Genomic DNA, 72,089 nt, shown 5'->3' with positions numbered 1-72,089 from the left:
GACAAGGCACACTGAGACGCCACTTCCTATGTGACAGGCAGGGTTTAAACTCAACATATACGGATTAATTTAATTGTCACCATAACACCTTGCTGGAGGTATTATGCTTCTCCAATTTACATTCGAGAAAACTGAGGCATAGAGATATTAAGGACACACAGCTACTAATTGGCAGAGGTAAAGGGTCCACACACAGAAGGATCATACTGCGCTGTTTTCTCTCAATTGAAACTGAAGCATAAATTTGCAGCATGACGGAGGACAGAGTCTTCTGTGAAGCATTAGAACTGTCTTTTAGTGCCTTCCTTTGAGGGAAAAAATCCCAAAGGGTTTCAGAAAGCTCCTCTCACCATAGTAAGGGAGGACAACTCCAGAAGGCAGGAGTGTGGCCAGCCTGAGAAGGTGGCCGTGTGGCACGATGGAGACTGGTGGAGAGAGGTGAGGAGAGAACCGGCTTGTGGGGAGAATGAGGTGCATTCACTGGGGCTGTACTCACTGTGGACTCTGCTACTGAGGAGAAACACCATGACGTCTGTGCTGGAAAAATCCCACTGCCTCAACTCTTTTCTCTCCTTGACTGATTCAGTGACGATCTGCTCTCTCTCAAGGAGAATGAGGATTCAGAAGGGCAGACATGACTCCATCTATTGAGAATGGCTCAGGTCTGTGGTGTCACTAGAAAGAGCCATGGCACGGGAAGATAATATTTTAAACGTATCAAGCCGTGCTTCTCAGGGAAAGATGAGCTAGAGATAGACTGATTCATACTTTGGAGCCATGCTTTAGGATCAACTACTATGCTTTAAAAATACAACAAACTTTTCTCATTAGAGGAGGCTTTCTTTTCCAACAAGGGCTTCAATACTTAGATGTAGCTGAATGTTGGAGTCCATTTCTTGGGCTTAAGACCCCACTTCTCTCCACTGCTTCTCTTCTATTTATTCGGGGAGTCTGATTTTGTTCCCAGACTCTATGTGAGACCACCTTCTTCAAAAAAGGAAGTAGTCTTCAATTTTGCAGGCATTTCAGGAGTAGCAATTTGGGGAATCCTTGTATACTCTGAGTTTATGACTTTCATGAGGAAGAGTCAGAAATATTGACAAGTATATTTCCCAGATTGTCCTCAGGATAAATTTGTTGGGCTCTATGTAACTTTGGGTAGGATTTTACCCTTGAGTGTTTCTTGGCAACAAGTGTACTGACTTGTAAACTGCTGTGGGTCCCATACAGGCAAAACCTCATTTGCACTTGGAGAGCCTGGAAGAGGAAAAGGACGATAGCTTTTATTCTCTTGGCCTTGGGTTCCAATATAAAAGAAAGAAACTGAAAAAAAATCATTTCTTTTTTATATGTTTTGAAGATATTCCGGTTTTATTTTTCTCAACTGGAAGATAATATACCTATAAAATTGGGTACTTATTAACCTTTAGAGAATAACTAGAGAGGAGGCCCCCCCCCCACAGTTCTGCAGTCCCAAATGGAATGCAGCAGAATAAACAAGCAACCCACACCCAAAATAATGAACTGAACATGTTGTATATGATGTGGTGTATCAATCATATATCTTTGATTCAAATTAGATTAACCAAAATAAGGGAGTTCATTGTATTTTAAGTTTGGAAAGGATGATGGGGGTAGTTTACATGATCAAAAGACAAGTTTCAGGGATTAGGACCTTACTGGTTGGGACTAAAGCTCAGTACTGGCAAATTTCTCTTCTCCTCTCCTCTTACCTCTCAACCTATTCTGTTATTTTCCCTTCCCTTTCTCGCTTCCCCATTCTCTGCCTCATACAAACACACACATTTGTTTGAATTCATATGCTCTTTCTAAGTGGCAGGAACTATCGGACTGCCGTAAAGCCCAGATTCATATTCTCACAGATTAGCAAACCTGGTAGAAAGAGGACTTCTCTCCCCAAGTTGTATGTCAATCCCAGGTAAGGTGTTTGATTCTCTTGCTTGAATGAATGTTCACTCACAGATTAAGTAACATGGAATTCAAGTTAGCTGGGGGTTGAGGAGGATCTATTACAAGACTAACAGATGGTGCTTCCAACTTTTTGGTCTATTCAAGGTTGCAATAGTACATTTGGAAAAAATTAGTACCCATTATTTGAAAATGTTTATCAAATTTATATAATTTCCCATTATATAAAAATCGAACTGGATTTGTAGATCTACTGAAATGCCGAATCCATCTTTCATAAGATAAAATCTTTCTTTGGTGCCCCAGAATCCAGAGGATTCAAACTTTTATCATGAATATGAACTTAATAAAAACACTGAAGCTATATATTTAATACTTTTGTATGTTTTTTAAAAAGTGTTTTAAATGTTTATTTATTTTGGGGGCACCTGGGTGGCTCAGTCGGTTAAGCATCCCACTTTGGCTCAGGTCATGATCTCACGGTCCATGAGTTCCAGCCCCGCATCAGGTTCTGTGCTGATAGCTGAGAGCCTGGAGCCTGCTTCAGATTCTGTGTCTCCCTCTCTCTCTGACCCTCCCCCGTTCATGCTCTGTCTCTTTCTGTCTCAAAAATAAATAAACGTTAAAAAAATAAAAAAATAAATGTTTATTTAGTTTTGAGAGAGAGCGAGCATGAGTGGGGGAGGGGATGAGAGAGAGAGGGAGACACAGAATCCGAAGCAGTCTCCAGGCTCTGAGCTGTCATCACGGAGCCCAAAGTGGGGCTCAAACTCATGAACCATGAGATTATGACCTAAGCCAAAGTCGGATGCTTAACTGGCTGAGCTACCCAGGCACCCCAATAATCTTGTATTTGAAACAACATGCAGATTTGCTTAGTTTTACTCTCCACCACTTTTCTAGCCAGTGTAATTAAGAGCTGTTCCTTTGCTTAAGTCAAAGATTGTTCTATTGGATTACTGATCCCTGTCAGTAGCCCACATAGGAAACAAAATAGAAACCGTGGACTTCTTAAAACAAAAGAGTGCTTTAAATAAAAGTATATAACTCTATAACACTAGTCCTATAGGATTTTTTGAAGTGCATTATTTTAGTTTTCCCCATGATGCAGAGATTTAAAGAAGCAAGAAGTACCAGTTACTAAAGGGTGTTGGACTCCAGGTAGTGGAACAAATGAAGAGCATCCAGCTCATGGATCACTGCTGGTGTGAGGGCAGTGACTGAGCAAAAGCAAATAAATGCATGATGTCCAGGACAGAGGTACAGTATTCAGACAAAGTTCGGTCATGTTATTTGTGGTAGTATTGGAGTTTTATGTAGTTTGTAAACACACTGGACAATGGTTCCAGCAGTTTCAGTTGGTACATTGGGCTTTCTTTCCTTCTCTCTTTCCTTCTCTCCTTTCTCCCTTCCATAGAACATAGATAATTTTATGGCATATATGTACACAGTTATCAATCAATCATGCACTACTAAATAACTTTTGAAGAGAACTTAAAGTTGGCCCAGTCTTTAACTTGATTCAGTGAAATATGAGATATTTTATTGTATATAGTTCTCTTTTCTGATCCTTCAAATAAGCCCTTGCCAGAGAACAGTACTTCCTTGACAAAAGAGAACAGTCATCTAAATCTTTGTTTTTCAAAATGTAGTCTGTACCACCAGCAATGATATCACAGGAAAATCTCAGGCTCCACTTCAGAACCTCTTGTATTGAAATTGGTAAGATCCACCAGTGAGTCAAATTGTTCCTAGGATTTGGATAAGCAAACATTAGTGGTAAGTGCTTTTCTGGAAGGGAGGGTCAGAGGCAGCCAGGTATGTAGGATTTAAAGATCCCTGAAGATTGATCTTGATATGTCTAAGATTTTTTTTAACTGAACAATAAAGTAAATAAAGTGGTGTTTAAGGAAGAGCAATATGACCCCAATTGGCAGGTGGGCATGGAAAGAGAGAGTGGAAGAACTGAGAACAAGTAGGGTGATAGAACCCAAACCTGAAGCAGACGATATTGGTCTGATATGGCCTTTTGGCAATGGGGATGGCAAGGAAGGGACTCTGTCAAACCCTCTGACTAGTAATTTAAGTGACTGGCTGGGGTGAGTTCACATTACCACGGGAAGAGGAAACAAGGAAGTATTCTTTGAGTTAGGAGGTGGAGATGTAGAATACAGAGGATAGGAGTGCAGTGGTGAGCCAGAGAGAGAGAATATATGAACCAAAATCTAGCTCTCTGTTTCTCAGGTTCAGACCCTACTCATGGCCTGGCATTGCCATGGTAACTAAAAATTCATTTAAAAATGAGGGTGGGGAGGGCATCTATATAGCTCTTAAGAAATTGACTACTTTATTTATACATGGTTATATGGTTTGCATATGGGAAGTTTTGACTTCTGCTTCTTTGGTACAAAGGACAATTTAGATATCCATTTTCTAAATATTAGCTAGAAACATTTAATGGCCACTGGCTATATTATAGTGCAACTTTTCAATATTTCAAAATTTAATGTTGTGAAATAATTCAGGGCCATTATCTTCAAATAGAAAAATCGTTCTGAGAGGATTTGTGTTAGACAATTACTGGTTTTATTTTAAAGATTTTATTTTAAAAATGTTTATTATTTATTTATTTATTTATTTATTTATTTATTTATTTATTTATTTATTTTTTGAGAGAGAGAGAGAGAGAAAGAGAGAGAGAGAGAGAGAGAGAGAGAGAATCCCAAGCAGGCTCTGTGCTGTCATCGCAGAGCCCGATGCAAGGTTTGATTTCACAAACGATGAGATCATGACTGGAGCTGAAATCAAGAGTTGTACACTTAACTGACTGAGCCACCCAGGTGCCCCAAAGGTTTCATCTTCTAAATAATCTCTACACCCAACCTGGGGCTTGAGTTTACAGCCCTGAGATTAAGAGTCACATGCTATACCAACGGAGCCAGCCAGGTGCCTTGACAATTACTTTTTTTTTTTTTTATTCAACTTTTTCCTCCACTAAAGCCATCAAAAAATATACATCAAATTCATTTTAGGATTACAGTGAATCCAAGAGGTTAAGGACATTGAATAGTGATAGCACATACAACGTTTGCATTTTCTTAAAATAAAATATAACACAAGGTACATCTTGCTCTTGTATCATTGCACTCAAGGAATTCAAAGGAAACTAGGATATTCTTGACAGAATGCTCTGAGAGTCATAAAGTAATGGTGCTTTACTTAAAATGACGTTTTTGAAATTCTCTGTTGAATTGCATTGTTGCACTCTGTAATGGACATTGAAACTCTAATTCCAAGAGCAAAACCAAAACCAAACAGCCACCCCACCCCCTCCCCTGCCCGCCTTTGCGGCATATTCCACCTCACTGTTCCTTCCCAGATTGTTCCCATTCACTCAAAATAGGCTTGAGTTCCTGCCTTGCAGGGATAACTAAAAACTGCAGTCAGATGTAGGAGCTGCTTAATCAGGTCTGGAAACCAGGCCTTAATTAGAATGCTTGGAAAAGAGGAGCAAATGAAAATTATTAAGCTTCATTCTCCAATCCTGTTTCTAATTTTAAAGAGGAAATCATGCATTAATCAAGCCCCATGCTAGAGCTCAGAGGCACGTTTTTGAAATATCCCAAAATAACAAGGGGAAAATTTTGCTCCGTTTCAATAATACCACCCTTGACTACTTGCTATGTATAGTAAGATCTATTCCAATGTGTGGTGTGCTAGGTTACAATATACTAAGCTTTGGTTACATTAAACTTTTTTTCTGGACTCAAGGTATATAGTGTGATATTCAAGGTTAGGCATATATTCCCTGAAAATAAAACCAAAATTTGCAGAACCCATTTTCGGAGGCGAATGGAAGTGAATTAAATGGTTTAAGAGAAGAACATATCTCTACCAAGAGCCACATGGCAGATAGTTTCTGATGAGCAGACAACTGCTTCTATAGCAACACGTTTTGTGATTGAGATTCACAATCAGTGATGATACTTTGTGTTGATGAAACTTATGCTTAAAAAGGGGATAGTAATTGTTTTATGGGACGGGGGAAATTATTCCTGTTTTCTACAACACAATGAAGTATAAATGCCATATTCTTAAAAATTTCTTAGCAATAATTCTCCAATTTTATCTCCTGATTCATATTATAAAAACAAAGAAACATAGGTCAATATACTCCCCATAAGTTTCTTTATGACTCTAAAGTAGTAAGGTTTAAGTTTTTGTTCCTACTGGCTTTACTAATGTTAGTAACTTCCTTTCAAAGGAGATTGTATGGGGGTGAGGATGATGAATCAGGAATGCTTCCTTGTGAAGCAGTATTTACTTACGACACAGGAACTGTCTTTCTGCATCTCTGCTATTTTCTCAGTATCCAGAGGCCATAATTTAGAGACTCGCTTAGTCTCTGTTGTCTGTTTTTACCTTGATTCTGAAACTCTTTATGATATAGATGCTCTAATCTTTAAAAATGTTTTTAAAAATTTTTATTTTATTTATTTTTGAAATGTTTTTTATAAATATTTATTTTTAGGGAGAGAAAGAGCACGCACGCGTTGAGTGGGGAAGGGGCAGAGAGAGAGGGAGAGAGAGAATCCCAAGCAGGCTCTGTGCTGTCAGCATGGAGCCTTATGCAGGGCTTAAACTCATGAACCCCATGAGCCGAGATCAAGAGTCTGATGTTTAACCAACCGAGCCATCTAGGTGCTCCATGTTTTTAAAATGTTTTTTTAAAATCAGGTTTTCTGGAGCCTAAAAGCTATGTGAGGACAGAGATTGAATCCATTTTGTGTGTGTGTATGCGAGTGTGTTTCTTTAATCAGTGTAGAGTTTTAAACACAGTACTCATACAGAAAATATTGGTCAAGTGACTGAAGCTACGGATGGGGGAATTGTTGGGATTAGGTGAACATGCCTGGGGATTTAGAGATATGATTCATTAAGAAGATGGTAAAATACTAAGAGATTAATGAACGTATAACTCTTCTAGGAAACTTTAATAGGCAGAGTTTCAAAACAGTCGCATTAAGTAGGCAAACTCATGTTCTCTCCTTACATTTAAAAAGAAGGGGAGTCTTCTTTAATTCTTGTCCTTAAAACTAGAGCACTGTGCTAACAGGTTTTTGTGTTGGTTGGTTTTCTTAGCATTTCATTTCAGGCACTTTTTCATTTCTGACATTTTTCTGATTTTCTTGTATTCTGGAGTAAAAGATCCCAGCATTTTCCTCCAGCCAGTTCTGGCCTTTCATCTGCCCTGCCCCAATAATATTAATGATGATGATAAAGATGATGATGATAACAATCCCTCCCCCCACCAAAACAAAACAAAACAAAACAAAACAAAACAAAACAAAAAACAAAACAAAACAAAACAAAACAAAACAAAAAAACTACAAGCAAAAAATCAAAGCAATCTTCCCCCATAGGCCTTTGGGACCCAATGACCAAGACTCTATTTTAGTAAAGGTTGTTTCCAGAGCTTTCACTAGACCTTGGCACACTTAGTGTCACAGTTTCCTTCTCCTTCTCCTTCTCCTTCTCCTTCTCCTTCTCCTTCTCCTTCTCCTTCTCCTTCTCCTCCTTCTTTTTCTTCCTCTTCCTCCTCCTCCTCCTCCTCCTCCTCCTCCTCCTCCTCCTCCACTGCTGCTTCTTCTTCTTCTTCTTCTTCTTCTTCTTCTTCTTCTCTCCTTCTCCTTCTTCTTCATCTCCTGCTTCTTCTGTTCTTCTTCTTTTTTTTTTTTTTTTTTATGAGTGCTTTTGTTCCTCGAGCTCACTTTTAATCATGTCCCTAAAGGAATGGCAGAACAAGCAGCAGCAGGACTTAGGACACCATATCATGGCAAAGATAGCTAGCATTTGGCCTCCTGGTAAAGAATTAGCTGTTTAATGAATAGCAAATTATAAACAGACCCTGAGGTTAAAGGATAACAGGCACAGTCTTGGTCTCTACCTTATTAAGTAGACATACTCTAGAGATGTTGGGAAGCACTGGGGCTAATTCAAACGTTTCTGTTGTAGTTTTCATCCTGTTTACTTACTTGGACTGCAGACCTGAAAGGGGCCAAGCTTCAGGTTGATCTTTTCTATTTTAATATTGTTTAAAAAGTAAGAAACCTCTGTTTTGAAAATTGGGTATGTTTTTATCACAGTGCGGTAAGTGCTGGGGGTGTGTGGGTAGTGAGCTTAGCATGTGTAGGCTGATAGAGAGGAAACTGGTCAGACTAAGGAGCAGAGGTGTGAAAAAATGTTAGCAAGAATAGGCTATAAAAACACGCGCTTCTTCTTACCAAGTAAACACTGTTTACGTTTGCTAAAAGAGCCGAAATGTCCTGGTAAGTGTTGACGAGGTTCACATCCTCATTGATTCAAGTTAATCTTTTTCAGAGAAATAGGCCCAATACTAGGTGTTAGACAGGTATTTTTGGCTCATGGGCTATTTGTCTTCAACAAAACATTTATTATGCTCCTATTATGTGCCAGGCATTTTGTTCAAAGCCGGCAATACTCAAATGAATAGAGCATGTTTTTGCCCTCGGGGCAATTTAGAGACTGGGAAAAACAATGGACATATAAACAAATCCTATATAACATTCTGGTTTTGGAGCTTTGGTTAAAAATAATTATAAAGAGTATCTAATGGTCATAGACAAAGAACATTAATACTGTCAATGGTTGGTGGGGAATGGGAATGAAAAAGAAAAACTAGGAGAGGGGGAAGTTTACTTGAAGTGAGATGTTGCTGGGCATTCATAGGAGTGATTCACAGATACCATGCAATGGGAACAAGCAGGTAAATTCATGCAAGTGGTTTGCAAAGCATGGTCCCTGCACTAGCGGTATCACCATTACCTGGACCCTGTTGGAAATACAAATTCCATGCCCCATTTTAGATCTACAGAGTCAGAAACTCTGGAGGTGGGGCTTAGCAGCTGGGCTGTGGTGCACACTGTATTTTGAGAACCACTAGTTTTAGAATGTGGGCTTTTAAACTTAACTTCACAAGGGCACCTGGGTGACTCAGTTGGTTAAGCATCTGACTCTTGATCTCAGCTCAGGTCTTGATCTCAGAGTTGTGAGTTCAAGCCCCGCGTTGGACTCCACTAAACAAAACAAAACAAAATAAAACAACAACAACAAAAAAACCCCAACTTGTCTTCACATCAGAAGCGCTGGGAGTTTAAAAATATGGTGCCTGGACCTCACGCCCAAGATTATGATTTAATTGGTCTGAGGAAATTGAGACTCTGAGAGATTGACTAATTTCCCCAAAGTCATAGTAGAGTTAATAGGTAGGAATTAATGCCTAGATTAGACTGAAACGAAGGCCATGTGTGTCCATTTTGTTGCATACACCTGTCACACTGTGTGAGGGCAGAAGTTGAATAGCCTTTCTCATGGGCACTGAGGCTTATTATAAAAGGCTTCATATTATTTCTGTTTCCTCAAAGGAAAGAGTCCTTAAACTACAAGGGTACATGTAGATACGATTTTATGTCAAGAACAAGGTATCAATATACCTTAGCTAGGTTTGTTTTATGCTACTTTAAAAAATACACTTGTTTATAAATTCATGAACCATCTAGACTTACTGTAATATGCCCCCATTTTCAACGAATGCGATATACAGAAATTCCATATAGAATTGAAAAATACAACCACTCAAACAGGACAATATTTTCACATTATGAAAAGATTCATGGCAGGGTTTTGAGGCTTTCATGTGCATGGCCCTTGAGATTTTTAGTGGTATGCAAATGGATATTCAAATGATTAATAGTTATGCACGATTTAATGGCTTTTTCTAAACAATTATTCTATCTGATCTCTCTGCTAGATCCTTTACATGGATTATGTGATTTAATTGTAGTATCTGCTATGAGGTACATAATACTATTCTACTTATTTTATAGATAAGGAAACCAAGGCTTAGGGAGATCATATAACTTCCACGGGCTGTGTGGGCTTGGATATAGTAAATTCAGGATTCAGTTCAGACAATCTGAAAACAGAGACCAGCTTTAAACTGCTTTGGATTCCAAGTCACTCTGAGTATCTCAGTAGCCACAGCCCCTTTTCAGCAACATGGCCACCAGTTTGTTCCTCATTGACTGCCAAATGGCAGCTAGCCATAGGCTGGGCACCTGGAAAGTTGGTGATCTAGAAGGTGGCCTGGACTGAAAACTCTGTCTTCTAGGGATGTTCTCCAATGTGTTCTGCCTAACTGACCCAATTGGATCATTTCTTTCAAAGGACTTTGACATACATTAATCAGGTGGTATGTTTAGAACCTTGAAGAGACCCAGAGAGAAGTCCATCCGACCGCTGCAGAGATAGTTTTCTTTGCTTACCTACTTCTGGGTGTTTTCTTCCAAAAACTCATATCAGTCAGAGTAAACTTGCCATATCTCTGTTCCTTGCCATCTCAAAGAGCCTGACTAATACAATCTCCGGGGAAACCAATGAGAGTTATGCATGTATGGGTGTGGAGAATTAAAAATTTAGCCCTGAACCTCCATATGAGTCAGAGGTGATTTTGTCAGCCTGGAGACATGAATACAAGATTCCGCCCACCATTCTCAAGTGATTTGTTTTGATCCCTGAAATAGTGAAAGGGAGGGTGTGAGTTCTTGACCCAGTTCTATGACAGGGCTGCAAAAGATCTCTTAGGGCACATTTAGTTTTCATTTCTGCTGAAGCTTTGAGTGACCCTGGCATTCAGAATCTAGTCTCCACAGCACATTAGAGAAATTGTGGGATAAACAGGGCTGCAGAAAAGCAGGAGTTCAGACCTAAGAGGCCTTTATAGGAAACAGAGACACCTGGGTGGCTCAGTAGGTTGAGCGTCTGACTTCAGCTCAGGTCATGATCTCATGGTTCATGGGTTCAAGCTGTGCTGACAGCTCAGAGCCTGGAGTCTGCTTCAGATTCTGTGTCTCCCTCTCTGTCTGCCCCTCCCCTGCTCGCACTCTCTCTTTCTCTCAAAAACAAATAAACATTAAAAAATTTTTATAGAAAACAGATAATTTACAAATATGCATCTATAATGTAGGTGTTTTAGGATAAGTTACGATTCCACATGTACTTTGATAGAATTATGATTTTTTTAAAGCTAGCCTATATAATTTTCTTTTCTATTTGAGATTTCGATTTCAAACCTAGGTAACAGCTCACCTATTGTGCCCAGTGTGTAAACAGCTGAACCTCTTTTCTGCTCAAATACCTGAAATCATAATTACCTTCTTTAAAACGTGGCCATAGGCAAAACCTTTGAGTAATATGTTCTCATTCAGCATGCCAAGTCAGGATCTGAGAATATAAGACAGAGTCTTTGTTAGATTATCACAGTATTGCAGGAAAGTGCAATATAACTTCAAACTACTTTTAAAAGTCAGATGTTTTTTCTTAGTATGTTATTAACCTAACTATCCAAGTCATTCAATTTTTATTATAATAGTACTTAAAAGAACTGGCGGGACATCTGCAGCTCTTTCCCATCCCTGCAATCTGCTTTGACACCACCATGTTAACAGCTGAATCCTTTATGTGATAATTATACGAACAAATCTAAGTACTGTTTTCATAATGAATGTCCATAGAGAACATTACCCGAAACAATTCAGCCTAAGCCCACAATTATATAACGTTCCTATTCATGAAGATGATGTCACAGAGTCCAAAGAAGGTCAAAGAGACTTGGGAAATGGCCTTTTAAAGAGTTCTTAGACTATAAGTGTTTATTGGAAAGATCTCAAATAGTTGTATTATTTCATAAACCTCAGGATAAACCTGACAAGAATGTTTTGATCAAGATTCAATCAGTTGCTTTTCTGAACAATTTTAGGTTACTGTTAGGTTAGAATTTCCATAGAAGAAGATAGGAGTGTTTGTTTTTACTTGGGGTTTTGTTTTAAAGATGGATCTACTGGATGGAAGTAGGCTCACTTTGGCACAAGAGGCCTCTGTCCATGCCTGTAACCTAGTTAAGCAGTCTCCTGGCTGTGCAAGAGAGATTGATGCTCCTGTTATAATAATTTGCTTTGGCAAGAGATTTTATTCTGTATTTACTTTTCTTCTTGTTGTGGGTCATTTAAACATCTGTTCTTATGACATGAGACTTTTCCAGATGGATGCGTTGTTTGTCCCTCTGTCAGAAAAATCTAATGTTATAAATAAAGGAAGTAGCATAATGGCCAAAGTGTTCTTCATTCCCCCTGATAGTAATGAGAAAAATCCTTTGGAATGAATGCCTTCTCCACATTAAAGCTAACAAACATCAGTCCTCTTTTTCTATAACGTGACCTTATTACAATTAGGCCGATTGTTCTTAGCCTTCCTCAGCACATGCTGCATTGTTCCGCCAGCTAGGGATGTACTTCTTTTTCTTGCAAAGCATTTAGAGTCCATTCATTACAGGCCCAGCCCAAGACTTCTTTAGCCCTTCCATAAAGATATTTTACTGAGGGTAGTACATCTTTAATAGAACGAACAAGGACTTTGGCACCTGATGGCTCCCTGTGTGATTCCTGGGTTTGGTACTAACTGAATGGGAACCATCCGGCAGGTTACTTAATCTTTCTGAATCCCAGTTTTCTCATCTATAACACAGAAGTTATGTCTATCTCATACAGTATTTGTAAAGATTAGATGTGATGAAATTTGCCTGGCACTCGGTAAATTATTTTAGATACCTATATTATACCTATTTATGATAATTTTCCCCTTAAGCAAAGGAGAATTTACTTGTATCAAGTTTATTCAGGCCCATGATTGAAATATCCAAAATACTGTATAAGATTTGCTTGTGGCATACAATGGTCCTTTACCACTCTTGCTTATTCTCCTGCTGCACATGGCCACTTTCTTTTTAAAATGTTTTATGTTTATTTATGTTTGAGAGAGAGAGAGAGAGAGAGAGAGAGAGAGAGAGAGAGAAAGTGAGTGGGGGAGGTGAAGAGAGAGAAGGAGACACAGAATCTGAAGCAGGCTCCAGGCTCTGAGCTGTCAGCACAGAGCCCGACGTGGGGCTCGAACTCATGGACCATGAGAGATCATGACCTGAGCCTAAGCCTGATGCTAAACTGACTGAGCCACCCAGGCATCCCTGCGCATGGTCACTTTCAACTCTGTTACTGCCCAGTCCCTTGAAAATTCTTATTTTGTGACCTATTAACCTTGTGATTAACTATTGGTATTAACTATAAGTATTAACTATTGGTATGGAAGGGAATGAAGCTTGCCTTTACAGCCCTTCATTATTCTCAATTCGCTCTCTCTTCCTATGTTACCTTACTGTTATTATTGTTACATTACAATTTTTGTGAGATCAGTATTCAGGATTTATATTATTATGACTATGTAAACACTAATTATAGGTGATGAGACTTACGATATATCAAAGTTATTTTTTCTTCCCAGGAGGAGTTATTAAACGTCTTATTAACCTTTTTGATTTGGTTTTATTTATACTTATTCCTAATTTAAGTCCCAAATATTTATCAGTGGTCTAAGTGACATGTTCACATTTTTGAAGAAATCTCTCCTGGTGCTTGCTGAACTGCTTAAATCCTGGCAAGCTGCCCTCTGTGCCTGGTACACAACGATTCTCATCTCATCTGTACCTCCGCCGTTATCCTAAATATTTTCTTTGCCTCTTTCTGGTGTTGATCTTCTGTTTTCTGCACCACATATGTTTGTATTTTCTTTTGGTAGAGCTATTTTCTGGTAATTTTCTAAATGTGGGTTCATGCAGGTAAACTGTTGATACTTACATACCTAATGAATTTTGTATTCCATCCTTATACTAGTTGATAGTTTTTCAGGATAAGAATTTTATATCAGAAAAAATTATTTTTTAGGAAATGGACTTAGGGCTTGTCTATGCTAAATAAAGTTGAGATAACAGAAGTTTGTTTGCATAACATAGGAGAAGGAATCCAAAATCATAGAGAGATAAGAATGTTATAGCAATTTATGTTCACTCGTCCCAAGAGGGCCAGAAGACATTACCTTCATTCAGTTTTAGATATAAATTAGTGAGAAGAGCACAGGAATCTTTGAAAAGCACTGTGGATTATATTCTCTGGTGATATATAACTGGGGGGTATGCGTATTTGACATTACTATTAGAATGGGCTCCCTGTGCTCCCTGAGCACAGATGTTGGGATTCCAACAGAATAGAGGCCAAACAACATTGCTTATATGCTAGAGGCAAGGTGAATATAGTTATTCTATTAGCTGGTCAGGCCTACAGTGATCTTTGGGTGTTGGCTAAGTGATCATGTAGTCCTGGGACCAAAATAGATGGTTAGGGCGCTGAAATCCTACTGAAATCTCTGAAAACAATATAAAACCCTAGGTTTGCTGAGTAGAAGCATGGCTTTCAGCCTTGAGCCACATCACATCACATCACATTGAGCCATTGAGTGACATTACAGAGCCAGAACTTACTGAATATAAGAGATAAGTACCCTTGGAACAACATATTGTATCAATATTACAATACTTATTTAAATCTTCCTTCTAGCCTTCCACAAAAAGATTTGTGACTACTATGCACTGAAGAAGGTGAAATATCCAAGACTTTGCAAAGTCATTGGGCATAGATTGGACCTAAGACCAATCCCTGGGAACCAAATTGTCATTATGATTTACTGGCCAGGTGGATGTCAGAGGATAAGTAATATTTTGTTCGAAGATCATTTCGTGTTGGTTTCAATGAGTCCCCAAGCCTATACTATGATTACTTCCTTAGTTCCTGTGTGTATTAGCAGGTTCCCCAATCTTTCCCTGACACATGGTGTTAAGACCACAATAGTGGCAATGGCATAGTGGAGTCCTGCAGAACATACCCCCTAACAAGATGTTAAGTCAAAAGCAATGCCACATCACTGGGGGATTTTCAGAAACGAGAGTCACCACCAAGAACTTGGCCACAGCAATGATGATTTCTAAGGTATCTCCATTAAACTTACCTGTTTGGTGTTTATAGAAGACAGGTAGGCAGATCTTAGGAATGATAATGAATTGTAGTATTTACAAGTATCTCATGACTCCATTCAGCAGCTATTTCATATGGTTCTCTTTAGTGGAAAAAATCACCACATATCTACAAGTTGGCTTTCTCTGTTCCTATCAGTATAACATTTTTTTTTTTTTGGCCTCTAACTCCAATAAGCAGAACCAACAAGAAGAAATTTGCTTTCATTTGGAAGAGATAAATTCAAGCCTTTACCTTTATCTTTGTCAATTCTCTAGCTCCATGCCAGAATTTAGTCCTCAGGGATCTTTATTACCTTATCATCCCTTAAGGTATCATCAGGTGTATTTTTATTATCCTATCATCTTTTAGGCTAGAATGCTGGTATAGTATATCAATCATGCTGCTAGGGCCATGTAGTAGTAGTAGTAGTAAAATAAATGTTTTAGTAATACGTGCACTTGAATGAGAATGAAGGGTATATCACATAAAATTCAGAGATCTGCTAGTTAAAATTTCTGGGGGTCCAATGTTGTGGGGTTTGTTGACATATCTCCTTCAAAGTGAAAGTCTTCTAGGGGTCCTCTTTATCCTATATTAATAAAGAAGAGATGCAAAGGTTTGTGGACTTATTCGGGTTTTGGATTAATATATAACACATGTGGATATGCGGCTCTGACATGTTTATCTAGCGAACTGCTTACAAAATTGGTTACAAATAGTGGGGCCAGAGCAAGAGAAGGCATTCCAGCAGATCTAGGCTGTAGTACAAGCAGTTCTCCCCCTTGGCTCTTATGAAGCAACAGATCCGATGGGGCTTGTGATATCTTTGGCAGACTGATGTGTTATATAAAGCACATAAAGTCCAAATAAGAGAACTACAGTAGAAGCCACTAAGGTTTTATTGCAAAGCTCTATCTTCTTCAGCTAACTATTCTTAGCTTGTTACTGGTCTAAGGTAGATATTGCAGGCAGGTGCCAGCAACCCGAGCTCCTAAAATGAACAGTTGCTATGTTGTTCTCCAAGCATTAAGTCAGGTGTGCTGAAGAGTTCTCCATCAACAAATTGAAGTGGTAAATATAAAATCCAGCTTTATCAGATTCTGAAGGCACAAGAAAGTTGCATGAGTGAGTAGCTGATCCCTAGTGTACCTACTCTAAAGGCTCTGCTTATGACCCTCTAGAGTGGCCTTAAAGGGCTGTTTCTATGAACAACTGACTCTGGGAGAAGGAAAATTTGAGTCTTCTTTAAAGAGGACAAATAAATTGCTGGCACCAGATGGCAGAGGACTAGTTTACTGTACAGTCCATCTGACTGGCAGCATTGAGACCAAAAGTCTCTTGGTGAGAGAACAACCAGTCACCACCAGTTCACATAGAGTACCTGATGACTACATTGACCAGTCAGGGATTTAGAAAGAAAAAGCAAGACGACTGGTGACAGATGAGCTTGGGGAAGAGAATTATGGATGGGCCTCGCTCTGGGTTCAAAGTATGAGAACACTTGTGCCCTGGGTGAAAACTCACCAGAAAGGCCCTTCTGTGGAGAAGTATCTCCATAATCAGTTAGAGAAGATTACTCTGTTGATGTCAATCACATCTTTTCTCACCCAACCCAGTGCTTATTTAACGGGTTCATTAGGAAGTGGTTATAATAACAGAGCTTGAGGTCAAGCATGGACTCAATGACACGAAACTCTCCTCACTGCAGTTGATCTGACTACCACTTCAGGTGGGAGCCTAGTCTGTCAGAAAAACAACAAATCTTGAGCCCCTCATATGTTGTTGTCTTCTGGAGAGGCTAACCTATCTTTTGCAAATTGATTCACTGCTCTAAGGAGTATTCTAAAACATAATCATGAAAAAAGGATTTGGGAAAATATTAAGTTAAGCCAGAATTCAGAGCTTAGCTTTGACTTACTAGGGATTCCATAATGATATTAATTTCTTCCCTACTAGATATAGTTTTTATTTTCTCTAAGTAATTAAAAAACATCATGGTGTGGAAAATACTGTTAATAGTAGTATGAGACAAATCAGAAGAAAAAATGATCTAAATTTAGAGATAATACATTATAACTCACATTATCCAAGAGAAAAATAATAGTTGTTTGAAATCATTTGGCTATTTTTCTTTCATTACACCAGATTGCTTTTAATTTTGATTGATTTGACATTATCGTTGAACAAGAGGTCCATTTATTGATGCTGTTATTTTTACTTAACTTTCTATGGCAATAATTGCAGTTTCTAAAAAGTGATCCATAACTTCAAAGTGAATGTCTCTTATTACTGATAATGGGATTTGGGCTACTAGATTTCCTTGCAGAAGAGGACTTTTCTCATTTTAAGTTGGAGAAAAATTGTTAATTTTTGGCTGTTGGAAACATGTTGAATCATTTTTCTGTAGCTAAATTTTCAGTTAATAAACTACAAGAGCTCACAGAGATTAAATTTCAGAAATAATTATTGCATAGTAGTTGAAAAATTGTTTGTTATTAACATTTGCTAGCAATGTTGAAGTAAAATTTATTTAAATTGAAGGAGATTTACACTAGGAACTTATTAAAAACAATTTAATGAAAAAGGCATGAACAGTAAATTTAGGAAAAATTTTAACTTTAGAATGAATAGAGCTGTGATGGCTTATAATTCTTATGTTCCTGAAGTTTCTTTTAAATGATATAATACATAAATACTATTTTGGTTACACATAGAAAAATTCTTTGGCTACTTTAAAAAACAGTGAAACTGGCTAATATTTATAATTTGTCTACTACATGAATATCTCCCTATGGGGCTAACACTAAAATAATCATAGTTTCTGCTGTCCAAAAATTCTTGAGGTAATTGAGTAAATGGGATTTAAATACTGTAGCTAAATAAAATTTAAATAATTGCTTAAGAGAGTATAGAGAATATGTCAAAGACAGTCAATATATAAGTCAAACTAATTTTATTATAATAATTACTATAGGAATTCAGAGAAGGGACAGATCAGATAGGCTTGGTCCAGAATAATGTCACTTTTCAGTAGGAACTCTACCTCATTTTGAATGTGTTTTCTGGGCTAGAATAGGTAAGCAGTCAGATAGTTATGGGCTGTTTTAAAACTTCTTGAATAAAAATATACTTAGCTTGAGAACTTCATTTTTAAAATATCAATGTTAACTAGAAATGTAAAATGCACATTCAGACAGTAAAAGTACTAAGATTTCAGTTGCCTTCAATTCAAAGAAAGAGGTGAGATCTGAACTGTGTAGAAAGAAAAGAAGGCAGGTCAATAGAGAGTAAGATCTCTCCCTATTAGGCATTAGGGGCATGGGTAACAAAAAAAAGGGGGGGAATGCTTATGGTCAAGGGTACAAATACATTGGTTGAAGCAGTGACATCATACAAGGAAGTAGTTGACAATGAGGCTGGGAACTTGGGATGTTTGTTGTGGTCAAGGATCAAAGAACTTGAACACCCAGAATAACTTAATGTATCAGAATGAAGGACTGTGTAGTAGATTTGGAAGAAATCAATGACATGGAAGAAAAACTAAAAGACAAGATAATAAAGAATGGTAATTTCTCATGACTTTCTGACAGATGTACATCACTTTCCAAGATGCATCTTTCTGTGGCAGGTCCATCCAAACTAAACTCACAAGGCCTGTCATTGTACTGGGATCATTCAAAGCCAGTTTTTTGTTTTTTTGTTTTTTTGTTTTTTGTTTTTTTTGGAGGGGGGAGGGGGGAGTAAATATAATGAAATAGTAAACTTCCAAGTATGTGAATTTTGTGTACTCTAGTGATTCATGGATATCTGAAAAGCCAAAATCAGAGGTTCCATTTAAAAAATGAAAATGCAGGGACACCTGGGTGGCTCAGTTGGTTAAGTGTCTGACTTCGGCTCAGGTCATATTCTCATGATTCATGAGTTCAAGCCCCGTTTGGGCTCTATGCTGACAGCTCAGAGCCTGGAGCCTGTCTCAGATTCTGTGCCTCCCTCTCTCTCTGCCCCTCCCCTGCTCTCTCTCTCAAAAATAAATATTTAAAAAAATTTTTAAAAATGCAAAGGTATTTAAGAAAGGTTATCAATTCAGACATATCTGCCACTTATACCTCAGCGTGAATGCTTTCTCTAAAAACTTTCCCCAAAGAGTATGAGCAGATGGTATGGAAAAGAAAGCATGGGGCAAATACAGGTAGATGTAGCACATTAATGTCAGCTCAGTCTTCTACTGATTCCATGTGGGTAAAGATGTGAGAAGGGATGCTAGTGTGAGAGAATGAAATATAAAAGACGGTCTTTCTGGTCCCAACAATACTACTTCAGTATTTTCCAGAGCCAGTTGATTATCAGTCTGTTTCCTTAAATTGCCTTATTGGAAAGCTTTTCTTATTTTAACAAATATATAATGGGAGAATCAGTTGAGTGATTTCAGCAGTAAGCTAATGTGCTACCTGCTTTCTGAAATGGAGGTCTTGGAAGTTGCCAGAAAGAAGAACTTTCATTTTATTGTGATATTTTTTTCTTTCATTTAGTCATCTTTGTTTGGGGAATGCTGTCAATTCTTTCCAGTTCCCTGGTCTAAATGTCACTTTTAGGGCATAGTGTCTTAAGGGCTCTACTGTATGCTCTGAATATAGTCTTGAATTCTATTTAAAGATTTAACTTACTTTTCATTGGGAAGGCTAGGCATCTTGTTTTAAATATGCTTTCCTTGGATAGAATAAATAGGCAGAGAATTATGGGTGAGCTCTGAAACTTCTTGACAAAAGATGTTTGAAATATTTATTTTTGAAATATCATCATTATCTGAAAACAAAATGTTAAAGTCACTAAGATGTCAAAGCACAAGGATTTCAATTATTAATTCAAAAATACAGTTCTTAGTCAAGGTCTGGAATGATTTATGTAACTATTTAAAAAAATTACACATGGTTTTATTTTGTTAGTTCCTGGTTGTTATGAATTTGATTTTGCCCATGTTTGGTCAAGTTGATAAGTTTCTAAGAATTCTTCGACATTCCAGGCTTATTGTTTGTTAGGGATCTGCCAAGTCACTGAGCACATAAGGCTGCTCATGGCAAAGTGTCTGCTTCAATATTTAGCATCATATTCTCAAATGGACCAGAAGGACCAGCTGGAGAACACAAGATACTTGGCAGATATTTCAACCAGAATTGTAAGCTATATGTGAAAACAAAGCTAAAAGCTTGACGGGGTATAGGATGATCAGCAATGAGGTCGTTAAACTGGTACAGGTGTGATTGAAGTAAGGCCCAAGTGAAACCCTGTTTCAGATTTCTAAGGCCACAATAATGCACCATAAAAGTAGTAAGCATTTATTTAGCTTACAGGCCTGGGGGTCAATTACCTACTCTTGGCTCAGCTGGGCAGTTCTCCCTGTTTTGACTGGGCTTATTCACATGTCCACCTATCAGCTGGAGTGCTGGACACATGGGGCTGCCACATATCTGTTATCCTCCAGGAGGCTTGCCTGGGCAGGTTCTCATGGCAAAGGTGCAGGAGTGAGAGTGAGGGCAAGTAAAGGCTCATGGCCTGTTAAGGTCAAGTCTCAGGACTAGTACACTATTCACTGCTACTACATTTTATTGGCCAGAATGAGTCACAAAGCTAGCCCAGTTTTAAGGAATGAGGAAATAGACTTCTCCTCTTGATGGGAGAGGTTGCAAAGAGGTGATGATTTACACCATTAGTGCAATAAATCTACCACAAAGCCCTGAACTCCAAGGATTGAATCCTCTATCCCTAAGCTTCTATGTAGTTACAGATCAGTCTAGGTGGTTCTTGACCTAGGGTGATCCAGGCCAGACTGGCCAAAGGACATGAGATTTGATTATAGGTCTTCTCTGTACAGAGTGATAAGTAAGCATCTCTTTTAGATTTACAATGGTGACAGATGATAACCTGAGAGAACCAGAGATTTATGCATGTTTTATCATAAATACGAGTGTGCTATGAACTGGATATTTGTGTTCTCCCAAAATTCTAAAATGGAAATTGGTACCAAGAAAGTGGCGTATTGCTTAACAAATATCTGAAAATATGGATGAAGCTATGGGACTGGGCAATGGGTAGTGGCTAGAAGAATTTTGAGGTGCCTGCTAGAAAAAGCCTGAATTACCTTGGACAGACCATTGAGGGTGATTCTGGTGAGAGCTCAGAAAGGAAAGGGGAGAGCTATAAAGAAAGCCTCAGTCTCCTTAGAGAACACCTGAGTAATCTAGAACAGAATGTTGGTAGAAATATGGTGATAAGGGCCATTCTGATGAGATCTCAGGAAAAAAAAATGAGAAACATGTTATTGGAAACTGGAAGAAGAGCCATCCTCATTATAAAGTGGCAATGAATTTGGCTGGATTGTGCTCCTGCGCTAGTGTCTTGTAGAAGGTAGAACTTGTGAATGTTGAAATTGGATATTTAGCTGAAGCTATTTTTAGGCAAAGTATTGAATCAGAGGCCTGGATCCTCTTGACAGTAAAATCAGAGGAGAGAGAAATGATTTGAAGATGGAATTTTTTAATCGAAAGGATAGCATAACTTTAAGATTTGGAGAATTCTCAGCTTATCCAAATTGTAAAGAATGAGGAACTCTGCCATACTAAAGGGTGTGGTCAAACAAGTGTGTGATAAAGAGATTAGCCAGCCATGTGCATACAAAATAAAAGCTCATATACAGAACCATGGAAGAATGCAAAGAAGGGGCCACCTCAGCACACACTGCCCACTGAACATTGCTGGCTCTACTCCAGCACCCCAGGTACAGCTCTGGCAGGCCTGGCAGCCTCTTCCAGCAGTGCAGTGGCAAACCTTGGCAGTGTCCCTGCTGCTGTCTCTGAAGGCTTGTAGAGTACACAAGCTATGGGTACTTGCTGCCTACACCTAGATTTTAAAGGTTGCAAGTCAGATCAGAGCCACTGGGCACTGGACACCACCTTATGAGAAGTGGGCATGGTACCCCAGGCTTTGGGAAGCGTCCAAGCAGAGAGCGAAGGTGGGGACTCCCAGCCAACCTGTGGGGACAGGGTTGCCCAGAACCTCAGGGTTCTGGAAACCTGCAGCGGCAGGACCCCTTCTCTGGTGGGCCTAGAGGACAGAGCATTGAGTCAAAGAGCATTGTCCTTGAGCCTAAGGTCTATTGGAATTTTCCCGGTTGGAATTGGGGCTTGCTCAATAACATCACTCCTTTCTTATTTCCTAATTCTCCCTTTTTGGAATGGGAGTATCTGTCCTACACCTGTTCTACCATTGTGTTTCAGAAGCAGATAACTTGTTTGATTTCACAGGTTTACTGCTAAAGATCAGTTTGTCCCAGGATGAATCACAGTAAGTGAGACTTACTGCATCTGATATAGATGATGTTTAGATGCGACTTTGGACTTAGACTTTAGATTTGATGCTGGAATGAGTTATGGCTTTGGGGGCTATTCCAATGGAATGAATGTATTATGCATTCAGAAGGACATGAATTTTGGGGGGGTCAATGGCAGAATTCTATGCATGAATATTTGCATCCTCCTCAATTCATATGTTGAAACCTAATCCCCAATGTGATGGTGTGAGGACTTGGGGCTTTTGGGTGATGATTAGGTCGTGAGGGTGGAACCATCATGATTGGGATTAGTGCCCTTATAGAAGATGCCTCAGAGAGCTCTCTCCCCTCTTCCACCATGTGTAGCACAGCAGAAAGAAGGCCATCTATGAATCAAGAAGCTGGCTCTTGCTAGACACTGCATTTGCCAATGTCTTGATCTTCGATTTCCAGCCTCCAGAAAATGAGAAATGAATGTTTGTTATTTATGAGTGTTTTGTTAAAAAAGTCCAAACTAAGAAAGAATAATAAGATATTTATAAGAATGTTAAAAATTAAACATGATGAAAATATGTTGATCCTTACAAATGGTCTTGTTAAAAGGGAAAAAAGAACCAAAAATTGAACTTTCATGGAAGAGGATCTTCTGGAATGTGTATTAGCTTCAGAAATGCTGTATACCCTTCATTGTATTGGTAAAGAGGACCAATAACAATAGTTTTTCAAGTCTTTATTGGGAGTATAATGGCAGTGGATTTGAACGATTAATTTTTCAAAGAATATTTTTTGGGTGGCTTTCATCTACTAAGCAGTGTTAGGCACTGAGTTTATGAAGTTGAATGAGGTGACAGGGAAGGGACCTTTCAGTGACATGAATGAATGAAGTGTTGAGTATTTCCATGGGATATGCTGTTTTTCCCTTCTCTTCACTTCTGTTAACATGTACTTCCTCTCTGTTAGCACACAGTCTCTCACTATGGTGATTTGGAGGGCAGAGGGCATTTGTGACCAGTGTGGTGATCACAAAGCACTACTTGAAACAAATAGAATTACACATCCCAGAAGATCCTTTTCCCTGAAGGTCCGCATTATATCTCCCTTCATCTCAAGTAAATAAATCTATAGAGCAAAGAAGTCAACCTGGAAGTGAATCCATCAACCAGCTGTTTACTTATCTGATCTTGCTAGTTGCTATTCCTCTTACTGACTCATCTATTTTCTTACCAGATTTATGTGGCTAAAGGATCAAGAACATATCCATGTGGATGGCTTATTTTAGCCATGCAAAATTTCAGTTCTTCTTGAGCTCCTATTGTTTTATGCTGATTTTATATCAGCTTATGAAGTTATTTGGTGAACTCTAACACTATAGTACTCTTTGAACACAAAAAGCTGTTGTCTCTAGTAGATATTTCATTTCTAATACAATATGTAAACAATCTTTATTTTTGGCTTTTTAAACAGTGCTATTACAAATTGCAGCTTGTATTTCTGATTCCTTTCCTCAAATAAATCTTTGAAAATAAATCAGTGTGCTATTTCCCAAGCTTACATCATACAACCCTGACATTTGAATCATTGCAAAAATGTGTCTTGGAAATATTTCCAGTGTCTTGTTAGTCAAAGTTTCATAACCTAATCCGTACATGGGCAATTGCTAACTTGTTTGCATCTTTGCCTGTTTATAATTATAACAAAAAATTTTTTTTAAGATTCTCTGGTCTGCTCTCTTCTACCAAATGAAAGAAAGAAGTAAACATGCTGTAACACATAAAGATATGAGGATGTAAATATGCTACGGAATGCTTTGATTATTATGTGCCTCAGGACCTTTCTTTTTCCCCTTCAGGGTCTTTTGGGAAAGCAGTGGATACCAGATAGCACCAAAGAGAGTTTTTTCTCCCCCTTTTTCATGACTATATTGTTCCTCTTTTCCCTCTTTCAGCATTAAATTTTCTACCCAGTAGCTTCTAACCCTCCTTCTCGCCACATCTATAATTAGTATAATTTGGGAATCCTGGTTTCTGCTCTGTTTTGCTCTATTCCCTATTTTGCTCCTCTTACCTTTCTTCCTCAAGATCTTTAGTGCTACATTTTATTCTCATTTGCCTTCTCATGGCCAGTCTTTTTCTGTTGTCAGTGCAGGTGTTTTCTCATCCATTTTCTTCCTTGGTATTTCTCCACAGAATCATCATAACATGCATTTGAAATACAAAGTAACTATTATTCTCATACTAGGCATTGCATATAAAGGACGTAAGGACAATGACTTGGGTGGTGTTACGACCATGACAGGCCCAGGTTGTGGTTTAGAGCTCAAGTCCAACTCTTAGTCTGCACTGTCTCATTTAGGCTGCAGTTTCCCTTTCTATGAAAGAGTGAGCCATGACATTTTGACCCCCAACTGTAATTTATTTTGCCTTTATATAAATTCATATCAGCAACCTCCAGCCATAGATTTAGTAAAACGTTAACATTTTCTTCAGGGCTTCCCATTGTAAGTAATATTTTACCACATGACACTTCTCTGAAGAAAGCAGAGGAAGCCATTGTACACTGGTTCAGACCTGCTTGACTCAGAAAATTTCTGCAAATTAGATAGATGATGTGCATAACCTCAGAGTATCTTTTCTAAGAAGTAGCATATCACAACCAATTATTAGTCCTCAGGTATAGAGTCTTCCTAGGAATCAAATTGCTCCCAATTTGTTGTATTTCATTCTTTCAGTAATCAAGAATGTTCTCTTTTTTTTGTCCCCCAGAATCATCTGATGCTGAAGAAATGTTGGAGGGTTATCATTGGATTTTGATGGATTTAGAAGCTCACTGATTTTTTCATAAAGCCTCAGACAAGTTTAAAAATAGTACACACTTGGTTAGTAAAACTGCACAGAGGAAAGGGCATATGGTTATATCAGTTAGTGGGTTTTATGAATAGCATTCATGTATAAATAGTTTTTACTTAACAAGGGGTTATAATTTCTATACACATAGATACATCCTGAACCAGGCACATTTTGAGCATTATGTTTCCCCTCCTGGAGAATATAATGTCACATGAAACCATGGGAACAAAATAGAATTGACTTACAATTTTAGCAGCTAATTCCTTAATATATTCCTGATGTTTGATTTCCAGAAAGTCATTAAGCTGTCTGGACAGAATAGGATTACTGATCACCTGTATTTTGGGGGGTTGAATTCCTTATTTTAACCAAAAAAAATGTGATTCTCCCTTTTCTCTTGAGACATTGCAAGAAAGATACCATTGCAAGTATATGGCAGGATGATTTCAAACTGATTTTTGCTCTTATTTCTTAAATGTTTATTTATTTATTTATTTATTTATTTATTTATTTATTTGAGAGAGGCAGAGAGAGAGGGAGACAGAAGGTCAAAGCAGGCTCTGCATTGACAGCAGAGAGCCTGATGTGGGTCTTGAACTCATGAATCATGGATCTCATGACCTGAGCCAAAGTTAACTGCTTAACTGACTGAGTCACCCAGGCACTCCTAAGTTTTGCTTTTTATTTGACTATAATCAAACTGACAGATAATTCATTTGAGGTGGTGGAACTTGTGGCCATTGAACAAAACTATTCTATGTTACTGCAAGAAACCAGGTGGCTGGCTTCTCCCTGTCCCACAGCACCTTTGGTACTATTGATCCTTTTCTCCTTTTCTGAGGCATTCCAGCTCCAGCATACCTAATTTGCTTCAAGTACAAAAATTAAATGTTTACCTATCTAGCTAATGTCCTAAAATTGTGTGTGCATGTGTGTGTATTGTTATGCAAGTTGAGTGAATATGTGTGTGTGTGTGTGTGTGTGTGTGTGTGTGTGTGTGTAAATCACTCATAGACTAATTTTTCTGTGGTCTCAGCACAGCTCTTCTAAGTAATAAAATCATAACATTCCAGGTAATTCCATGGTCCTGTGTTTCTGGCACAGAGCAATAACTGTTGGTTTTTGAAGAGGACAGACCTGGGTCTAGATCCCGTCTTCAGCACTTACAAATTAGATATCTTTAGGCAAGTGTGATGGTTAATTTTATGTGTCAACTTCACTGGGTCATGGGGTACCCATATATTTGATCAAATACTATTCTGGATGTTTCTGTGAGAGTAGTTTTGGATGAGTTTGACATTTAAATCAATAGACTGAGTAGAGGAGATTGCTCTCTCTAATCTGGGTGGATTTCAATCAAATCACTTGAAGGCCTGAATTGGACCAAAAGACTGATCTGCCCCCAAATAAGAGGGAATTCCTTCTCTTGACTGCTTTAGGGCTCAGATATTGTTTTTTTTTTTCTGCCGTCAGATTTGAACTGAAACATTGGCTCTTCTTGGGTCTTGAGCCTGTAGACATTTGGACTAGAATTATGCTATTGGCTCTCTTGGGTCTCCAAGTGGCTGACTGCACATCTTAGGACTTGTTGACTTATTGAATCATGTGAGGTAATTCTCTATAATAAATCTCTTTCCATATATATTTTTTATGTAGGATATATATATGTATACACATACATATATACATATACATATACATACACACACACACATATATATATATATATATATATATATGTATATATGTATATATATATATATATGTATATCTCCTATTGTTTCTATTTCTCTGGAGAACTCTAACTCATGTGGCAGGTTACCCAATCTTTTGCAGCCTTGATTTTGTTAGATATAAGGGGGGGAAATATTACCCCTTTTCTAAGGTTGTTGTAAGGTTAATGAGATCAGGATGACAAAATATCTTGCACAAAGTAGGTATTTATTAAATGGCAACTGTGTTATTATAATGCTTATTTTTCACAGCACAGAACCTTTCTTAAGGCCCCAATCTTGAAGGAAACAGTTCTAGTTCAATTATTTTCTTCTTTCAACTTTTCTTTTCAACTGCAGGGAGATAAGGCTTCCTGCAGTTAACTTCCTTTTGAATTCTGGCAAAGTACTGTTTATATTCTACTGTCACCTCCTTCAAAATTCCAGCCCCCCACCCCCCGAAAAAAATTCCTGGCCAAAATTGTTTCTTACAAAATTCTCTAACTCAGCAAAGCAGCTAATGATACTCTTGAGTCTCATTTTCTGTCTCCCCAGGCTCCAACTGCTTTTGACCATACCACTCAGGATTAAGGCATCTGGACTTACCTGTATGTGACAGACGTCCCTTGGGCCTGGACAACAGAAGCAGTTGCCGTGAGATTTTGGGCCTTCTGGCTTGAGCTCAGGATCTAGGAATATGGTTAGAAGAGGTATGTTGGGTGAGAGATTTGGGGTCAGATGTATCATGTCAAATACTCAAGTAGAGGGCTATGCTCTAAGTCACTCTGAGGTATGCTCTTTTTCTCTGTAATGTTTACTTCTCTCCCCTCCCTGATCACCCCTTCCTCATCCCTGCACACACACACACACACGCACTCACACATGTTTGTATTCTTCCACCTTTTCTGTGGCTTGACTTGGTATGTGTGTGTGCAGTAATACTGTGCTTACAAGGTGTGACTGGGCAAGTACTCAACCTCTCTGCTTTCATTTCCTCAACTTTAAAGTGGTGCAAGTAACACCTACACCTGGGATTGTGAGGAAATTAAATAATACAATGTATACAAAGTGTCTTGTATTCTGACTAGTACATAGTAGGTGTACCATAAATTATAATTATTGCTATCATGTGATTCAGATAGAATAGGCTATGAGTACCAGGGTGAGAGCATAGGTCAGAGAGATGTAGGGCGATGGAAACTTATCCAATTAATGTGGGCAAAAACTATAGCTGAAGTAGAGGGTACTTTCATACATCAAAAAAGTGTGTGCTGCTAAATCCATTTATCTGTATATCAGTTTAAAGACCAAATCAAGGTTAGAGATTGGGCTGTATGGCCAATAGAGGCTGTATGCCTCTATAGGGGCAGCAGGCAAAAATAAGCACTAGAGACGGTTTGTAGGAATCCATAATGGCTAAGAGGAAGCAGAGAGAATCATAGTTCAGGTATGGCAAGGTTGGGTTAAACTGTGTGCAGAGCCCTGAAGGATGACAGGCTGGCAAACTTGCAAACTGTCACAGCCAGGTGTGAGGAGATACCGACTGTGATTTTGATTTGCATTTCCCTGATGATTAGTGATGTTGAGCACCTTGTTGTGTACCTGTTAGCCGTTTGTATGTCTTCTTTGTTTGTTGTGTACCTGTTAGCCGTTTGTATGTCAGTTCCCTTGCCCACTTTTTAATAGGATTGTTTGTTTTTGTTTTTGCTGTTGGGTTGTATGAATTCCTTATGTATTTTGGATATTAGCCCTTTATCAGATGTATGATTTGTAATTATTTTCTCCCATTCCATAGGCTCCTTTTTCATTTCATTGATTGTTTCTTCTGCTGTGAGAGGCTTTTAGTTTGATGTAGTCTTATGTGTTGATTTTTGCTGTTTTTGCTTGTGCTTTTGGTATCATATCAAAAAATCCTTGCCAAGACCAATGTTAAGGAACATTTTCCCTATGGTTTCTTCTAGGAGTTTTATGGTTTTAGATTTTATCCTTAAGTCCTGAATCCATTTTGAGTTAATTTTGTGAGTGGTGTGAGAAAGAGGTCCAACTTCATTTTATGCGTGTATTTATCCATTTTCCCCAACATGATTTATTGCAGGGACCATTATTTCACCATTGAGTATTCTTGGCTCCCTTGTCAAATACTTAGCTTTTGACATGCAGGTGGTTATTTCTGGACTCCCCATTCTTTTCCATTGGTCTCTGTGTTTCTGTTTTTATGCCAGTACTATACTGTTTTGATTACAGTGGTTTTGAAATTAGGAAGTGTGATGTTTCCTGCTTTGTTCTTCTTTCTTAGAATTGTAGGGAGATGTTAATCAAAGGGTACAAACTTGCATTTAGAAGATGAATAAATTCTGGATTGTGATTATAGTTAATAATACTATATGCATACTTCAAAGTTTCTAAGAGACTAGATTCTAAATGTTCTCACCACAAGAAAGAAATGAAAATGATATCATATGATATGCTGGAAGTGTTAGCTAATGTTATGGTGGTAATTATATATATTGCAATATATAAATGTTTGAAATTGACATGTTGTGCTCCTTAAACTAGTCAAGGCTGTATGACAATTATAGCTCAATAAAAAGAAAAATTGTCACAGTCAGAGTAGGAAGGACCATGGGTGCTCAGGCATTGACCACCTGTCCTCTTCCTTTGTGGTGGCACCCATTTAGTAAGGGTGGAGATGGTTGACTGTTATGTGTGGGGACCAACCAGTTTTTCTGGACCACACAGCTAGCCAGAGAATTAGAATTTGATCCCAGAACTTTCAAACACCAGCTGTTTTGCAGAGCAAGCTTTTCACCACATCCCACATTCCTATAGTGCACACTTGCTGAGGAATCTTCAGGAAAGAGGAGATACTTGAACTAACTTTTGAACAGCATTCTCAGCAAAGAGCTCTAATTAGGAAAGCACAGCATGTTTAGAGAAGTTAGAGCAGAAGGTGTCTGAGTGTAGGCACAAAGTGGGCATGATAATGGAAAAGGAGCTTTGAAAAGAGTGCAACTTAAAACTAATAAATAGAAGTGTTGCCCTGTAGTCCTGGAGTTGCTGAGGAGATCATTAGAATATGTTAAGCAGAATGGCATGATGAGATTTGTGTTTGAATGAGTAGTGAATGAATTGGAAGGGAATTAAGCTGGACACTAGTAGATCAATTAGGAAACATTTCAATAAATGGTAAGAAATGGTAACAAATCCAATTTAGGAAATGTTTGTGATGGAGAACAGGGGATGGCTCTGACAGATATTAAGGACATCCAATGTAGGGCAAATGAGTGAGAGGGAAGAGTCATTAATAAATGAGTTAATAAACACAGGAAAAGAAGTAGCTTCTGCTACCAAAGGTTCTCCATTTGGCTTGAAACCCTGCTGCAGGAGAGTTTTGGCAGATAATGTGCACCTTGCTAGAACTTAGCCTGCTACATAGATTTCTAGAAGTAATCCAGTTCTTGGATGTGAAGGAGAGGAATATCATCAGATCTTATTGAATAGGGGTGAATTTGCCTTTGTAATCCTCTTGCACTTGAATTATACAGTCTCTGAGTCACTGCTAGATATAGAGAGAGTTGAACTCTAAAGCTATATTTGGTTCAAATTCATTGTTTTACAATGGATCATTTTTCCCCCTGATATTGCAGATGACAGCTTCATTTAAAAATACTATGGCTAATCAAATACACAGACCATTCCAGCGTATTGTGGCATGCCTATAGGTACCTGCTCAGTTTACATGTTCTATACATACTCTTTAAGAAAACAGCTCCATCTGCCATGATACACCCAGGAAAACTAATTATTTTTGAAGGTGTTGAAATGAATATATATTTAGCTTTATCTTAGTATGTGTTTATGACTAAATGCTATTGAGCATTAAGAGATAAAACCCTTTATGACCTTTTTAAAAAAATATAATACAGCATGATATCAAACTTAATACCCTAATTGCAAGCTAACAAGAGATGCTTTTACAATTACTTTAATGTTTGCAAGGTTATGACTCACAAAGAAATTACTTTCACGGTTGGGTTGTGTTTATACAAGACAAGGTGTGAATTTTAAAAATGGATCAACAAGATGGGACAGATTTAGGTGTGGACATATTTATGTAACATGTTTAAATACGGGAGTAGAGAAGCAGAAAAACAAATACCTCTTTTGGCATGTTCAATACTTAAAGAAGAATTTGTGCACTATTAATAAACATTTATGAAGATCGAATGAAAAATGGTATCAGGAAGGATATTGGGAAAAAATTCTTTAGTTAGGGTAAATTGAAAGCTAGTGACACCTTCAATCCTTAAGATAATATGTAATAATGCCACCTGCAAATCCTTCACTGTCAACAAATGGAATGCAAACTCATTCTAAATGGCAGGCCACTCAACAGTGGCTAATGAAATTAAACCAATAATGGCAGTATGAGTGTGTAAAAAAAGGAAATAGACCATCCAAGAAATTAAAATGGAAGATTATTATTCTTTCACATCTAGAAATACACCTCATTCACAGGTGATATTCTAGCTCACCCTGGTAATTGTCATCCAGACGTTTTATTCTATGCTGATTTCCTCTTTTGCAAATGTAGCCCTGCTGTTGTTATGCACTTTACCCACATCTGAGTCCTGTATCCCTCAGATTGATTGTAAGAACTGCCTAATGCAGTTCTTACATAGGATAGGTTCTCTGATGGGTTGCCAAGGTCTTAAATAACTCTTCTCAGAACACTTAACAGGGGTCAAAAACTTGAGTCTTCTCTGTGGTTCTGAAACCATACCAAGTGTCTTTTAACCAACTCTGCCCATGGGTAAGGCCAGTCTGCTCAAATGCAATCTCTGAGCAAGTTCAGAATTGTGCAGTGAGTAGAATGCTATGCATTACCATTTATATTAAGCTAAATTGGTCTTATTAAGAGATTAACTGTAGGACAAAAGATAACTCCTAGAAGCTTAAGAATTCTATTTAAAAATGTATCTCAAAGGAGGAGACTAGAAAACAAATGATCATCCACTAATAAGTAATTTAGGTGGGGGGGCGGTTATATAACAAAGGAACCCAGATATAATATATAAATATGTATCCTAGTAAACATTTCTACCTCTGTGTGTGTATGCATTTCCTATGCCATATATATTATTATTATGCCTATGTTTAATTCTAATATTCTACATGGACAAAATCAACTAGATGCCTACATCACATTCCACTTTCTTGACACTTTCTGTCACTAATAATTAGGGAATGATATCAAATTGTTTGTCACAGGTTCAAATCTTGATCCAGAATTTCTGTGATTCCAACTCTATTGGTAAGTAATTGTCAGCATCTTTTAGGGAGATTTTATAATGAAGAGAACAATTTCTTCTTTGTCAGAAATACTTAGCAAAGGATTGTGATACAAATTCTTTTGCCCTGGGCTTATTGGCATCCTTTGAACTCCCTGTCATTCTTGTGGGATTCCCAGAGACAATCATTCTTCCTTCCTCCTTTGGCTTAGAGCTACTTCTCTCAGCATTTCTAGAGCACCTAATATCAGTGCTCTCAGGTACAGAATCACAAGCTTCTTTCAAGGACTATTCCACAGAAGAGTTTCTAGGAATCCTTGGAGATAGTCTACAGAGTATACATTTTCCTGGTGACTGCAGAATATTATCCAAGTGATCTCAAATGATCTTCACAGGGGCTGCATTGCAAAGCTCTGCAAAACAGCAGTGTCCAAACCCTGTACCCATACTTCATAAGAATCCTGATAGATTTTTCGTATGTCCCTGCCAAAAATCTGTGAGACATTATGAACATCACCTTCTTTCTCTCCTATTTCCACATATTCAGTTCTATGAATTCCTCCTACACAGCGTTCTCTTGAATCTCTTCATCCCAAACATCTTCACCGTAGCTGATTCACTTCTCATGTGAATACTGTAAAAACCTCCTCTTTGATTTTCCCACATGTACCACTGATGCCCTCTGATTAGTCTTCATACAATACTCAAGATATCTTTACACTTACCATATTCTTTTTATAGTTAAAACCCTTCCAGTGACTTGACTGTTTCTTAGCTCTAAAATCCTTAATGTGGTCTATAGAGCCCTATCTGATCTAAGACCTGCCTGCCTTAATAACTTCATTTCTCACAATGCTCTCTCTTGAGCTATGATCTCTGGTCTTCTTCCAATATTGTTTTCTTGTCTGCCTCAGGACCTTCGCACATGCTCTTCCCTCTTTGGGAAATACTTTTCTGCAACTCTCTATTCACTTCTTTATACAGTTATTCCTACTAATCCTTCACATTTTAACTTAAATGTCACTTCTTCAGAGAATCCTTCACTGACCCCAGTTCACACCTTCAAAATAGGTAAGGTCAATTATTTACTCTCAGCACAATATTCATCACTAACCAATCATCACTGACATTAATAGTTCAATACTTATATTCTCCTTTAGACTTTAAGCTTCAAATGAGCATGGACTATATCTTGATCCTGTTTACAATGTCTATACTACCATTTTCTCTATGCTTAGCTTGGAGTATTGCATCTGCTAGGTGCTCAATTAATGTTTATCTATCCCTTACTAGGTGTCTCTGGAAGTGCCTGCATAGACTTTAGTTCAATAAAGTAATCTTGAACAATTACTCTATTAAACCGACTATACTATAAAGACTTTGGGGTATATGAACAATTCCAATTTTTCCCTTATTTTTTGGTATGGGTAAAATTGTTCATATAAATAGCTTGTTTCTGGAAAATTATGTCTTTTTCTTTTAATCTCATATGATAGCTGCATAATAGATATAGTTGGTTAATTAACAAATGCTTAAGAGGGCTTTCCACTGCCCTAATTCTTTGACTTCTTCAGTATCTCTGAGGATTTATTTGTTATTTTTTAATTTTAGAGAGAGAGCAAGGAGGGGCAGAGAGAGAAGGAGAGAGAGAATCTTAAGCAGGCTCGGCATTTTCAGCATGGAGCCAGACATGGGGCTGGATCTCATGACCTTGAGATCATGACCTGAGCAGACATCAAGAGTTCTGAGTCACCCAGGGTCTCCATCTCTGGGGATTTAGAGCTATTTCATTTGATTGCTTTCTTGGTTTAATATTAATATCTGAAGTTAAAAATTAGTTATAGGTCCAAAACTATGTTTTTTGTCTTATCTGTGGCTGAAGTTTAACCTATTTACTAATGGTGATGTTTCTATAATCTCTTTTTGGGTTTGGAATATGTATATGATTTTTTAAGCCATGTCACATAGTCTGAAAGGGAGTCTATAGGATGAAAGAAAAGCCAGAAGAATCACATCTGCTCTTGCAGATGGTAGTAAGTCATACTTACTACCTGCATGTTGATTATACTGATACCAAGACACGTTTGGACCTGCACACAAGACTGGATTTTTATAAACAGTTACTGCTAATTGGATTATTCCCATATTTCTTTTTGAACTATATAAGGGAAACTCAGAAATATGTCTTATTTCTCTTTTCTTCATATCATCTTTCAAAGTTTCAAATGAACAAAGGCTTAATAATGAGAATAATTTATTTATATATTAACACATGAGTACTAATTCAAAATGAAATAAAGATGAGTACATCTTGAAATTTTTTATTCTGGATTTCATTTTATTTTCAGCCTCTCAACATATGGATGTTGAAATCTGTGCTTGGGTATAGACTTAGTGCTTCTTTTTGAAAAAAATGTGATCTTTGGGCTAAGTCTGACAATGATTTATTTCTCTGGCTTAAACCTAAGAAGTCTTCTCCAGTTACTCATTTTATTTTTTAATGTAATTACTCCACTCATATATTCAGTATGTTCTCATTGCAAAATATGTAAGCAAGGCAGGTAAAGCAAAAGTCGTTTTTGATAGCCCTATCTACCTTCTGCCATTTTCTTTCCCAACACTGACCATGATTAGATGTTTGATATATACTTTTGTTAAACTTCAAAATGTATTTCATACACATATGTGCATACAAAACAAAAGAAATTGACAATTTTAAAACACATGAACAGTACCATATGTATTAACATGTAATGTTCTCCTGATAGGATAGTGTCTCCTGAAGGTCGTTAAATGTCTTCACATCCTATAAAATACCGCTTAGTTTTCAACAGCCTGATCATTCAATTGTTGATGGACATTTACATCTCTTTACATTTTATGTTAGTCCAAACTCATTACACAGAAAACCTTGTTCATGCCTTTTGCTTTTCATGAATATATCAGAATATTACAAGGTAAAAGGAAACCTGTGTTTTTAAGTTTTATTAATACAGACAAATACCATTCATATAGTCTCTGACAGTTTACATTTTCAATCAGAGTTCATAAAAGTATCTCTTTACACGTATTCATTGATATTCGTATTTTTAAAATATTATTCCCAATGTAATGAGTGAAAAATGATATGTATTTTATTTTCATTTTCTTTATTCTTAGTTAATATTCTTTGATAGGTTTATTGGCATTTTTATTTCCTCTTCTGTTTATTTCCATGCACATTTTTTTTTCTGTTGGGTTTGGTTAATTCCTTTTAAAAAATTGAATTAGAGGAATTATTGAGGTATTTTGGATATTATTTATATTTAAAATATTTTTCTTTCATTGTTTACTTCTAAAAAATTTTCTTATTTTTTATTCAGAAGTTTTTATAATGTGGTAAACTTAACAATTTCTTCCTTGTGTCTCTATGTTTTGTGTTGTAATTAGGTTTTTTTCTCTTTCCAAAGTTTCAATAATGTCAACTTATACAATCTTTTCCTACTTTAATTTTGTTTTTTTTAAGTTTTATTTAATTTATTTATTGTGTGTGTGTGTGTGTGAGAGAGAGAGAGAGAGAGAGAGAAAGAGAGAAAGAGAGAGAGAGAGAAAACACAGGCAGAGAAAAGGGAGAGCCTGACAAGGGGCTTGAACTCATGAATGGTGAGATCATGACCTGAGCTGAAATCAAGAGTCAATGCTTAACCAATTGAGCCACTCAGGTTCCCTAATTTTGATTTTCATATTTGTTTGCTATAACTTATCTATATCTTCATGAATAATATGAGGTAGGACCCTAGTCTAATATTTTTTTTTAACTGGATACATCTTCCAATTTTTTCAACAGACTGTGGAATAGTGAATGTGAAGGACTTAGTATGACATCATCAGTTATTTTATTATAGTTTAAGCATGATTTTAAATATTATCAACTTATACTATATGTAAACTTAAAGCTTTCCAGACCTTGTCAAGTTAATTTAGGTATCTTTCAATAGTATGTGTTTGAATGATCTAAAATATTTATTTTATTACCTATAGTAGTTTACTTTGAAATTTAATAAAAAGAAAGAAAATTTTTATCTTAACGATTTTTAATAGTCTAAGATCTACCCTGTGAACAACAATCGGGTTGGCACTGTAGGTGATGGAACAGTTTACCAGCTCTTGAGGCTTTAAAAAGCCTGACAGCTGAAGAATAGGCATGTTACAGGTGATCTCCAGGGAGAAAGTAATATGGAGGAAGGTCACTAATGATTTAAGGAGAGTTGATGATGATAGTTCATAAAAGGGATAGGAGCTGGATATATGATACAATGGAAAATTTGTATGCTAGTGCAGTACAGATGTATTTGTCATGATTAACCACAATTGCTGATGGGAAAGTTTCTATGTTACTTCTCTGCCTTATTGAATCTTTCTCCCTTCAGTTAAAAAAGCAATTGCTATTAGTCTGCATTTCAAGAGATATTGTAGTAGCAGGGGTGAGAAATAAGCAGAAACAGAAGATAGTGATTTGAGATGGAAGTTGTATGCACAAAAAGCATGGAAGATAGGAGTTGAGATATAGTCCTTTTACTGTGTGAAGGGATAGTAGGGAAGGGTTATTTGTTTGTCTTGTTTTATACTTAAGACTCTGAAAGATGAAGTGATTTACTTTCAGGTCATACTATTAGTGGTAAAACTGGATCTATGGACTTCCCTTTTCATTTCCCTTTCCACACTGCCAGCTAGGTCATGTGCCCAATCAAATAGGCATCTATTCCATGTTGCTCAGAGCAGATGTCAGGAGCTATTTCTTCACATTTCAGTTAATGCTACTACCAATAAATAAATTGCCTAGGCCCGAAATGTGAGAGTCAACCTTGATTTCTGTTTTTAAGATTATCCTTATCTAATTCTTTAGTGGATCCAGTCAACTATAAATACACTATACATTCAAAACGTATTGAAGTCCCCTTCCCTTATACCATTTACCCTGTCAAAGCCACCATCACCTCCCATTTAGACTACTATAAGAGGCGTTTCAGTCTTTTTGCTTCTTTTATTGCTTCTTCTATTTTATTTCCCACCTAGCAACCAGGGCTAGATGTATCGTATCTCTATTTCTATATCTTTATAATAAATTACGTTTAACATGACTTAACATCAGATCACTTTCTTGCTTCAAATTCTCCAATGGCTTTCCATGTCACTTAGTGTACAGTCATTGTATCTCTCCCTGGACTATTAAGGACCTTCATAATCTGGTCCTTGCTTGCTTCTCTAACTCATTTCCACTTGTTTACTATGGTCCATGCACAGTGGGTTATTCTATTTTTTAATATGTCCTGCATGTGCCTTCCTTAAAGTATATTCATGGGCCACTTCTCTCCCTGGAATAGTTAACACCAGACCTTTTTAAGGCTGGTATCTTTTTATCATTCGGATCTCAGCTTGAATATTATTTCTTCAGAGGGGACAGTTATTCTAATCATTTAGTTTCTGCAAAGTACTCTTTAGCTAATTATCTCACATGAATATTCACAGAACTTACTACTACTCAGGATTACATATTTAAAAAACCCACAAAACCCATGATGATTATCTGCTTTCTCTACTAGAATATAAACTTCAGGAGAGCAGGGTCTTTGTCTGGCCTATTTATTAATTTATTTCCAGTGCCTAGAATAGCACCTGGCACATAGTAACTAATTCTTGAACAATGAAGAGTGGAAAGCTATGTATAGTTGTGCATCATGAATAAGTTACTTAACTTCTTTAAGTTTTCTCCTTTGACAATTGTAATAATGATAATCATACAAGGTGCTTCATCAAATTATTGTCAGAATATTAACTGGATTAATGCAAGCAAGGTGACTGGCCTTGTGTCTGGCATATAGTATATGTTCAATTAACATTATCATTCTCTGATTTGAATAATCAGATGTCACTCATTTGTGTCATCCTCCCCCTGCCAACAATTTGCTATCTATCCATGGAAAAAAGTATCTTTGTAAGAGCTGTGGGATCTAGCACTAGATGCCACATGACCTAGAAGGAGTCTTGCTCACCCATGTGTCAAGGGGTAGGCATACAGAACTCAGCCCCAAGCCCTAGCTGTGGACCTGCAGTGATCTGTGAATTATTTTCAGCCCCTCTTGCTTTTCTGTGGTCTGGAAACCCCTGGAAAACACTGTTTTAGACAATTTCCCAGAGACCAGAGAGACTTTGTGGAAGTCTAGGTCCCCAGTGGAGAAGTTCCAACACACCATTAGAATAAAAAATATGAAGTTTGGATCCATTAGAGCAGGTAAAAGAAACTCGCATCAACCACTCTCACGGCAGCACAGCTTACAGCCAAGAGAAATCTGCTTAGTTGTAATAAAATAAAACCAGAAATGAAAAATGAGATATTATAATTGATACTAGAGAAATACAAAGCATCATAAGAGAATACTATGAACAATTATATACCAACAAATGGGATAACCTATAAGGAGTGGATAAATACTAGGACATAAAACTTACTGAAACTGAATTATGAAGAAATAGAAAACCTGAACAGTTTACAATTATTAGTAAGGAGATTGACTTAGTAATAAAAAATACCCAAATAAAGAAAAACTCAAGACCAGATGGCTTCCCTGGTGACTTCTACCAAGCATTTAAAGAAGAACTCAAAATCTTTCAAAACTGAAGAGGAGGGAAAACTTCCAAACACATTTTATGAGTCCAGAATTATTCCAACACCAAAGTCAGATAAAGACACTACAAGAAAACTACAGACCAATTTCTCTGATGAGCATGCAAAGAGGAATTCTCAATAAAACATTAGCAAATGGAATTTAACAATACATTAAAAGGATCATAAACCATTATCAAGTGGGATTTATTTCTGGGATGCAAGGATGGTTCAATATATACAAATCAATAAATGTGATACATCACATTAATGTAATAAAAGGTAAAAATCATGTGATAATTTCAATAGATGCAGAAAAAGCTTTTGAAAAAATACAACCTCCTTTCATGGCAAAAACTCTTATCAAATTGGGTATAGAAGGAATGTACCTCAATATAATAAAAGCCATATATGACAAGCCCACAGCTAACATCATACTCTATAGTGAAAGTAGGAAGTCTTTTCTTTCCTTTTTTTAAAAAATTTTTTAACATTTATTTATTTTTGAGAGACAGAGAGAGACAGAGCGTGAGTGGGTGAGGGGCAGAGAGAGAGGGAGACACAGAATCCAAAGCAGGCTCCAGGCTCTGAGCTGTCAGCACAGAGCCTGATGTGGGGCTTGAACTCATGAACCATGAGATTATGACCTGAGCTGAATTCAGACACTTAACGGACTGAGCCACCCAGGCACCCCAAGAAGTCTTTTCTTTTAAGATCAGAAAAAGACAAGGGTGCCCACTCACCACTACTATTCAACATGGAAATAGCCAGAGAAATCAGACAAGAATGAGAAATAAAAGGCACCCAAAATTGAAAGAAAGAAGTAAAATTGAATTTGTTTGCAGATGATATGATTTTATATGCAGAAAATCCTAAAGACCTCACCAAAAAAATATTAGATAAAATATTAGAAAAGTTTCAGGATACAAAATCAACATGCAGAATCAGTTGCTTTTCTATACACTAACAGCAAAATCTCTGAAAAAGAAATAAAGGGGGGTGCCTGGGTAGCTCAGTCAGTTAGGCAGCCAACTCTTGATTTTTGGCTCAGGTCATGATCTCCTGGTTCATGAGTTCCAGCCCTGTGTCAGGCTCTGTGCTGACAGTGAGGAATCTGCTTGAGATTCTCTTTCTCCCTCTCTCTCTGACCCTCCCCCACTCACTCACTCTCTTTTTCTCAGTCTCTCTCAAAATAAATAAATAGACATAACATTTTTAAAAAAGAAATAAAACAATCCCATTCATAATAGCATCAAAAACAATAAAATACCTAGGAATAGTGATGCAGCCACTATAGTAAACAGTATGGATATTTTTCAAAAAATTAAAAATATAATTAGCATATGATCTAGCAATCCTACTTCTGGGTATATAGCCAAAGAAAATGAAATCAGAATCTTAAGGAGATATCTGCCCTCACATATTCACTGCAGTATTATTCACAATAGCCAAGATATGAAAGCAACCTAAGTTCATCTCCAGATAAATGGATAAAGAATATATCATACACACACACACACACACACACACACACACAGACATGCACACACCATGGAATTTTACTCAACCATGAAAATAAGGAGGGGCACCTGGGTGGCTCAGTTGGTTAAGTGTCTGACTTAGGCTCAGGTCATGATCCTGCAATTCATGAGTTTGAGCCCTGCATCAGGCTCTGTGCTGACAGCTCAGAGCCTGGAGCCTGCCTCAGATCTGTGTCTCCCTCTCTCTCTGCCCCTTCCTCACTCACACTCTGTCTCTCTCTCAAAAATAAATAAATATGAAAAAAAAGAAAAGAAAAGAAGGAAATCCTGTCATTTGTGACAACATGGATGGACCTTGAGGGTATCATGCTAAGTGAAATATGTCAGACAGAGAAAGACAAATGCCATATGGAATCACTTATGTGTGAAATCTAAAAGAGCTGAACTCATAAAATAAAATGGTGGTTGCCAGAAACTGGAGGGTAGGGGAAAAGGAAGATATTGCTCAAAAAGTAGAAACTTTCAGTTATGTGATGAGTAAGTTCTGAGGATTTAGTATACACTATAATGGTTACTGTTAACCATACTGTATTATATATACTTGAAAGTTGCTAAAATAGTAGATTTTAAAAGTTCTCACTACAATAAAGAAATGGTAATTATATGATGGAGGTATTAGCTAACATTACTGTGGTAATAATTTCGTAAATGCATAATACCTGTATAATGTATAATGTCGAGTCAACACATTGTACACCGCAAACTTAGACAATGTTATGTGTCAATTATATACATATAAAGCTAAAAATAAAATGACAATTAAAAGGGGAAGAAGTTAAGAAATAGAGCTAGTTTAAAAATTTGGCGTCAATTCATAAGTGACATTTCTGAGGTCTCTCATTTTTTAATTTCTAGCCCAATGTTTCTAACTGAGGAGGAAAAAGATTTATTTGCTTGTTTATGAAGCATGAGAGAGTAGGAAGACAAAGATAAACTACTTTGAAAACCCATCTTTCAAGATGGCGGAACAGCATGGAAGGTTTTTGTGTCTCTCGCGTCCATGAAACACAGCCACACCAACACTAAACCATCCTGCACACCTAGAAAACTGATCTGAGGATTAACACCAACAATCTGCACAACCTGAACCACAGAATTCAGCAGGTACATAGTGTGGAGAGGTGAACTTGGGGAGAGAAGCTGCCAAGGGCAGGGAGGTGCTTTTGCAGGTGGAGAGAGGATGGAGATGGTGAGGAGAATACAGGAAAAGCACCCCTCCCCAAAAGCAGCTGGAGAGAAAGTGGAAAACTGGAAACAGCTGCAGGGACTGAGCTAAAAAGGGAGAAAGGAGAAAGGAGAGGGTTTATATTCCATTAAGACTGTAAACAAGGGGAGCACAGAGTCTGAAACTCTGCAGTTCAATACCTGGCAGTGCTCTTGAGGGGAAGGGCAAATCCCTAGGAGCAGAGTGGAGTCCGGGAGGTTCTCAGGCCACATGGGGAAAAGCGGTTCCACTGCTGGAAGGACATGTGGTAGAGGCTGTGAGGCCACCTGGGCCCAGCAGACCCCAGAAGGTGGCCACATTCGCTGGTGCTGGAACAAGGTCGTTGGGGGTGAAGCCTGGTGCCAGATGTGTGTTGTGACTTTCCACAATCCTTGAGGCTCTGCTGCTACACTGTCTCGGGAACTTTTTCTGGGGTGGGCTGGCACCTGGCAGCAGTCTCTGGGCATTGGTAACAGGATGATCCTGCAAACGTTCCTGGGTGCTGCCGGCAACTGGCCATTGCTCAGTGAGACCCTCCATTGCTTGGTGAGAACCTCTGCAGAGGGGTGGCGCTGGTCAAAGCCACAGTCCCTCAGAAGTGGGGGGCTGGGGCAGCCACATCTTAGACAAAACTTGGGGGGGGAGGTGCTGCCTGGGGCTTGGTCACGGACAGTGTGGAAGCAGGGAGTGGATGGAAGCCAAGGACAAAGGATGGGTGCGTGATTGCTGATCAGGGAGAACAGAGTTCTGATACTAGAGACTGAAGAGGTGGGTGACACCATTTTCACTGCTCCTGCGCAAGTGCATACACACCTACAAAGGCCACAACAATCCACCCAGTAAGCTAAGCAGCGCCATCTAGTGGAGAATGAAGTCGTTACACTAAGCTCCACCCAACGAGGCCAACCTTGCTCTTCAGGAACACAAGTCTCTCCGCCTGCTTAGTTTATGGACTATAAAGCGCTTCATAGTTTGACTTCTAAGGGAAAACGAAGTGATTTCAGTCGTATTTCAGTCTGTTCGCTGGTCTATTCAATTTTCTTTCTTTTTTCTTTTTTCTCTTTTTTGTGTCTTTTCTTTTTCTTGAATACAGAAAGAGAAGAAACTCATTTTTAGTTTCAATTTTTATTAAAAATATTTTTCTTTAATTTTTTTCTACTATATTTTTTACTTTTGTGTAAATTTTTTCAAATTCTATTTTACCTACATCATTTAAGTTTAGTCAACTTCAGTGTATTCATTTTTTCAAATTTTCAAACGATTTCCTTTTTTTCCTTTCTTTTTTTTACCCCTTTATTCTCTAATTTATCAAGCCACTTTCAACACTGGGACCAAAACACACCTAGGATCTAGCATCATTTATTCGATTTTGTGTGTGTGTGTTTTCAATTTTTTAATTTTAATTTTTTTTAATTTTAATTTTTTCTACCTCATTATTCCTTTTCTCCCTTCAAAATGATGAAATGAAGAGATTCACCCCAAAAGAAAGAGCACGAAGAAACGACAGTGAGGGACTTAACCAACACAGATACAAGCAAGGTGTCTGAACCAGAATTTAGAATCATGATAATAAGAATATTAGCTGGAGTCAAAAATAGACTTGAATCCCTTTCTGTGGAGATACAAAAAAGTAAAAACTAGTCAGGATGAAATTAAAATGCTATAACTGAGCTGCAATCTCAAATGGATGCATGGTGGCAAGGATGGTTGAGGCAGAACAGAGAATCAGCAATATAGAGGACAAACTTACAGAGAATAATGAAGCAGAAAAAAGAGGGAGATTAAGGCAAAAGAGCACGATTTAAGAATTAGAGAAATCAGTGACTCATTAACAAGGAACAACATCAGAATCATAGGGGTCCCAGAAGAGGAAGAGAGAGAAATAGGGATAGAAGGGTTATGTGAGCAAATCATAGTGGAAAACTTTCCTAACCTGGGGAAAGACACAGACATCAACATCCAGGAAACACAGAGGACTCCCATTAGATTCAACAAAAACCGACCATCAACAAGGCATACCATAGTCAAATTCATGAAATACTCAGGCAAGGAGAGAATCATGAAGGGAAAAAAAGTCCTTGACCTACAAGGGAAGACAGATCAGGTTTGTAGCAGACCTATCCACAGAAACTTGGCAGGCCAGAAAGAAGTGGCAGGATATAGTCAATGTGCTGAATCAGGAAAAAGTGCAGCCAAGAATTCTTTATCCAGCAAGGCTGTCATTCAAAATAGAAGGAGAGATAAAAAGTTTCGCAGACAAACAAAACTTAAAGGAGTTCGTGACCACTAAACCAGCCCTGCAAGAAATTTTAAGGGGTACTCTCTGAGGGGAGAAAATAAATAAATACCAAAAGCAACAAAGATTAGAAAGGACCAGAGAACACCACCAGAAACTCCAAGTCTACAAGCAACCTAACAGAAATAAATTCCTATCTTTCAGTACTCACTCTAAACATCAACAGACTCAATGCTCCAATCAAAAACATAGGGTAACAGAATGGATAAGAAAACAAGATCCATCTATATGCTGTTTATAAGAGACCCACTTTAGACCTAAAGACACCTTCAGACTGAAAGTAAGGGGATGGAGAACCATCTATCATGCTAATGGTCAACAAAAGAAAGAGTAGCCATACTTATATAAGACAATCTAGACTTTAAAATAAAGATTATATCAAGAGATGAAGAAGGGCATTATATCATAATTAAGGGGTCTATCCACCAAGACCTAACAATTGTAAACATTTATGTGCCAAATGTGAAAGCACCCAAATATATAAATCAATTAATCAGAAACATAAAGAAACTCATTGATAGTAATACCATAATATTAGGAGACTTCAACACCCCACTCACAGCAATGGACAGATCATCTAATCAAAAAATCAACAAGGAAACAATGGCTTTGAATGACACACTGGACCAGATGGACTTAACAGATATATTCAGAACATTTTATCCTAAAGCAGCAGAATGTACATTCTTCTCCAGTGCACATGGAACCTTCTCCAGAATAGACCACATACTGGGACACAAATCAGCCCTTGGCAAGTACAAAAAGATCGAGATCATACCATGCATATTTTCAGACCACAATGCTCTGAATCTTGAAATCAACCACAAGAAAAAATTTGTAAAGGTAACAAATACTTGGAGACTAAAGAACATCCTACTAAAGAATGAATGGGCTAACCAAGAAGTTAAAGAGGAAATTAAAAAGCATGTAAGCCAATGAAAATGAAAATACCACAACCCAAAACCTCTGGGACGCAGCAAATGCAGTCATAAGAGGAATCGAGGCCTTCCTAAAGAAGGAAGAAAGATCTCACATACACAAACTAACCTTATGCCTTAAAGAGCTGGAAAAAGAACAATAAATAAAACCCAAAACCAGCACAAGACAGGAAATAATAATGATTAGAGCAGAAATTAATGCTATTGAAACCAAAAGAACAGTAGAACATATCAACAAACCAGAAGCTGGTTATTCGAAAGAATTAACAAAATTGATAACCCCCTAGCCAGTTTGATCAAGAAGAAAAAGGAAAGGACCCAAATAAATGAAATCAAGAATGAAAGAGGAGAGATCACAACCAATACAGCAGAAATAAAAACAATAATAAAGAATATTATGAGCAATTATATGCCAATAAAATGGGCAATCTGGACAAATTCCAGAAATGGACAAATTCCTAGAAACATATACACTAGCAAAACTGAAACAGGAAGAAATAGAAAATTTGAGCAGACCCATAACAAGTAAGGAAATCGAATTAGTAATCAAAAATTCTCCCAAAAAATAAGAGTCCAGGGCCAGATGGCTTTCCAGGGGAATTCTACCAAACATTTAAAGAAGAGTTAACACCTATTTTCTTAAAGCTGTTCCAAAAAATAGAAATGGAAGGAAAACTTCCAAACTCTTCCTATGAAGCCAATGTTACCTTGACTCCAAAACCAGACAGACAACCAGACAGACACCCCACTAAAAAGGAGAACCATAGACCAATTTCCCTGATGAACATGGATGCAAAAATCCTCAACAAGATATTAGCCAACCTGATCCAACAATACATTAAAAAAATTATTCACCACGACCAGTGGGATTTATACCTGGGATGCAGGGCTGTTTCAATATCTACAAAACAATTAACACAATTCATCACATCAATAAAAGGATAAGAACCATATGATCCTCTCAATAGATGCAGGGAAAGCATTTGACAAAATACAGCAACACTTCTTGATAGAAACCCTCAAGAAAGTAAGGATAGAAGGATCATACCTTGAGATCATAAAAGCCATGTATGAAGGACCCAATGGTAATGTCATCCTCAATGGGGAAAAACTGAGAGCTTTCCCCCTAAGGTCAGGAACAAGACAGGGATGTCCACTCTCACCACTGTCATTCAACCTAGTATTGGAAGTCTTAGCCTCTGCAATCAGACAACACAAAGAAATAAAAGGTATCCAAATTGGCCAGGAGGAGGTCAAACTTTCACTCTTTGCAAGTGACATGATACTCTATATGGAAAACCAAAAAAATTCCACCAAAAAAACTTCTAGAACTGATTCATGAATTCAGCAAAGTTGCAGGATAGAATATCAGTGCCCAGAAATCAGTTGCATTCCTATTCACCAACAATGAAGCAACAAAAAGAGAAATCAAGCAATCAATCCCATTTACAATTGCACCAAAAACCATAAAATACCTAGGAATAAATCTATCCAAAGAGGTGAAAAATCTATACACTGGAAACCATAGAAAGATTATGAAAGAAATTGAAGAAGACACAAAAAAATGGAAAAAGATTCCATGTGCCCAGATAGGAAGGACAAATATTGTTAAAATGTCAATACTACCCAAAGCAATCTACATATTCAATGCAATCCCTATCAAAATAACACCAGCATTCTTCACAGCGCTAGAACAAATAATCCTAAAATTTGTATGGAACTAGAAAAGACCCCAAATAGCCAAAGCAATCTTGAAAAACAAAACCAAAGCAGGAGGCATCACAATCCAGGACTTCAAGCTATACTACAAATCTGTAATCATCAAGACAGTATGGTGCTGGCTCAAGAACAGACACTTAGATCAATGGAACAGAATAGAGAACCCAGAAATGGACCCACAAACGTATGGCCAACTCATCTTTGACAAAGCAGGAAAGAATATCCAATGGAATAAAGACAGTCTCTTCAGCATGTGGTTCTGGGAAAACTGGACAGTGACATGCAGAAGAATGAACCTGGACCACTTTCTTTTGTGTACACCATACACAAAAATAAACTCAAAATGGATGAAAGATCTCAATGTAAGACAGGAAGCCATCAAAATCCTCGAGGAGAAAGCAGGCAAAAACCTCTTTGATCTTGCCTGCAGCAACTTCTTACTCAACACATCTCTGGAGGCAAGGGAAACAAAAGCAAAAATGAACTACTGGGACCTCATCAAAATAAAAATCTTCTGCACAGTGAAGGAAACAATCAGCAAAACTAAAAGGCAACCAACAGAATGGGAGAAGATATTTGCAAACAACATATCAGAGAAAGGCTTAGTATCAAAAATCTATAAAGAAATTATCACACTCAACACCCCAAAAACAAATAATCCAGTGAAGAAATGGGCAGAAGACATGAATAGACACTTCTCTAAAGAAGACATCCAGATGGCAAACTGACACATGAAAATATGCTCAACATCACTCATCATTAGGGAAATACAAATCAAAACCAAAATGAGATACCACCTCACACCAGTCAGAATGGCTAACATTAATAGCTTAAGCAACTGCAGATGTTGGCGAGGATGTGGAGAAAGAGAGAGGATCTCTTTTACATTGTTGGTGGGAATGCAAGCTGGTGTAGCCACTCTGGAAAACAGTATGGAGGTTCCTCAAAAAACTAGAAATAGAACTACCCTACCACCCAGCGATTGCACTACTAGGTATTTATCCAGGGGATACAGATGTGTTGTTTTGAAGGGACACATACACCCCAATGTTTATAGCAGCACTGTCAACAATAGCCAAAGTATGGAAACAGCCCAAATGTCCATCAATGGATGAATGGATAAAGAAGATGTGGTATATGGTGTGTATATATATACATATATACATATATACATACACACACACACACACACACACACACACACACAATGGGGTATTACTTGGCAATCAAAAAGAATGAAATCTCGCTATTTGCAGCTACATGGATGGAACTGGAGGATATTATGCTAAGTGAAATTAGTCAGAGAAAGACAAATATTATATGACTTCACTCATATAAGGACTTTAAGAGACAAACTGGATGAACATAAGGGAAGGGAAACAAAAATAATACAAAAACAGGAAGGGGGACAAAACATAAGAGACTCATAAATATGGAGAACAAACAGAGAGTTACTGGAGGGTGTGTGTGTGTCAGGGGGTGGGCTAAATGGGTAAGGAGCACTAAGCAATCTACTCCTGAAATCATTGTTGCACTATATGCTAACTAATTTGGATGTAAATTAAAATAAAATAAAATAAAATAAAAAGTTCATGAAGTACAAAGGAAGAAAGATAAAAATGATGGTTGACAGATGTTAGGGGAAGTCATCAAAAAGACACGACCGCTGGTTGACCCTTGAGCTGGATCCTGGCAATTGCAGGGTCCTCACCTCCTCCCCTATCCTTGGAATGTGGGTTCCACTTGCCTTCCCTGCTCCAAAAATTTGTCCCAAGGACATAGCCTTGAGATAGTGATGTGGTGCTGAGACCATCTAGATGGTATATGTGATTGAACCCAGTTAAGACCTCTATATAAACTTTTAAGATTTGGCAAGTAGGCATGGGGATCTACTTGACTTGCTGCTGCCCAAGACAAACCTTATATATAAGTTCCCTTTGTGTATTAAAACTTACATCTACCAACAACAAAAACAAAAAAGAAAACTCATCTTTCCTTACCCTTGGATGGGTCTGCTTCCTCTCTTTCACTTTTTTTTGAAGCATTTCAGGTATGAACATAGAAGGAGAATCAGGAAACAGAATACACTAAAATTCTGTTTTATTTACCACATGGTTAAATGTGTACTGTTAGTGGAATTCATGAACTCTATACAATTTAGTCTACCCTCCCTGTGCAAATAGCCATATTATAAGCAGAAAACCTGAGATGGAGACAAGATAGTCAGTTTGTTAGTTCAGAACTAGTGTTTGTCTATTTCTAGTATACAGGACTTAAGTTTATCTAAAATTGTAGACAAGCCTTTCCTACCAACCAAATAATGCTCTGTTCTTTACAAACAATCGCAGTTTGGAGTCCTGTTTAATTTTCTCATGAAGACAAACAGGAAGGGGAAGAAGTGAAATTCTTAAGACTGTGATATAAACAATTGCCCAATGAAAAGATGTAGACTGTTATAGCCAGGTCCTCTCTGGCCCTCTCATTCTTTCATGCTCTTCTTTTCCTGGAATTAAACCAGAAGGAAATTAATCTGGTTAGCAGGAATTTCTCTCGTTTAAAGATTATTTACAAGAAGGAAGAAAAACTATACAAAATGTTTCCTTGGGTAACAGCATAAACTGAAAATATCCAAGTCTCAGTCAGCACTTGGAGCATGTGTGACAACTCTTGTTGGAAGGTCCGCCATGGCTCAAGTCTTTAAGTTGGGAAGATAGAAGGACCGGATTGACTGGGAATGTCTAACTTTACAATTCACAGTAAGAAATCAACTGTATAATGAATTCTGGCACTTCCAGATTCAAGAAAACACCAGCAATATGCACTAGATTCTCCCCTTCTGCCTATTTTTCTCTTAACTAAAAAGTCAGTGAAATCTTTAGTTTGACATATCATCAGGAGATCTGGTTTTATCTAATTTTAGATTTCTCCTCTCACTTTGTCTGAGTTCTGTTGATTCCTTCTCTGTTTCTTGGTCTTTCTGTGGAACATTTTCTTTACTTTCCTAAGAACTTTGCAGTAGGTTTTTAGATAGAGCATGGAATGCAGGGGATCTGATCCCAGGTCAGGTGCTTCCTTTGTGGATTTTCATGTAAGTCATTTAACCTCCCAGTCTCTTGCTTTTTTCTCTCTCTAAATGGGACTTAAAAGTGACAACTTCATGGGGTTGACATGCAGATGAAAAGAGTTAATAAATGAAATGTGTTTAGAAAGGTTTCTAGCACATCAGAACTGCTATGCACATTTTAGATACTATCTTTATTTCCAGTGGAAGATTTAGTTCAGTTTCAGCTGCATTTGTTCAGATTTGTTCACTTTTATTAACCAGTATTTTCAAAGATATTCGTGAAGAGGTTGTTCTCAGCATCATATTCTGTCAACTGCCTTTACAGCTCAGGAAACAGTTTCTGTACTGGACATCATGGCCATGATTAATCCAACAACCATTGCCCCCTACCTTGTAAATAGAATCCAGTTTCCTTTTAGCGAATTCTCTCTCTACCACCTTTAGGTACAACTTGGCAGAAGGTGATTTCTTCCCCTCAAGTCTAATTGGGAATTCTCAGAATTCTGAGAATTCCAAGTAGTGGGCAGTGGGCAGTGGGCAGAGTGACAAATGGAAATGGTTGGACCTGTACATTCCACCTGGATGAATTTCTCAAGTAGCTCCTTCTAACTTAGACTGTAAACACTACCTGATTGCTACCTGAATTTTCCTCTTAGTCCTGAGCGCTCCTTCTGTATTCATCCTATATTCATGTACTCAAAGTTGGCGAGAGTAAACTTCTGCTACTCAAAACTTCATGTATCCTACCGGATATAGGTTCTTTCCCTGTGTGTTAGCCCTGCAGCTCTGCTTTCTACTCAAACATTCTGTGCGTACCCCAGTGTTTTGCTCTGTTGTATTCTTTATGCTCTGCCCAGCTGCCTCTGTGTCTTTCCCACTGCAGCAGTTGCAAGCATATTTCATTCTAGTACATTTGGCAGAAAGAATTGTTTCTTGATTAGTATCTGAGCTGAAAACGGTTTCTCAGTTGAGCAAAATTATCAAAGCTGTACTAGACTTGTATATAATGGCCTGCTATTTCCTCAGCTCTTTCTATGGGAATCTGCTGAGGTCCTTGCTTGATAATGAGTGGGTGTGTTACGGTCATGTGCCATGTGATCACACCATCTGGCTGATACTTATTGGCTCAGGGATGCGCATCTACCCCAAGGCAGCAAGTCTATGTTTCAGCAAGGCAAAAACTTATGACTTGCATAGCCTGGCTCAAAAAAATGTAAAGAGAGCCCATCAGATCCATCATTTAGGAATTTAGAATTGGGAAACAGACCTGCCTAAGGCAGTTAACCTTAAGGACATCATCACAATGATGTATGAAGAGATGCTTATTGTGTAGAGGGGGCTGAAGTCCTCATTTGGAGAAATGTGCAGGCTGATGTAGGAAGGGACCCTTGCAAGAGGGGCAAATGAATGAAGTAATCTAGCAGAAAAAGCAGAAATGCATGAAAAATATGATCCCAAGAGAATCTTTGGTTTCTGACGGCTTTCCTTGTCTAGTTCCTGTGAGACCTGGCTAGACAGCACTACCATTCTCAAATTTCTGGGTTCTTTATATAGCCTTAAAATATTATATCCTACTCTTTTTTTCCCTATGATTTTGTGAAGCCAAATCTTTCCTGCTTAAAGCCAATACTATGACACTTTCTATTTAACACCAATAATTGTACTCTTTGGCAGTAGGATGTCAAGATTATTTCCTTTAAGCAGCATGGGAATTTTCATATAATTTTTGTTGTTTTTTGTTAAATTGTTGGCTTTGCATATGCTACTCCTTCTTTCTGGATTTCCTCTTCATCTTATTGTCTAGGTAGTAGTGATCTGTTCGAAGACCCAACTCACCATTAGGCACTGGTACCTGTAGTCGGCGTATCTCACCAATTCTCTGTGACCATTTAAGAGCACCATGGTTCAACCAGATGTTTAAAGCTCTTCAATTTTTGCCTTTAGAGAAAAAGATTAATTTGTATTTTCAAGGAGACAGTTGCTTCATTCAGATGTCATGTAATCATCCCCACCCCCTCTGCTTTTGTAAATGCCCAATTCCCTTTGAAAAATACTGCAGAAAATCTTTTAGGAGTTTCTTGGAATCATGCTGTTACAATAGTACAATGAATTTTACAAACTCTAGCTACTGAGGTAGTATTGCGTGGTGGTCAACACCACAGGGTCTAGAGCTGTATTTGGTTTGATCTCAGCCTTTACAATTTTGCTAGTTGTTGCTTTGGTTAAGTGCCTTAATTTCTCTAATCTATATGTTTAAAATGGTGATAATGAGGGGCCTCTGGGTAGCTTAGTCGGTGGAGTGTCTGACTTTGGTTCAGGTCATGATCTTGCGGTTCATGGATTCAAGCCCTGAGTCAGGCTCTGTGCTGACAGTTCAGAGCCTGGAGCCTGCTTCAGATTCTGTGTCTCCCTCTCTCTCTGCCCCTCCCCTGCTCATGCTCTCTTTCTTTCTTTGTCTCTCTGTCTCTTTCAAAAATAAATAAAAAAAACATCAAAAGATATTAAAATGGCGATAATGATAGCAACTGTGTGTAACAGCTAGAGGATGGGATAACCTGATAAAACAACAAAATCTCTAACAACTGTGGATGAAAAAAATACGGGAATTTATTTCTGACTTACGTAATAGTCCAAAGGGAGGGGAGCATTTAGAGTGGGAAAGTGACACTGTAATCCTCACACTTAGCTGCAATATGTGGGTCCAAGGTGGCTACTAAGATTTCACCATCTCCATCTAGCAAAAAGGAGAAAAGGCTGAGCGGATCCTATGACAATTGCATTATAGGAAATACCCGGGTATTTGCACAAACATTATATCCTTACCCTTTGCTGAAGGTCACCCCTAGCCTGAAGGCATGTGGTGAAGCGTTCTATGGGTGAGCAACCATGCGCTTGGCTTCAAGGCTGGGGAAGATTAAAAGAATGGCTAATAACAATATTTAGTTTTCTGCCACAGTCCTCATAAAGTTGCAGTGGGGTTTAAATTAGTTAATATAACTGAATTATTTGCAAATGAGTTAATACTCAGGAAAAAGAGTAACAAATCATATACGGATTCCTAGTTACATGTCAATTCATTCCCAAAAGCATTTACATTGCTTCTTTGGGAGGAAAATAAAAGTTTTCTCTAAAGAAACTACAGTATACACAATACACACAACATAGCACATGATCTAATTTAGTCTTGATAGTATTGACATTTCAGAATAGTGGGTTGCTATCCTGTGCATTCTAGTATGTTTAGCAGCTATATCCAATAGATGCCCATAGCTCCATTTACCCTTCGTTTCCACAACCCAAAACATCTCAAGACCTTGTTAAATGTTTCCTCCAGTGGGAATGGGGAGGGAGAGTGGGCAAACCTGTCTCCATTTGAGAATCATTGTTCTAATCTTATCAACTCTCTCATTATTATTATCAATGCATTTGTTGATTTCGATTAGCCTTTTGAAAAAAAAAAAAGAGTGTCTTTACCATTCAGGTCAATGAGTTGGAGATAACATTCATTACTATTAACTAATGAGAACAGTTTAAAAATTTGCATGTCAAGACATCTTCTCTTGGGTTTTCTGAGTTTTCTGCTTGTTCATTGAATTAAAAAGAATCATGATTCTTTGTTTTCACCTGGTGTGAACTTTTTTTTTGGTCCTTCCTAAATCTCTAAATGCATCTTGAAACTTGTAAAGAGCTTTCTCTACAGTGTATACCACAAAATGGCCACCAGCAGGTGAATTTGTGTTCTTTAGAGATCCGCATGGAACAGTGGGTAAATGGCTCGAGTTCCCCACAGGGACATTTGGAAAAATATTGTCTGAAAATGCCATTGAAAATCCCTCAAAATGGCAACACCCATTTTTCAAATTGCCAATTATGGCTAAAGGGACTGTGATTCCTTAGTGGGTAGGAAATTTTGTGCCGCTTGATTGATCTATAATTGGTTCTTTAGGAGAATTAATGCATCCTTTCCCATGATAATATTTTCAATTATGCCCTGTGGGAACTTGGTTAAGACCGAAAATTCCCAAGCCTTTGTCTGCAAAATTCAGAGGCACTTATTAAAATAATATATTATTTTGAATAGAAATCATTGTATAAAGTTTGAGATAGGAAAGGTCAAAGTTAAAAATAACTAGATTCCATTCCCTTCACCCCCAAAACTATGGTTAATATTTTGATTTATGTCCTTTTAGTCCTTCTATCATTTCCTTATTACATATAGGTGCTTCCAATTTATGTCATTGTCAAATAAAGACAATTTAATCATCTTTCTCTATGTAAGACTAATTCTTTTTACCTTTTTACATCATCTGGAATTTCCAAAAACTGCTAATGCAGACAGTAATGTTAATAGCACTAATAGTGGTAACAGTGGGTAATAGTGGCAACTGTTTCTTACTTTGTTGGAAATATTTCTGTCATAATCAAATGTGACATTAGCTATTTTTGAGATAACATTTTCTATCCTGTCTAGACACTCCTTACTATATTATCTTTTTATTCATAATTGATTGAGATTTTATAAATGAATATTGAATTTAATCACATGTATTTCAATTTCTATTAATCTTGGGTATGTTTTATCTCATTTTTGATGTAATAGATTATATCAGCAGGTTTTCTAATATTAAGCAATTATTCTATTATTGGGGTTAACTATACTTGGCTATTGTGTGTTGGTTTCATGGATCACATGATCCATGTGGGTTTCGTGGATCCGTTAAGATTTTACTCTCTTTATGTATAATTTAGATAGGCTTCTAGTCATACTTCAAAGTGCAGATTTCAAAACCTGTGTCTGAGAAGAAAATTTCCTGTATTATCTATTATCACTTAAAAACTCTGATCAAATCCTGTAGCCAGAAACTTGTTTTACTTATTTAAACTTAGCATTTCCTAATGATGTTTAACTACAAACTCCCAATTTTCCCAAAAAATATTTAGCATAATCCTAGATAACTCGAATTCTGTAGAACACTCTTCAGGAAGTGGTGGTTTGCTATTTTCCTGTGGGGGTTAACTTTAATGAGACGCGTTTCTTTAAGAAAAGACATAAGACTGGGGCGCCTGGGTGGCTCAGTCGGTTGGGCATTGGACTCCGGACTTGGGCTCAGGTCATGATCTCGCACTCCGTGAGTGAGTTGAGCCCCACGTCAGGCTCTGTGCTGACAGCTTGGAGCCTGCTTCGGATTCTGTTGTTTCCCTCTCTCTCTGGCCCTCCCCACGTTCATGCTCTGTCTCCCTCTGTCTCAAAGATAAATAAACGTTAAAAAAAATAAAAAAAAAAAAGAAAATACATAAGACAGTTTCATTTATTTTTATGTTCCTGACCAATTTAATTAGTACTGTAATTCTTGACACATTTAACTTGCTGATAAACGTATGTGGAAAGAATAAAGTTTTCTGTTGAAGGTCCTTTTTGAAAACATTGCAAGTACTTCACTCATTATAGTTCTATTTCAGTTTTCTAATACTTTCAGAATAAATTCTGATCTCCTGTATCTTCCTCTGAAAATAATTGATATTAAAAAATTTCAAAGATATTAACACAGAACTCTATTAATATTCCTCTATAATGAAGAAAACTCTTGTATTTAAACCTTCTTTCAAAGGCTCACCACAGCATTTATTTATTTTTTTCTAAATACTCTTGTTAGAAGTTTGTATATTTTATTAGTCGTTTTGATGAAGGCTTTTTTTATGGCTCTTGAATTTACTTTTCTTTTTAGAGTTTATTTATTTATTTTTTTTTTTGAGAGAGAGGTGTGTGTGTGTGTGTGTGTGTGTGTGTGTGTGTGTGCGCCCCTAGCAGGGGAGGGACAGAGAGAGAGGGATAGAGGATATGATGCAGGCTCTGCACTGACAGCAGAGATCCTGATGCGGGGCTCAAACTCACAAACTGTGAGGTCATGACCTGAGCCAAGGGAGACCCTTAACTGACTGAGTCACCTAGGCATCCCCTGAATTTACTTTTCAATTCTATTGTTACTCTGCTCTATAATTTATTAACTTTTGTCTTTCATTATTTCAAGATATTTTGTTCTTTACTGTCCCAATTTTAGTTGAATTCTGATATATTTTGATTATTTCTTACTTATAAATGAGGAATTTAAATTACGCATTATGAGTACCCTTTAAAAAAATCCCTAAAGTCAGGTAGCTTTCACACTTTCCTAATTTTTAAAGTAGTCTTAATTGTAATATTGCAGAAGTTATTTTTTTCTTTGTTTTAAAATTATTAGGAGTTTAGAAAATAAATTCTTTGCATGTGAAGCAACATTTTTAAATTTTATTTTTATTTTTTTAAGTAAGCTTCATGTCCAGCATGGAGCCCAATGCGAGGCTTGAACTCACGACCCTGGGATCAAGACCTGAACTGAGATCAAGAGTTGGACACTTAATCAACTGAGCCACCCAGGCACCCTGCAACACTTTTTAGAAAATTAAACTTTAGTCATAAAGTTCTGATTTTAATTAATTCAGTGGATTTATATTTTCTTTTTTAGGAACGGTAGAGAAAGTTATCAATGTGCCTCCTCATTTTAGCTTGATGTGACAATATATTTGGTCATAGCACACACACACCTATTTACTTCACCTCCAACTTACTCTTTTGGGACTTTGTTATCCATAGTTCCATGTCCTGCTGATTTCAAGTCTATAAGGAAATCGATAATAGTCTTTTTTCAAAAAAGATTGAATAGCCCATCTTAGATCACTTTAATTATTGCAGCAGCTTCTTTAAATTCTTCTACAGCATAATTATCTATATAAATGTGAATCTTTTGTATCCATCCATTTACTTTTTCATTCTCGTTTGTTTCACAAGTGCTTGGCATATTGTTTTCAAAGAGCTACAATTCCTCCTGTCCAACCAGCCCCTTAGAAATGTGCCTTTATCACTCTTTTTATCCAGAGAGAAAGTCTCTTTGCCCTTCTTCTGATCTGTGCTGGTCGTGTGATCTGCTATGACCAGTGGAATACAAGAGTGGTGACACTGTGTGACTTCTGGCCTTATGTGTTAAGAGGTTTTGGTGTTTCCATGCCTACCCTTGGAAAGATTCTCTATCTAGACAACCAAATGGTAAGAGCAGATTAAGATTACTAATTGCAGAGACAGATTATGTGGGGAACAGTTGCTAGCATCAGAGCCCGAGATGTGTGAGTGTGCCATCGTGGACCCTCCAGGCCCCGTTAAGCTATCCAGCCAATGCTATATGGAACAAGAGCCAAGTTTTCTCTTACAAATCTTGCTCAAGTTCCTGAACTGCAGAATGATGAGCACTGAAATGGCTTTTTCCAGCCAGTAAGGTTTGGAGTAGAACCACTATAATGTAGAGACAAAAAGATAGGTAGGTATGAAGCACTGGGGAGAAGAGAATGTAAATTAATCATGCCTAATTTTAAGGCAGTTTAACTTATTTGTTCTGAATTGTGTATCTTGGCCTTCTTAGAGTAAAATAAACAATACCGAATAAAGAAAACTCAGTAGTAAAGGAATGACAATTCCACATTTTCTGTATCTAAGAAAAACACCACAAATTGAGGAAACAACTATTAAATGACAGCGATGCAAAATGTGACATCAATATACTACACAAAAATCTGTGGTCTTTTATCATGAAGGGAACATAAAAGCTAGTTTCTGAGTATAGTATAATATTTCAAAGCATGTGTGCATCATTAAAGGTTTTACTGTTTTGATTCTTCCCTTCCTTCTCTTTCTTCCATACCCCCTTCCTTCTAGTGTATGGTTAGCCATTATAAAAGAAAAGAATCCTAAGTACCAAAATGGATTTTTGGTCCTGTTCCTTTAAGTAACTAAATTCAACATTTTGATTGGTTGAAAATGACTCCCTATCTTACTGTCACCTCTGACAGCTACACATGGGAAGTTGTGTCTTTATTTATCTATTTTTATTTCTTCCATTAGTGTCTAAATAACAGCAGCTTGTACTGAATTACTGTAGCGATTGTCTCTCCTTCTTTGAAAAGAAAGTCATTCATTAGGATGCCTTACCTTTACCAAGAGACATGCTCTCAGCCTCATGATGGCTGGCAGCCAGAGAAGCAATTTCCTTCCTTTTAAAAGGGGTTGGAAAGCATCTGATGGTATCAGGAAGAGGTATTTCAGTTTTCAAGGTGAAAGAACACTTGCTTCTTTTATAGATAATGGAAGAAATAAGATACATTAGTGAAAGGCAGAGGGCATACCAATTAAAAATATCCAGGAAGGGCAGGACATAGTCTGTCTACATGTTATCTCAATGTAAATTAGCAGAGCAGGTAATGACACTAGTTTTCTCCTTTACAACTTAAATAATTCAGCTTAAGACAGGTTTTATTTTTAGAAATAGTTTCTATACCAGAACAACTGATCATACAATATTTATTACTTAGAAGTCTTTACATTTTGTTTTCCTTTCTTAGACTAATATTAAATGCATAGAATTTGTTATAATGCTGGGGCGGGGGGGAGAGAGGTGGGAAGGAAACCCCTTATTTTATCCTGGCCTTTAGAATTTGTTTAAAAGACAGAGATTCCTGGAACTAGCAGATGTAAGAATTATAGCCATTGAAATTATCTTTAATTGTGAATCAAGATAAAAAGCATAAATTAAAACCCATGGAGGGTATGCAATTAATATTTGTTGTCTACCCTTTCCCACATACGCTTTATACAAACATTGTCCAATAGAAATCTCTGAGCCACAAATATGAGCCACCTGTGTAATTTTAAATTTTCTAGTAGGCATAATTTTTTTAAAGATTTATCTATTTTTGAGAGAGAGAGAGTGCAGTTGGGGAAAGGGCAGAGAAAGAGGGGGACAGAAGATCCAAAACGGGCTCTGTGCTGGGGGCAGTGAGCCCAATGCGGGGCTGGAACTCATGAACCACGAGATCATGGCCTGAGCTGTAGTTGGACACTCAACTGACTGAGCCACCCAGGCACCCCAAAAGTAGGCATACTTTAAAAAAAAGGCAAAAAGAGGCCTGTAGTGTATTTTATTTAACTTGATGTACCCAAATAATATCACATCACTATGTAATCAATATATACATTATGCATGAGATTAAAACATTTATTTGAGTATAGTTGAAACACAATGTTACATTAGTTTCTGGTGTACAACATAGTGATTCAACTTCTCTACATGTTATGCTATGCTCATCACCAGTGTAGCTACCCTCGGTCACCATACAATGTCATTAAAACGTCATTGACTATACTTCTTATACTGTGACTTTTATTCTCATGATTTATTTATTCCATAACTAGAAGCCTGTATCTTCCACTACCCTTCACCCATTTTGCCCATTCCCCTACCCCACTTCCCTCTGGCAACCATCAGTTTGTTCTCTACTTATAAGTCTGATTCTGCTTTTTGTTTGCTTATTAATTTATTTTTTAGTTTCCACATATGAGTGAAATACGGTTATCTCTCTTTCTAAGTTTTACTTATTTCCCTTAGCACGAGATATTTTATATTCTTGTTTATTCTGTCCTAGAGATCTGTTGTGTATAGATCCTACATGTAACATATCTCCTTTAGCTACAGTAGCCAAGATATGGAAGCAACTGAAATGTCCATCAATGGGTAAAGGGATAAAGAAGATGTGGTATACACATATAATGGAATATGATTCAGCCATAAAAAAGAATGAAATCTGGCCACTCACAAAAACATAACTCAAAATATATCAATTTCCATGCAAAGAATCATCTAGAACAGTTTTCCTAATACATTTTTTTTTGTATTCAGAACTTTCTGAGATTCCTAGGGTAAGCACCTACTATTCTGTAGGAACTTTTTGAAACCAGATGTTATAAAACAGAGGACACACATTATGTTCTAATGCTCACAGTCCAATGTAGAAGTGCAAAAAATTTTTATTTGCTAAAAATACAGTTTTGCAGGGGCGCCTGTGTGGCTCAGTCAGTTAAGCATCCGACTTCGGATCAGGTCATAATCTCACCATCAGTGAGTTTGAGCCCCGCATTGGGCTTTGTGCTAACAGCTCAGAGCCTGGAGCCTTCTTTGGATTGTGTCTCCCTCTCTCTCTGCGCCTCCCAGCTCATGCTCTGTTCTCTCTGTCTCTCAAAAGTGAATAAATGTTAAATTAAAAAAAAATAAAAATATAGTTATGCAGAGAGATAAGTGGAGGTGTAGTGAAGAAGTGGTTACATTTAGTTGGGGCACGGTCCCAGAAGACTTCATACAAAAGTTGATTTCCAAGAAGCATTTTAACTATGGTTGTTCCCAGTTGGGCATGGAGATAGGGAAGGAAAGGTAAATGTAATTCTGGAATGATGATGCAATCTTAATGGAAGTACAGATGTGCAACCCAGAAGCTGGAAGAAATACATTATGGTTAAAGTGTTGAACACAAGGTGATACAGCAAGTGGCAAGGCAGGATAAGTCGCTGCTTGCCTGGTTATGGAAAGCCGGGAGCTTGTGGGCTTGGGCTTTATTCCACAGGTCACAGGCAGTTCTTGAAAGATTTTAAGCCATTGAGTAAAATGTCAAGATTTGTATTTTAGGTTAGATAACCCTCATAGCACTGTTGAAGATGGATTCAAGATGCTGGCAGCGTGAGGAACGACCCTGAGAGTGGGGGTATTCCTGCTGTCTGTGAAAGCGCTGAGGAGATGAAGCTTTGAGAAGAGACAGCAATGGGCAGAAAGAAGGGATGAAACAAGTAAAAGGGGAGAGTAATAAATGTCGGTGCAGGTGACAGATGTGAGGCTGAGGATGAAGAAGGAGACTAGGATTATTCCCAGGTTTGGTCCTCAATTTCTGTGTGAATTACTCTGGTTTTCAAGAAAGAAGAGAACCCAGAAAGATAAGGGCATCTGGGAAAAATTCTATGTATGATTCTTGTCATTTTAAGAGCTCCAATCAAGGAGGTATGGTAGGTGTTTGGGCACCTATTTTAGCTAAAGTCATGGATGAGAATATCAGAGAATGTCTGGCAAGAAGAGAAGATCAAAGACAAAGACGGAAGGACATAAAGCTTCAACAAGTGGGCAAGCAGAGGAGGCTGAGGGATATTTAGGGGTAGGAGGAGAACAAAGGGGAACAACAAGCATGTTAACAGTGACAGAGTGCATGCACCTAATTCAAATGAAATAAGGACTGAAAACAACCCATTAGAAAATGGTGACATTTACTGCAACATTCACAGAGTCACGGGAGGGTAGAAACTTAAATTTTAGGTCATTTGAAGAAGTTAATGAGAGACGGTGGAGACAGCAATTTCAGGTCATTCTTTTGAAGACTTGGTCACCAAGGGGAAAGCTGGGATAATGTGTGCAGTAGCAAATGATGGAGATGATGAGGTAAGGTCTGATTTTCTTGATTACTTAATTAACCTATAAGATGGGAGAGCCATTCTGAGCATGTTTCTAGCACATAAATCAGGAGCTGAAAGTGGGAGAGAAAAATTATACAGAAAGAGAACATAACTGCTGGAACAAGTTCATATCAAGAGTAAAACCTGCCTTTGAGGAGGAAAAAAAGACAGCTTCCTCTAATACTAAAAATGGGTGATATGGTCTGTGAAAACTGTCTTGTTTAAAATCTGAACCTCGTGCAGGTAGCAGTTTCTGAGAACATTACATGAGATGATATGTGCTTAAGTGCTCTACACACATGATGTGATTAACGCTGATTTATCTATCTGCTCCAAACCTTATAATTTTCTCTTTTCAGTACTTGTATCTTGTAATTTTTTCCCCAACATTTTTCTTGGCACCAGGAAAATTCCCTCTGAAAAAACCATTAGTATAGACTCTGGTTTCAATTACTACGATTGCCCATTACTTCATCAACCTCAACACTCAGCAGCCACAGACCTGGTTAATTTTAAGTGAGAGCTTCTTTCTCCAGGTCCAGGCCTTGTTCCAAGCTTGTTCCAGTACGACATACTGTTTCTTAAACAAAACAAAAAACAAACAAACAAAAAAAAAACCCCACGATGCTTAAATTCCAACAAAATTATTTCTGAAAATTACTTTTTAAACAAATATCGTAAGTAAGGAAGTAAAATAAGTAAATGTATAGTTTTGATATTTACATTCCCACATTTCTACAAGGCTTTTAATGAAAACAGTGTCTGTTTCTCTCTCCTTTTTTCTACCTTGCCCAATCAGTTTCAAATCATCTTTGCTTTTTTTTTGATATTTGCTTATATACTTTTGAAAAATAATCTTACTTTAATAAGATAGCTATACTTTTTTAGTTTTAGAAATGGATTCACTTACTACAGTGAAAGACAAAGTTTAATTCCTTCATATCCCCCAATCTCCACTTTCTTCTCCTGCTTTTCCAATATGTTTATTTTTGATTGGTCAGTAATCAGTTTTTACATTATTGTGAGTGTGTAAATATTTTTCACAGCTAACTCATGTAAATTATTATGTGTACCTTTCCTTTATTTGATATGTTTTTATTTTCGATTTGCCTTTAATTGATTTAAAAATTGTGTGTGTGTGTGTGTGTGTGTGTGTGTGTTGTTTTGGTTACTTGATTTTCTACATACCTATTACTTATTTATCTCCAACTCTGCTAAAGTATAAATGTCTTCTTAATATTTTAAACATATAGGCATTTCTATGAATTCTATCTTCTCTGAGATATCCTTCTAGTATAGTTTTCTTCTCCTAGTCTTTTTTGGACTGACTACTCTCTTGGCTTTTTGCATAGCTATTGTTGTTTTGGGATGTTCCTTCATCATTATCCTAGAAACTTCCATCCTTTTTCAAATGCATTGGTTCCCCTGTGTGTAAATCCATGTCTTTCTTTTTCTTGATTTACACCTTGTGTGTGTGTGTGTGTATGTGTGCGTGCGTGCGTGTGACATGTCTTCTATTAATTTCCTGAGAAAGCACTCAGGAGGGTCAAGTTTGTGGTACTTTATAAATACGGTATGTCTCTTTTAATTTTTTTAAGTTTATTTATTTTTAGAGAGAGAAATAGCATGAGCGGGGTAAGGGCAGAGAGAGGGAGGAGATGAGAGAATCTCAGGCAGGCTATGCACGATCAGTGTGGGGCTTGACTTACGAACTGTGAGATCATGACCTGAGCTGAAATCAAGAGTCAGACGCTTAACTGACTGAGCCACCTAGGTGCCCTGTAAATATGGTATGTCTTTATTCCACTCTCACACTTTATTTCCAGTTTGGCTGTAGGAAAAATATAGGATAACAATAATATTCCTAATTTTGAATCAGTGTTTTATTTGTTTATCTAGTGTTGCTACTGGCAACTTTGATGTGGGTTTTTTTCTCTCTGGAAGTATTGTCCGTGTTCTAAGTTTTAAAGTGATATACATTGGTGTGGATCTTCCCCTCCCCCACCCCCACTCCCAGCCCTGCATTGTGTTAGGCATTCAATAGACTTTTCACTTTGAACATTAGTTTTAGAACATTTGTTAAATTATCTCCTTGTTAATCTCCTTAGCATAATTTTTTCTGTTCTCTCTGATTTTCCTATTATTCAGATAATGAACTTCTTAAATTGATGCTCTATTTTTTCTTCTGGTTTGATTTTTTACATTTAGGCTTTTTATTTTAATTTGTTAGAGATTTCCTTAAGTTAAAATTCAACATTTTCTACTTAATTTTTCACCATGTCTGCTAATATTTTTAATCTCCAAAAGTTTTCCTTTACTTGTCTGGATATTTATTTTTTTTATTATCATGGTCTTTTTTTTTTTTCCTGAGGAAGTAAAATTTCCTAGCTCTAAGAGGTAGAAGTTAAACGTGCATGCACACACACGCATACACACGTGCATGCACATACACACATACACTTAGAGCTTTCTAGTGCTTCCATCATTTTATTTTCTCTACATTTGTTATTTCTGTTTGGTCTCTGTCTTTCACCTTAGAGGCTTTCCTCAGATGTCTGGGGATTCTTGGCCACATATAAATATGTAAGAATGAGTCACTAAACATCTAATTAGATACTTATGAGCTTGTCAACTGGTGCACCTCCTTGGTGGGTGATCTGGCCTTGCTGTTTGGTCAGTGAACTCCCGACTGATAATGATTTTTGGGTCTTTTCTTTCAGTCTGGTTCGATTCCCCAGAGAAGAATTATCCAGCCTCATACCAGGAGTGTCTAACACTGGATGCTAGTATTCAGAGAGTTAGGTTAGGGGAGAGATCAGGGAGGCCTCATGTGTTCTGTGTGCAGTCCATGAAGTTAGAAATGTCCTAGCCAGGACCTGTGTCCTCTACTGCAGTGTGCCCTCTGACTCTTTTACAGAAAGTAAACCCCAGCCTTCCATAGAAGAGGAAGCCGTGAGGCAGTTAGGGATCTGGTTCTCTTCATGTAGACATTCAATAATCCTCTTATATTTAATTTGCTTTAGGTTCCTGGATACTAGTGATGGCAATTCTGGAGAATTCCTGAGTTTTGCAGTACAAATAAGTTTGCTTCTGGGGCACCTGGGTGGCTCAGTCGGTTAAGCGTCTGACTTCGGCTCAGGTCATGATCTCACAGTTCGTGAGTTCGAGCCTTACAATGGACTCTGTGCTAACAGTTCAGAGCCTGGAGCCTGCTTCAGATTCTGTGTCTCCTTCACTCTCTGCTCCTCCCTCGCTAGCACCCAGTCTTTCTCTGTCTCTCAGGGATTAATAAGCATTACTGGGTGTTATATGTAGGGGATGAATCACTGGATTCTACTCCTGAAATCATTATTGTGCTATATGCTAACTTGGAAGTAAATTAAAGAAAAAAAACAAAATAAAACAAAATAATTTTGCTTCTGCTTCTGGACATTCTTTATGAACATCTTGCAATTCACCTTTCTTCAGGCTAAGGCAGTTACTATTTGTCTATTTGCTTTCTAGCTTCCAAAATTGTGTCACAATATCTTTTCTTGCATGACGTTTGTATTTAATGCCTTAAAATCCACTGAGTTATTTTAGTAGAGTGTCATGAAGAAACAGAGGTAAGCATGCATTGGTTCGGCTGTACAATTTAGGCCATTTAGAACACACACACACACACACACACACACACACACACACACACTTTCCTTTCCATAACTGGAAATCTGTACCTCCCACCCCTCATCACCCATTTTGCCCATCTCCCACGCCTTTCCCTTTGGCAATCACCAGCTTGTTCTCTGTATTTAGAACATATAAGTGTTTTTGATACAACCTCTTAAGATATAGCATTATTTAAGAACACTGCTCTAAGCATGGAAGTCTCAACTTCTAAATGTTTTATAGAATGCAAAAACCCAACATGAGTTTCTAAATGTGATAAAATTGAATCACGAATCCCTTCAGTAACAAATAATCTACATCTAGTTCTATGTGCTTCACACATCTCTTAATAACCATGAAGGGATTATAGTATTCTCAGTAGATCAATTCCATACTTCTTCTTATTAATCATTCTAACTTTTATAACGCTGAAAGTGCCAAAATATCTCCTCATTGCAGCTGCACATTCACAGTCCAAAACATTCTTTCCAGTATGACTTGATTATCCTCATCAACTTTGTAACAACCTTCATATGTGAGGTGAGAGAGTGAAGAAATCAATCTTGCCATCAATAAGATTGGATTAGGAGTTCCAATGTGAACTCAGAAATAGTGCACTAGTTGGGAGAGGAATTAGTTGGAATGTTTGCTCATTCTGTAGCAGAAAATAAAAAATAAAACAAAAGTAAATTAGAGTAAAAATCTTTTGAAACATGACTATTTCTCGCTTTCTAGAACTTGATGAAATATTTAATAATTTCAAAGAATGAATAAATGTTGAGTCAGAAAAGCAGACATCTTCACCTGGATGAAAAGGCGAAGATGAAAATATCTGTATCTAGTCGTGTTGGTGTGACTTCAAACCAATATGCTAGTAGAAAAGAATAAGCAACATGGAAATTAGAATCGAAGAACTGCCTCCATTTTTGTAAGGTACAATTCTGAGGTCTGAATAATTTCTATGAGTTAAAATAGTCCACAGCAGTGAGTGATTTATATGACAAAAGAACTTGAAGAAAGTAGGAGAGTTCTCCTGAGGGCCAACCACCCTTATTCAAGTAAATGGGATAAGTGCCTGAATAAAGCCTCAATCAGACATTAAAAAAAAAAATTAAGCAAAATATGAAGTTAGAAAAAAAAGTACCATTTTTCCAAATAGCCTTTTTACTAATGAGCACTTCAATTTACATGAATTTCTTTAAAAAATTTACATGAGTTTTTTTCCCCAAAACTATATATTTTTATGCCACATGTCCCTCTGTAAAGAAAAGTCTCATTCCCCATTGCAGAACACAGAAAATGAAATATGGCAAAAATATTGGTGGGAAGAGAGGGGAGGGTGGTGAGATGTTCTGAAATTGTCAGAATAAAATGAAGAATATTTATATTCCTTTGCTCTTGGTTCTATTTTCAAACATGCACTCTCAAATTAGTATAGAAAAATATTTATTAAGTGCTTAATGGCATGTAACTCCATTAGATAAATTATAAAGAAAATGAAAGATATATTAAAGTTACATCCAACTCTGAATTTTAAAGCCAAGAGAGAAAGCAAAGTAAACAAATTAAATGTAGAAAATGAAAGCAAAAAAAAAAAAAAGAAAAAAAAAATGAAAGCTTTACACAAAACTCTAAGGAAACAGAGCAATGCAAAAATGCAAAACCATTTCTAAGGAAAAAAAATCTACGCCAATTAAAAAATCAGAGGGACTATTTTATCGTGTTGACTCATGAACTCAAGAGATATCAAAAGATATCCAGTGCACTTTAATAACTTGTCGAAATCGGTCCAATTGTTCAATTTCATTTAACATAAGAAGATGTAAATTGCATAATGTTGACCACAATTTAAACAGATTTCATCACCTAGATCAGTTATATATCTATCATTCATTCATTGCTTTATTCTTTCACCTTATAAACAATTACTTAGTGTTTATTGTCAGCTGGGTGTCAGGATATTGAAGTGGAAAAGACACGTGGTTCTCATTCTTTGTGAACTCAGACAGTTGGAGAAGGTGAATACAATAACTTATAACACTAGAATTGCCATGTGATAAGTTTTTATAGAGATAGGATGTTAAATGTTGTGGTGGGGAGAATAAAGGAAGGTTTCAGAAGTTATTATTGGGGTGCCTGGGTGGCTCAGTCAATTAAGTGTCCAACTGTTGGTTTCGGTTCAGGTCATGATCTCATGGTTAATGAGTTCAAGCCCTGTGTTGGGCTCCATGCAGAGCCTGCTTGGGACTCTCTCTCTCTCTCTGTCTCTCTCTCTCTGCCTCTCCCCTGTTCATGCTCACTCACTGCCTCTCTCTCTCTGTGTCTCTTTCTCTCAATATAAATAATTAATCTTAAAAAATTTAAAAAAGGAAGTTATTCTTGATTTCAACCTCAGTGTAACTAAGTTCTCAACAATAAATCAGTGGAGGGATCGCTTCAGGGAGAAGAAAATGTGCCACAGCACAGATCCTGAGAGAGCATAGATTGTTTTTTGGAAATTGCAGCATAAACATTGCAGATTTTCAGGAAGTGGTAGGAGAGAAAGGTGTTTGAAGGGACTTAGGTATGCTAAACCAAGGGATTTGTACTTCAGTATAGGTATTGGGGAGTCACTTAAGAATTTTAAGAGGGAGATAAATGATTTAATTTGCCTTTGAAAAGGTTTCTTGGTAGGATCTTGGAAGGTGAACTGGAAAGAACCGAGCACTTAGGCAGGAAGAAAAGTGAGTAGCAATTACAAGAAGAGAGGAAAGAATAGTTCTGAGAAATATTTAATAGTTAGAGCCATCAGGTTTGTATCATTGACTAGATTCAGAGGCAGAAAGAAATCAAGCATGATTACCTGGGTTTTAGTTTGGTGACTGATATTTCTATTACTCAGGTAAGTAGAAAAAGAGAAGAGCAAAGAGAGGATAATTTGTTTTGAGTAAATTGGATACTTTAACAATGGAGAGTAAAAGAATTTACTTAAATATAAATGCAAGCAGAGCTTTTGGAAAAAATTGTTTTTTTCTTTGAAAATAAATCTTTTTTCCCCTAAACCCTGGAAATGTGTTACTAATATCAATTGATCTCTACAAATCCATACATGTACCTTTCCCATTCCTGGAATTGGGTATTATTTAAACCTACTTTCTTTGGAACATTGCCTTTGGCAAATAGCCTGAAGAAGTATATAAATTTAGGAAAGCCTTTGCAGATGGAAATTCTGCTTTCCCCATTTTATTACCATTAATGTCCTTCCCTTTTCTTGACCATGAAGAGGAAGAATTCAATTAGAGGACACTTTAGGTTTCAGCTTTGCCTTATAATAATTGGATTTCTCTAGTTATCACAGAACTAACAGATGTGTCTGAAACCACCTTCTATTTCCCAACATAATATTGTTGATCTCTATTTTTTTTTTCTTTTTGGAACAGGGATGAGACAAATGGTGACCAGACGGTCCAGTCTGGGAAAGCATAATTGCCAACCGTGATTTAAGTGGGAGTGGAAAAATTCCTCAGAGGAAAGTGGGAATTTAGCTCAAGATAGTAGTTTCCATGTGTGAGAGGGTTTTAATTTCTCCAAAGGAAGAAAAATCGGAATAACAGAAAAGAAAATCATTTACAGGATTTAGGATGATAAGTTTATTTTTAGGGAATCTATTTAAAATAGCTGTTTCTTGCGTGTGTATATTTGTACTAGTAGAAATAATTAAACTTTTTTTTTCAGGCCTTAGAATTTCCCATCAATACTTTAGAAGGAGTTAACTGAGCTGACAGATTTGATTACTCAAAGTGGTCAGTCTCATTTTTTATTTCACTTTGACATAAGACTTGGCACAAGCCTATTACAAGCTATGCTCATTTACTGCTGCACTTCGAAGTTATAAATCTGGTTTACATCTATGGAAAATGTAGTGTAGAATTGAAGACATGTCCAATTATCTGGGCAATTTGTTTTATGAACTTGTACCAAATTAAATAGAAAGCATAGCCAGTATTTGTTCTTCCTCTGTGGGCTGCAAATCAGTTAAAAAAAGAAAAAAAAACCAACCTTCTTGAACAGGGGCATTGAAAGTTCTGGCTTTTGAGACTGTTTCCTGAATGTGTTCTGATTAAAACAGGATCTGAAAGTCTGATTGATAGTCTCTATTTCCTTTCTTAATGTCACAAATACATTCAGAATGTTGATCCCGTGAAAGGTAGAATTGCTGAGCTGGACTGCATCGCCTTTAGCAGTTCTTCATATTAGTTAGAGGAAATGATTTGACTAAGCACTTAAATCATGGATATGCAAGGCTGGTTCACAGGAAATAGTTATTGAAAGGGATTTTGTGAGTCTCTCATCTATAAAAACGAAATAAAATTCAGCCTAGGATGGGTAATCAAGACATGGCATTGCATGTATACACTTTTGGCTTTTACAAACAGAGTGACTCATTTAGTCAAGCATCATACGTAAAGATGAATTGTCAAGCATTTGCCTGCTGGTAATAAAAAGTCCGGGAATATAAGACTATGACATTAGTGGGGATGATGGTGGCAAACTGTCTGCTTCTTTGATTTTACTCTGTTTTGGAGAGGGAGACAGGACTACTGAATTAAAACAAAACAAAACAAATAGTGGAGCAGACTTTAAGCTCTTGAAAACTTCTTTGATGATAGGATTCGTAATTGTATACATTTGCATCCAAGATTACTTGTGAGAATGTCTGTTTATGCATTTGCAAAGCCTGTTTGATAAAGGTATTAACTTCTGCTAACACTTGCCCTCTACTGGGGCGCCTGGGTGGCTCAGTCGGTTAAGTGTCTGACTTGGGCTCAGCTCATGATCTCATGGTTCGGTTCTTGGATTCGAGCCCCGCATCAGGCTCTGACATCTCAGAGCCTGGAGCCTGCTTCACATTCTGGGTCTCCCTCTCTCTCTCCCACCCCCACCCCCACTTGCACTCTGTGTGTTTCTCTCTCAAAAATAAATAAACATTAAAAAAAAAGTGACATGCGGTTTATTGCGTCTTCCATTACATTCAGAGACATACACATTTTCTTAAAGGCTGGTTTTCTTGTTCTGAATGTTTCTTGTTTCTAGGCACTGACAGCCACCCAGGTCTGTGCTGCTCTTTAATGCAAGCTGCCGTAGCTGCCTTCTATCTTGGAAATTGACCTCTTGTTCTCTGGAGAAGGGACACCTACACGAGGCTGGACCTCCCTGAAATGTCCCTGGAATATCCTCCCAGGCCTGCAGGACTATGATGGAGCACCCAGTCTATAGCGAGGCCTTCTACCTTGCATTTCCTGGGTCACATTTTCCCTCTTCATTGTATTCCCATCCCTATTTCCATTACTTAGCAATTCTACGTGGTTTCTGACTGCAGGGGGTTTCTCATCTTATTTTTCCGGATAGCTGTGTGTTTATTCAGTTAAGCTGCATTTCCATCAACTTGAAGATTTGACATCATTCATGCTGCCATATTGACTGGAATCAATACTTTTTTTTAAGGCTTAATTGAGATAATTGTGTTTACTTAGGAATTTTCATTGCTACCTTAGTCCAGACTCTCCTTTAAGACCCACCACCAACTGTCTCTGTACTGGAGACAGTTACCGTTGTGCACATCCAGAGCTCTACTGTACATGGGGACTCGTCACTTAATTAAATTATTTCTATTTCTTTTAAACAATAACAATTTACAAATCTCAAGAACACACGTATTAAATAATTTTAAAAAATAAAAATTAAGCTGTCTTATTTCTTTCTATTCCTTTATTATTATTCCATGTCTTAAATACAACCACTTTTTCTGTCAACAGAGGCAAAAAAGGTATCAACAGGGAGGAATATTTTAAAATCCAAAAGTAATGAACCTTTACTTCACTCTTAAGGTAATTTGCCAGTGAAAAATACTTGCTTAGTTTCAAATCTGCAATAGAAAATAGTCCTTTGTGCTAATGACAAAATTAAATCACTTGGCAAAAATAATTTATTTTTGTGGGTGAGGATTTTGCTCCTTAGAGGATAGTCAACACTCATCATTTTTATCATAGATAAGAATTTAAAACTATTTCTCAGGAGACCTATTATGAAAGCCTTAAAAGGAATCTCCTCATTCTCATATACATTTCCTGATCTGTTTTTCTTTCTGCTGTTAAAATTAAGTGGATGCTGTATTGAAACTTATCCTCATTGCTTTTTATTCTCTCCAGAATTGTTCACGTCATAGTCTATTTTTCTCCATTTATTATACTAATTTGCTTTTAATTTGACAGGTTTCCTCATGTCTCAATGCATTGTTTTGACAGTGAGTTACTCATCAAGATTTTACTTGAAAAAAGAAAATGATAATTCATGTTCACATGTTAAACCTAACTCATTTTAGTCTCTTTTTTTTCCCCGCAGCCCTATGTGCTTTCCAAATGACAGAGACTATAACTGACAAGATAATGGATTAAACTTTATAATTAATCTAGCTAAAGAGGGTTCACTGGATACTAGAAAGTAAACTAAGAGCAATGGTTTTTTTTTTTTTTTGTTTTTTGTTTTGTTTTTAAAATAAAAGAATGTCAAAAAAAAAAACCCCACAAAAACCCACATGACACCTGGGTGGCTCAGTTGGTTAAGCATTTCACTCTTGGTTTCAGCTCAGGTCATGATCTCGCCAGCTGTGAAACTGAGCCCTATGCTGTGCTCTGAGCTGACAGTGCCAAGCCTGCTTGGGATTCTCTCTCTTCTTCTCTCTCTGCCTGTCCCCCTCTCACACTATCTCTCAATATAAACAAATGTTAAAAAAAACCCACAAGAATGCAAGCTGGTGCAGCCACTCTGGAAAACAGTATGGAGGTTCCTCAAAAAACTAAAAATAGAACTACCGTACCACCCAGCAATTCCACTACTAGGCATTTATCCACGGGATACAGGTGTGCTGTTTTGAAGGGACTAATGCACCCCAATGTTTATAGCAGCACCATCAACAATAGCCAAAGCATGGAAAGAGCCCAGATGTCCATTGATGGATGAATGGATAAAGAAGATGTGGTATATATACAAAGGAGTAGTACTCTCGTTTCTCTTCAGATCGTATATACAATGGAGTATTACTCAGCAATCAAAAAGAATGAAATCTTGCCATTTGCAACTACATGGATGGAACTGGAGGGTATTATGCTAAGTGAAATTAGTCAGAGAAAGACAAAAATCATATGACTTCACTCTTCACTCATTTAAGAGACAAAACAAATGAACATAAGGGAAGGAAAACAAAAATAATATAAAAACAGGGAGGGGAACCAAACAGAAAAGACTCATAAATGTGGAGAACAAACTGAGGGCTACTAGAGGGGTTGTGGGAGGGGGGATGGGCTAAATGGGTAAGGGGCACTAAGGAATCTACTCCTGAAATCATCGTTGCACTATATGCTAACTAATTTGGATGTAAATTTTAAAAAATAAAAAATAAAATACCCCCCCCAAAAGATGGAAAATAATTTATTTGAAAAAGCCAATACTTTTTATACTTAACAAGCTAACATATACACCATTTAGTCCTGTTTTTCTTCATGATGCATGTGATCTGGAAAGGTATGCCATGCACTGGCTTATGAATAATAATAGTTTTCCCTAAT

Source organism: Panthera pardus, unplaced genomic scaffold (assembly GCF_024362965.1).
Source record: "Panthera pardus isolate Hobbes unplaced genomic scaffold, ASM2436296v1 HiC_scaffold_1, whole genome shotgun sequence".
Taxonomy (NCBI): domain Eukaryota; kingdom Metazoa; phylum Chordata; class Mammalia; order Carnivora; family Felidae; genus Panthera; species Panthera pardus.
This window is presented reverse-complemented; position numbering follows the sequence as displayed.